Source organism: Lepisosteus oculatus, chromosome 8 (assembly GCF_040954835.1).
Source record: "Lepisosteus oculatus isolate fLepOcu1 chromosome 8, fLepOcu1.hap2, whole genome shotgun sequence".
In the NCBI taxonomy this organism is placed as follows: Eukaryota; Metazoa; Chordata; class Actinopteri; order Semionotiformes; family Lepisosteidae; genus Lepisosteus; species Lepisosteus oculatus.
The window spans coordinates 14,747,739-14,808,686 of record NC_090703.1 but is presented as its reverse complement, the minus strand read 5'-3'; the positions used below and the strand labels follow the sequence as shown (position 1 = coordinate 14,808,686).

Below are 60,948 nucleotides of genomic sequence, written 5' to 3'. Positions count from 1 at the left end.
TCCCAATAAATTAAGGTAGCACATATCTATTCCTAATTATTCCATATCCTATGACAAAGATTGTGCTACATTACTTCAATTAGTTTTTACTTACCAGCAATCATAATTAGGCTCTGGAAATACTTCTCAATTTAAAACATCTAGGGTTAGAATCAAAAGTTAACATAAATCTACTAAGATGTCTTTGTGCTACAACACTAACTTTTAAGAACTGCTAATAGGTATGCTTGTTACCAGACAGCATTTATAATAAAAAAAACCTTGATGAGCGTATCAAGAGTTCAAACATACATATACACATCTAAAAAAAGATATAATAGTAAAAAAAGAGTAACTCAGACACCAAAACCTATCTTTTATTCCTCCTTAAAATATAGCAAATATTCCTATGACCAAATGTAGCCAATTGCTTATAAAAAAATTTGGCACCACTAAAATCAGAAACCCTAATAATTCAGAGCTTTTTTGGTCAGACTGTGCTACTGTGTTAAGACAGCTGCTACTCTGCTGTATATGGAATTCAATAATACAATACAGTCACAAAGTAAAAGAGCAAGCATGAAGCATCCAATAAGTAAGTTTAAGTATAAGTGACTGTCCAGCAGATGTAGACAATGCCATATACTATATATTACTAAAGAATAAGGTTATCAAAGACGTGCAGACAGTTTCCAATAAATCTCAACGTCTATACTTCTAAAAAATGTCAACAGAACATCATTTACACACAATGCAGACCAGCCTTGAAGGGTCATGCAATATACTGGGTATTACATTCAAAAGTGAATGTAATAATGTCTTCATAGTTTCTTCCCTTCTACTTAAAGCAAATAGGGTGAAACATTTAAGGCTTCAGTGCATTATGCAAACATAAATAATAAATACCTGAAGTAATATTAATCTTTTGCTCTGATATTACCATAAACTATTAACATTACTTCACATTGCTTCTTAATTTTAGAAGTTTACCCAAATAAAACAAACCTTAAATACTGAGATTAGACGCAGCCGATTAAAACTCACTGTTTTATTATGATAATGTTATTTGATATGTCAAATTACAAGTGTATGATGTAACATAAAAACAGTTACAAACTTATATATATGCATATTTACATTATATACTTGTGAAAAGTAACAAGCTACATCTGTATATGTATAAAGAAAATAACTACGACATGAGTTATTGAACTAAAATTGTACATCATATACTTGGTATTTTTAAACCATAATAAAAATACCTAAAACATATATAAACAAATATAAACAGAACAAGAGCTGTTAAGATTTTAATGGAAACTATAATAGATGTGAGGCACTTTTTTGAGGTCGTTAGGGTGTGAAGCAAATGGCACTAAAGCAAACAAAATCAAACAAAACAAAAGAACAGGCAGTGTTTACAAAATAAACATTGGAGTACCATTTATACCGCAGTTTCAAACACAAATGTTTCCCACAATTTAATGCTTTAGAACTAATCACATAAAAGTTACATCATCAAAAGCTGTTAAGAATAAAAAGCTTAAATGTATCAGTGCACCAAAGCATTAGAGGATTAGAATAACCACTTGGCTGCTGGAGAAAGTAACACGTTTTACAATACATTGAAGGAAAACAAGTTAATACAGGCATTATGCTTTTTTTAAACCTAGACGAAGGTGAGAGTGTACACCTTTCTGCATTCCAAAACTATGCATTGATCTGTTTCATAAAAAAATACTAGCAGCAAAGTGGTTAGGAACTTAAATCATACATATGCAATTTAACAGACAGATAAAAAAATATTAGAGCAGACACACGTTGCATATAAAATACAGTACATAACCAGGTGTTGCACTGTGCTGGTTAATACAGAAGGAAACTTATTAGTTTGTCCCAAAAATATATACAAATCTTCCTAGATTTTGCTTTACAGCCAGCAAGTTTTATTAGGTTCATCAAACCTTGGTACAGCTCGCACTATGCAAAGCAATCAAATTCCTGACTCCAGAAGGAAACAAAAAAGCGTTTAAAAAAAAACATGAGAACCTACAACAAAACACAATTCTCTCAGTGTCTTGGTTTTCAACCAACTGAGTTAGGTTATGTATTAACAGTCTTTTGAAATTTAAAAAGGTGATTTTTTTACATAATGAAATTAGTGATTGTTTCTAGCAGCTTTAGATATCAAACTTTTAAAAATAAGTGGACTGCCACTAATGTACCGCGTTAACTTTCTCTGTCCTTATTTTTCAATACAAAACTAGAAAGAAACTCTTATTAAAACCTCTAAAGTCATTTCTCTGTTACATACCCCCTCTACTTTTCAATGTGAAATAATACTCAAAGGTGCCCTATATACATAATGCTGTCAGTTCAAGCTATTCACTCACAGCTGTGATAAATAAGATGCTTTATTTTTAAATTCAGGATGGGACATTATTATTTTTTAAATATAGTGTTATGTATTTACAATGGTTTGTACCTGGGCTAACATCTAAATTATTAAAGTGTCAGATCCATTGTTTAATGCAGACAGATATAAGCCTTAGGATTTCCACAAGGTACAAGTTGCATAGAAAGTAAAGAAATACTTAGTGTCAAAATGTTGTCACCACCAATGCAGAGTAAGATTCAGAAGTAGCATGCTTCTCAATGTCCATACCTCATACAGTATAGCCTTTAAATGCAGGTTTAACTATTTTTACAGACAGGATATGACTATTAACAGTCTGTGGGAAATGCATATTTCCTGTCATGAAGTCCTTAGTAGGAAAAATACACTCCTATCATGTACAATTTCTAAGCCACAATGAAAAGGGGGATGTTTTTCCATATTTATCTTCAACTAATCTCATGAAAGGTGTACACCTTAATCAAAACATCTGCTATTATTAAGAGAAGACAAGTTAATGTACATTATGAGTGACAAAATCAAGGCGAGTGAATAATGGCAGGAAAGGGTAAATACTAATGTAGTATGAATTTAGGATTTATCACATACCAAGCTTAAATTGAATTCTAACTGTGGTACGTAGTGTATAAATAAGTACTATTAAAAGTGACCAATATAAAAGGGAAATTTGAGATTTCATGGATTATTATTACAGATTGCCTATTGACATTGTACACATGAGTACATGTGGTTTTATATAGATAAATAATCACGCACACACACACACTTAGCTATATGTGAATGTATATATATTTATATATGTATACATATATACATACATACTTACACACGTGCTGTAGAACATTTCACACTAACAAGGAACGTACACAAAGTAGCTTGGGAATTTGGTCACTATGCTGTAACCAAAGCTTGGAAACCAGTGCTTAAAAAGATTTTAGTATCCTTATAATCTGGAATAATACCATTATATTTGAAGCAAAGCAATTCTATGCTGGGCGTGGTCAGTAAATGTACCTCTAATTCAAAAGCAATCATGTGCTGGACTTTTAAGAAGGGGATTACTCGAAACAACAAAAAAACTTGCTGGTTGAGCAAAATTTCAGCTTTTAACAAACTAAAATAAAATTATACTGCAGTTTCAGTAGAAATCGGACACAAAGGGGCAAAAACACTGGATCAGGTATCTGGATTTAAAGTGTAGATATTGGTCAAGAGGTTGCATAAACCAAAAAATAAAATAAAATGCAAGGACAAATGTGCATTATCACCAGAAAAGGGGAGGGTGCTGCAAATAGATTACATATTTATTCTACCTATGGAATTAATTTCTTTAAGGTGGAATGCAATACCATGGTCCAATAATCTTATTAGTATGGGCTCTCAATGTATGTTAAACAAAATATCTAATCGTACCTTTAATTGTATGGCGTTACTCATTTTTTTCACACAAAAAAGAAAAAAGAAAAATGTCCACCACAGAATAACATCTCAGCACTGCTAAGCAAGGATTAAGTTGCACTCACAACTGTTTAATTACCATTTGAATTAATGAAAGTTACCTTTCAGGAAATAAATTTTAAACCGACGTGTTATCTAGTGCATTTTAGTCTAAAAATTACACTGTCAGCAAATGCTTTAGTAATGAAAGGCCCCTGTCACCCAACTGCAAAATTCACAAAAAAGCAAGAACATATCCCTTTTAGCATACTCAAACAGTATATTCTCTGTACTTAGCTTAGAAGGCAATGTGCTGCCTTCCATACAAAAAACAAACTCCTTCACAAGTTACACTATGCGTATGAAAAAGATAGGCATGGTGGCCTTGTTTAGTAATCTCCATGTCTGTAGTCTCAACGTCCTTCGCTGAGTGAGCTTTGTAACATGGCTCCCTTACGCAGACGGTAATCCTGTTCTGCTGGCCAAAACAAATCTCCAAAGATCCAGGAAAGATGCCGCCTGGAGATAAAAAAAAGATGTTAAGCTTCCACTTCCTTCTGCGCCGGCGTTTCTCATCCCGCTGCTTTGTGCTTCCCTCCGCAGCACCTACACGCCTCGCCGCAGTGGTGACATGCCCTCAGGGGGAGGTAGCAGCACATACAGGGGGCGATGAAAGACAAGGCTATAAGTGCCAGCCATCTCAGGCAGAACTTGTCGTCACTAGTGTCGCATGAGCATGGATCTGAGAAATCGCCCTCTGAATCCGACATGCAGTGGTAGAGCATGCTCTCCGCACAAAGCATGCAGCTCACTTGGTAAATGCATCGCTTAATGGGATCTGGGGCATCTTGGCACTGTCCTCTCCAGTTGTCCTCATGGTTAAACATCTCTCTGCAGTATATGCACCGTGAACGTTCCCCATCCTCCTTCCTTCGTCGAGACTTTTTCGATTTGAGCACAGGAGAGGGCTGCATTTTGAATACCACCGAACCCTTGGAGTCTTTGATGGGGTTGGATTCAGGCCCATCACTGCAGGGGTACAGATACTCTGACTTTTTCGAATCTGGTTTGGAAAAAGGAGTAGTGGAATCAATGTCCTCTCTTTCCAAGTCGTTTTTCCACATGATGGGATGTCGGTAGTCCTCATACCCTCTGATTAGAACGTCTTTGCGGGGGTTTATTCGAACTATCTCATCTTCATCCTGAAAGCTCACATGGCGTGTTGACTTAAATGAGACCTACAGCGAAGAGAGACAGAAGAATGTTTAAAGTTTATATCAAACATTTCTTTCATCCTTAAAGCCGGATAAAATGAGCTTATGGAAAATGCAGGACCGCTTTTTAAAACTTTTTTTCAAAAACTTTGCAGGTTTAAAACTTGTATCTCTAGAAAAAATGAACTCCTGCATAGCTAAACAGAGGATGAAACGGGTGAATCCACAGAAATCAGTTTCCTGAAAACCTGAAAGAGCTCTGGCTAACTTATCCTACTTTACCACTGAAACATCTGTGCCAAATCTGCACTGTCACTTGGGAAATCCCTGTCACAGACATGATCCTGGCTCAGAATCTGCACTGCCTAGATCATACAGCTAAACCTGCTAGTCTGGACTAGCGCTTTTAGTAGTTGAGCTACTCGCAAGACCCAGAAGCACTTTAATTTTCAAATACCAATGTAGAACTGCCTGCTTGCTTTATCCTGACTTTTAATTAATCTAAAGTACATTCTTACTTAATCCTAAATACTACTTTATTAGCTACCTTATCTCCTGTATGAAGACTAAATGTTGCTCATTCTGCTTTAACATAAAAACATAAGAGAGGTAACAAGGGAGAGGAAGCCATTTGGCTCATCTGGACCGCTTGATAGTTAATTAGACCTCATCCAGCCACTTTCTTGAAAGAAACCAAGGTATCAGCTTCAACATGGCTGAGTAGCTTGTTCCTCACTCCCACACCTCTATGGCTAAGTGCCTCTTGTTCATAGCTTTCACCTTTATTGCACAAGAACCACTGCCAATTACCAGGTGAAGATTACTGAAGCCTGTCTGCATCCACCAGGACTCTCAGGTAAGCATCTCACAATGATCAGATGCCGCAAGAAGAAACAGCACATGCAGTAGTGAATTAAGGTGTCAATACAACATTCCCAATACAGAATATACCAATTCTGTCAAATAACTGAAATAAGAAGCATTCTAAATTTAAAGATTTTTAATTTTAATGAAAACCAAATGTTGCTTTTCGTGAATAAACTAAGCTGTGCATGAGTGCTATTTATGTGCATAGTTCAAGTCAGTGCGTCATATTCGCTAAGAGGGAAGCGTTCCTGCACACATTCTCTAAAGCTTATTTATGTATAGTTGTTTTAGTTGTACAGAACTGTTTAGATTCATCAGCACTTGGGATGGCCATGGAAGTTAGCCTGTCTTACAATTAACCCTATTCTTTCATTATTGTAAGCCCTGTCCTAAAGTAAGGCCAGCCCCAGCAGGAACGGGCGTGACTGACCTGGCTCTGCTGCGGAGGGTAGTACAGTCTCCGGGAAGAGGGGAACTCCTGGAAAGCCTGGGTCCGGACGTAGCAGCCGCGGCACGGCTCGCTGGTCACCACACTCTGCCTGGAGAAGGGCTCTTTTGTCGGTGTGCAAACAGAAGTATTTTCTTGATTTGCCTAAGACGAACAAAATCACAATATGAGGAAAAGGCACAGATCAGTTGTTTTTGGGTTTAAGGAGTCTGAGTCTACTATTGCATATGGAGGAATTCAGTACACTACACTAATTCCCAAAAATAAATTCCTGCAGTTGAAACTCATCTTGGCTAACTTTTAATAAGTGGACCTTTCTCTCATATATTTTGAATGTATGACACTGGTTATTAGCTGGGATTTTCCCTTATCAATTAATACAAAAAGAAGGGTTTCATTTATCAACACGTGCTTTAAACACTGAAAGAGAAATAGCAATGTGATCTGTGCTTCTGTCCACCAGGAGGCAGGCTGGAGTCTGCTTTGAACTTCTATTAGAACACACCTACTGTTCAGAACACAGGGTTCCTATCTATTCACATATTCCCAAAGGCATTTTTATTGTTATAGAAACTGGATCCACAGGCTTTACAAACACGCAAAAATGTCTTAGGATAAATACATTTCAAATAAAAAGAAAATTTTCGAGAGCTTCCTACATGAGAAAGAAAAGAACGATTTGATACAGAATCCTGCTTCCAGAAAAGGTAGCTTTTATTAAGCACAAGCACACAAGTAAAATAAAAGACCATTTTTTTCCGGCTAATTCACTGATGTTTTCAAAAAAAACATTTCCCCACAAGGGCTGTCTTTTTATGCGCTGCTTTTAGAATTCAGACTTTTTTTTTAACATATCACCACCCATTGATGATTACATTTTGTAAGACAGAATTCAAGATTTACAAGATTTAGATCTAAACAAATAAAGCACAGTGAATCACAACCATGCACGAGTCACGAACCATGTTGCTGTTAAGCTCAATATTCAGTGTGGGCTGGTATTCGACTGCTCATTACTGCACTCCACTGGGTAACTTGACTAACAGCGCGGGAAGCTGTATATACCTAGATAAGACGCAATGTTTTCTTATGATGACTGCACTACTCGCTGCATGTTGCTGGCCATCAGCTCTTAGGTTTTGATGTACGGACTGGTACATTCGGTCTTTCACGCAATGATTTCCGAACCCCCCTCCCCCGTTATGACCTTCACTCCCGTCGCTCCCAGCCCTTCTGGAAAGAGGGGGCAGGCTTGCGATTTGGCCTTCCTTGTGATAACGCGTTCCAACCGAAATTCCGACCTACAGCAGATTGTAGTTAAAAACCCCTGTTTTTCCCCAATGTGCACACAGCGTACGTTAACGGATCCAGCCTCCTCGGTGTTTATTCATCACACATGACAACAACAACAAAAAAAAAGACTCGACAACAGAATGCTGAGTTTCACACCATGGAAGCACAAAGGTAAAAAAAAAAATCCTTTAATGGGTTTTGAAATATACGTTTAACCAAATGGATAGCTCGCACACATGCAAGCACACTAACACACACACACGCATACCGCCCACGTTCAATCTCCTCTACCCACAGTGTGTGAAGTAGCCTGCTGGCACTGGTTAGTCTGCACCGTTTGTAAAGTAACCCACGCCAGCTTTTTAATGCACAACGGAAATCTGGTTTGCTCCCAGCTGCTGGTATAGTAATTACTGTCCTATGGTTGCTAAGAGATGCTTCCTTTGACTTTTTTTTTCTGACTACTAAAACAGTTCTGTATGCTTGGCCAATAAGGACTGATGGGTAAAGTAATAAAACAGCTCCAGCTGTAGAAATGCAGCAGAAACTTAAAAGCCAGATGACAGCTGCAGGGAAAATGGGAACCAGACTGAGCTCTCCTCTTCAAAGCCTCCTTCTCCCTCTCTCGCGCCGTGATGGCTGAGCCATGGCAATGCGTGCTAAGGTTAAAGATTCTGGATACCCTCGACAAACTCTGTAGGAAACAGTCAAAACTCATCTTTTTGTTTCTCTTGAAAAAATTGCCGGCCATTCCATGGCAACACATTAAAAATATTTCTAATATCAAGAAAAAGAGGCCCTTTTTTTACCAAAGCTCAAATCTTGTGGCACATACTGATCTTGGTTATCCAGGGCTCGCTGGCAGAGTAGGAGATCATGATTTTTTTTATCAGCTTCAGCCAAAAATTAGTGTAGGTTTTGGTGTGGAAAACAGAACACAAGAGAATGCAAGGTGAGCCAAAAAGCCAGCTCTTTTTTGTAATGTTTCAACTACATTTCATCAGATCAGGATCATTTTATGTATATAAAAAGACTGCAATCTATTTGTATTTTTCTAGAATTACAAACCGTATATGTACTGAACAGGTGAGAAACCACTAGGTTCATGACTATGTAGACATGAAAAGTTTATATTTAAGGTATGGCAAATGGCAAAGTAATATATGTATTTTTAATTGAAACAATAACCGTAAAATGTAGGCTATTTTCTGTTGTGTTTATATATTTGAACTTTCAGAAAGTGTAGACTATTGTATTTTCCACAAAACAACCACTGTTACTGATTGTGTTTAAAAAATCTGGGGGATGTTTATATTAAAAACACCCACTTGCTCTATTTAAAATGTACCTACAGTCACTGTTTATTCCGGGCTACTGCGTGTCATGTTATTAGCCTGGATGGAATAATACATGTGAAAACAAAAGCTCCACCCCTTCTTCTCTAATCCAGGAAGATCTAACAAGGCTAACGGTGCAGTGGCTATGGGCAGCCTCTCTCAGGAAGAAACAAAAAGAGTACCTACTAGATAGAGCTGCTTCATCTAAAAGCAGCTGTTCCCTGGCTCTCACATAATTGTACTGTAGCTCTCATCCATCTGTTTCTTGTTGCTAGGGAGTTTCCTCTAGTACTGTACGTATAAATAAAAAGAGCACTTTAAAAATCTTACTTCCCTGTATGAACAGAGATCTCATGGTGGTGCTAGATGGCTTAACAGGATCTTTTAGCTAGTCCCCCTGCTTCATATAAACCCCTGGGAAGAAGTTTTAAGCAAAGGCAGCCCTTTAGCTGTTAAAATGGCTGCACCCACAGCAGCAAAGATGAAAAACAGAACATTTCCCAGAAGCACTCACCCTCCTGGTAGCTCTATTCCCACAAGACATTAACCTGTTTTTTCAGCACCTCCAACAAGTAGAGATTTACCTATGGTTTAGGCGGTACACCCCAACTCGTATAAGCAAAAGAGCCTTTGCGTCTTCCTGTCATTTATTCATATGTAACATTTTTCTAAGCTGGAAAACACACCACCAAAATCACCTATCTATGGCAATGTAAATACCCTAAAATCCAGAAAGCACGGTACATGACCCTATTAAGACACAAACATCAGCTCTTTTCCAAATGTTTTACTTGCGGGTTCCATTACAGGGATTTACAGTTTCGTGCATAATTCTAAGTGACATCACATCATAAATACAACCAGCAGTGGACATTTACAGAACAACACCTGTCTGTAATTTTTCACATTATCTTTCTGAGCCTATATTATATAAATATAAATATTTTGCAAACAGGAGTGGAAGTAGAGTGAAGGGAGAAGTGGTGGCTTGCGATCTGAAAGAAGGGCACGATGCAAGAGGGGATTTGTGGTCTGGGTGTAGCCTGACGGAAGAGTGTGGTCAGGTATCACAGGGGAGGGAAGTGGGTGCAGGGCCCCGTCGGTCAGGAAGTGGCTGATGGAGTAGAACTTGGCTCAAGAATTCTTAAAGACATCAAATCTGCTGAATTAAAAAGGCAAAGATAAACTGAAGACAATATGTTTTCGGGATCCAGAAGAAAAACCATGTACACCACCAGAATAGGTATTCACTGAAAAACAAAGGTATTGTAGATTCTGTTCATTTTTGCAGTCCTGGAAGGACAGTTCCTCAAAACAAGAGAGATTAACACTATCCTGGTCTCTAGACACAAAGACATAACAGTCCCCACCACCCATGGCTTTTCCAGGCTTCTGTTTTTATAGGATAATTACTATAAAAACAATTTCCATTTCCATAGATATCAATGATTAAGGCATGGTTTATTCTGTATTAAACATTCCAGAAACTGGGAGAATCAAATAGTTGTATCAGGTTCTGGAATGGCTACCTTAACCCTTTGTCAACAGTTCTAAATAAAAGTTAAATACTTTAATAATACAAGTTTGCACAAAGAAGCTACCCTACAGCTTTGCAGCTCTTTCTATTTTGTGAAGGGGTGGCTAGCTCTGGACATTGACAGCGAAGGAGATGTTATAGTCTACACATCTTGAGACAGCACCACAAAAATCCTCAGGGTGGCAGGACACAAAGAATGATGAAGAATCAAAATTAATACTAACTGATGTTCATGCCATTTGAGATGAACCTCCACAACTTTCTACGTCAAACGACAAACTCAAGCCATGTGATACTAACAGCATGGCTGGCCAGTATTCAGACAAAATCTGACAAGAATGCTTGACAAAAGGTGGAAACATTTTGCGCTTCAAACCCAGAAAAGGGCAATGGATTACAAAAGTTTCTCATTATGGAAGTGAGAAGGCGAGGTGTTTTTTGGGGGAATTAATTTAAAAATGTATTAGGCTACTGTTTTAAAATGTACTAAAGCTATTTTTTTTGAAAATTTTAAATTTATTACTCAGTAGTCTACCACACTCTTGAGGAGGGAGCATTTTGAATGTAGGGTTAACATTTGATAAGTGCTATTTTCTTAAAGTTTACCAAACCTAACAGAAACAGTAAATTCTACAGTTAACAGATAACCCTGTCAAAGCATTTTACCTTTCAGCAATAAGGATTTGGAGAAAAAAATCCTTTTCTGACAACATGTTTTTTTAAATTCTCAACTTAGTATACAATCTGGTTAAGACAACTGTACCTCTAAACATCACAATTAAGCACCACAACACCTCTTGCCCCTTAATAACAATAACAAAAAACTTTTCTTTAGACTTCAAGGAAATGATTTTCAATCACAATCTTTCAGATTAAAATTCTCAAAATAAATATAGCAAAAAAAGTAACAAAACCCTTATCCACTGAAGCACAACAAATACATATGACACATTCATAATGGATCGCTAACAAAGCAAAGCTACCAGAACTATTTTCTTTCATAAAATACTGGCCATCCTTAAGAGTGATTAAATTTCTATTTGCAAAGGTAAGGAAGACATTCTCAACAGTGCAGAGGGGTTACTTTCAGAAAGGCATGTGCTGGGTGACACTGAATTGTGGCAATCTAAATAATACAGCACTACCTCATTGATCAAATAAGTTTCAGCCAAAGCCTGGCATGTCCCACTCCACTCCTGGATAAGAAGAGCCTCTACAGTTCCCAAAGATCAAAAGTTTTTCCAGGCAGATGTTACAGTCAGCGGCCAAGCACGTCACATGTGCAGTCTGAACTGTGCTGGTGGGCAAAGCTTGCCAGAAAAACACTGGGAAGTTCTGATGCTCCAGGCATTAAAAGCACATTCTAACCACATGCTTTGTGATTTTAGGAGTTCTGCAGGACCTTGTCCAGAACTTGTACCACAAATATACTTTATTAGCTTGTTAAACACAAAAGAAGCAAATATTTCAATCCTTCATCTCGAGACGACGGTATAGGTAACTTCCATTTTAACTTCAAGACGGTTAACCACAGCTAAATCAAGACGTACGGTAATATTAAAAGAACACCACTGAAATTAAAAAACATTATCTAGCACCCTTCTCAAAACCTAAAATTATACAGCAGCTGTACAGCAATTTTACAGCAAATGTACAGGCAACACGATTAACAAGATTTTTAACTACAAGAGTGGTTTATTTTCAAAATCCTTATTAAGACCTATTTGGAACTGCTATGACTGATTTCTTACTGATCACTACCCTCAGATATCACTGATGTTTGCTCAACCTTGTCTTCTAACACCTCTTGTGTTTTAAAAACATGTTAAATATACAAGACATTTAGTGATGCAGCTAACAGTTTGAGAAGTTCAAGGACAAATCCTTGATTAAAGGGAAAAGATTTGAAAAAAATGGTTTTCTGATATTCCTCAACCAAGAAATTCCAGTTAAGCGATGGATCCAAACTGACAACACACCAGTGTTTTTTTGACTGAAATCCTAAATACCGAAGACTCAGCAATCTTGAATTTCCACAAAACTGACAAATTTACATTGATAAATTTAACACTTATTTAACAAAGTATTTAAGCCTGTGACTCCACGTTTGGCCCACAGGTGTTCAGTAAATATTAATTTCTGGGTTGGAATTTTTTCCTCCCCAACTGGTTTCAAAAGCAGTTGATAAAATTGTAAACGTTTGTATAACGGACAACATTTTTACCAGAGTATTTTCATATTACAATTATTTAGAAACTGCCTGTTTGCTGCAAATCTTTTAGAGTCTCATGCATGGTCATACAGTATGTTACTTGTGCATAACATTTTGCATACCATACGTAGTGGGAGAGCGTTTTCAAAATGAGCTGGCTGAGAAAACTTAGTTGGGGTACAGATAAACCATTGCAAGTGACATTGATGCCTACATTTTACTCAAGTTAAAGAACAGTTTACCTGATAGGCCAAAAATAGTTGCTGTGATGAAGAAGTACAATACTAGAAGACATTACAAAAGAAAATGCCTCTTCACACTCCACATACACAGGACCTGTGCTAAAAGAGCAGTCCAGCAAATTGAAAAATAACTTTTCTGTACAGCGGAACATGTTTAGGAGAGGATCAAAAGGGCTGGAAATTGTCACCCAAGTCATTTATGGTATTTTAGGGTTTCTTGGGAAAAATGGCAAAATTTAAAGAAGTACAGATGCAGCCATTCAAAATGCGCGGTACAAACCCGTACCGCACGCAATTACCCACAGGTCACTGTGTTGTACCGCAGTATGTGATTGGCTGGCCAAAATTGGTTGTTAGTGAAAAGACTTAATCATTTAGTCTCTTTACTGTCCATGATTTAATCTGCTTAGTATTGAATATTTATAAGACATTTTACAACTAAAGGGAAATTTTAGTAGATGAGCATAAAAAAAAGAGGAGCATAACGCGTCTGATGGTCATAAACTATATAAATTTAGGAATATAAACGTATTTTGTAAACTGTATATGGCTGGTATTGGTAATTTATAAAGAAAAAATACACACTAGTATTCCACTTTCTTCCAAAACATTGTAAGCATCAAAGTTATAATAATAATAATAATAATAATTGTTTATACTTATATATCGCTTTTCTGGACACTCCACTCAAAGCGCTTTACAGGTAATGAGGACTCCCCTCCACCACCACCAATGTGCAGCATCTACCTGGATGATGCGACGGCAGCCATAATGCGCCAGAACGCTCACCACACATCAGCTATCAGTGGGGAGGAGAACAGAATCATGAAGCCAATTCATAGATGGGATTATTAGGAGGCCATGATTGGTAAGGGCCAATGGGAAAAGTTATCAACCTTTCAAGAAATAGTGATTCAACATATGTGAGACATCTTAGGACACTTCTAGAAACAACAAGTTTTTCACTGGACATTTTGATTTCTAAGGAGCCGTGTAAAAGAGAAAGAGGTTTTTGATCACCTTTGAAAAAAAGAGTATCTGATACAGCTCAGCCTTTTACTTTCTTAATGGCATTAATAACAAATTATAAGTGACAAGAACTGACTGGGATGTAGAACCTCAAGGGTCATACAACAGGATCAGAATTATTTGAATATGGCCCATCAGCGATAGCATATATGTTTCCCAAACGGTAGCGTGGGAAAAGATGCCTGACTGAGAGGATTGACTTAGTCAAAATGTATAGGGAAATAGTGGAATTGGCCTAAAAAATCGCTAACATCTTCATAATTTTTTTAAATGAATAATTAAAAACTATGTAAATTTTTCATCTGTAATTTACTTTATCGGTTTCAGAAAGTTTGAGACGGGTTTTCATATTTTAATAAAATAAGTTTCTTTGTCAAATGCACAACCTACCTGTACGTACTTAGCTACATCGATACAGTGTGCTTATACTTGAGTGGACACAAGGGCTACAATATATATACACCATTGCATAGGAATGCATGCTATGAACCTAAATGACCAATTATATTAAAATAAGTTATCTTTAGCAAATAGGGAGATAGGAGGATGTGCCTGATTTTGGACCACTGCTAATTTTGTAACCACAGGAAAGCACTGTTCTAGGTTAATTACTTTGAAAAAAATTCACCAAGCATCTCTGTGTGTTTCACAGAGAAAAATTTCTTCAACAGCGCCACATTCACCAACAGAACAATTGATCGAAAATGAATACCTCACAAAAATCAAGTATTATGTCATGGCTGAAAGGAATAGACGCCAAGAGTTCCGACGCCAGCTCCGATAGATCATGCACACATGGTGAGAACGAGGAGGATTATACATCTGCCTCCGACACTAGCTCTGCTGCTGAACCTGACACAGAGAGCACACTCCTAGTGTTAGCAACGTCGGAAAACGGGTACAAGGCGGTACGATCCAAATTATCCAAGGACTCAGTGCTATTTTTAGTTTTTATGCGTGTGAGTCTGTGCGCGCGCTCATGTTGGTCATTGAGATTTTCTGTCGTTCCTACGAGATGACTTGTAGGTGGTACTTGGGTGCTTTGGTTTGATCAGGGGTGGTACTTGGTCTAAAATGTTTGAGAACCACTGGTTTAGAGCAACAGTGGAGAAACTCAATGCAGAATATGCAAGGTTGCTTTACCACCAGGGTGTTCGGTGGTTAAATCAAATTATAATAAAACAGTTCATGAAAAAGAGAATTTAAAAGCTACTGTGAGACAAGGAATTACTTTGGGATATTCTTTTCCTGGACAACATTGACCAGTTTACCCAGTTGTCTGAATGTGCAATTACTGGGTAAAGAACATCTCGTTTATTAACTGCATGGCGGCATTAAGGCATTTGAACAAAGACTGTCGTTCTTTAAGCTGCTTCTAATCTTGTTCATCTGCAAAACCTTAAAAAGGTAAATTTAGGTAAAAACAGGGAAGCATGTGAAACATCTGCAATATATGCAGCATTCACTACAAAGCTGTTGCTAGAATTTCAGGTTTCTAAAACTTTAATTTTTTCACACCCATTTACTTGCAAAGACGATAATGTACCAGAACTGCAAATGCAGCCCAATGAATTTCAATACAGCACTGTTCCCCTCTGAGATTTCTACAAGTACACGAATGAAGAAAAATATACAGGGATAACAAAGCCTGACAAAGGATGCTCACACTTTTTGGAAAAGATAACATGTGTTAACAGCTTTATAAAACTGAACAAGTCTCAACTTGGAGGGAATCTAAGGTGACCCCACATACAGAATTTGTTGTGGTTTGTTGTAAGTCAGCCAAATCACTGCAGACATGGAGAAAATGAGATCAAATATCTCAATTTCATACATCTAACTGAAAGGTGTGTATCAATATTAGCTATATATAAGCATGCAGTAAACAAGAATTATACTACTAACAGAAATACTAATTTCGGAATGATTGAAAAGGAAAATCTATACTTTAAGCACTATCTAATACTTTTGAATGGCCTTGTCAGAGCCCCGACCTACATCTCATCGTAAAATCTTTGGAATGACTTGAAAGGGGCAGTCCATCAACGGTCACCACGCAGTTTGACTGAGCTTGAACAATTCTGTAAGGAAGAAAGGGCAAATATTCCTGCAAAGTTGGTAGAGATGTATCCAAACAGAATCAAGCCTGTAATTCAAGCAAAGGGTGTTTCCACCAAGTATTAACTCAGGGACTGTTCTCTTATCCAATCCAGGTATTCTACTTTTTTTTTCAGAAATTTTGCTTTTTTTCCACATGGATGCTACAATGTACAATTTCTAAATAAAACTAGAAAACATCTTATTTTATTAGTCTTCTTTTTGGGCTTTAGGGAAACAAAAGGTGAACATTTTAATAGGGGGTGGTGACTTTCTATACCCACTGAATGTGAACCATAGGGCTCATTCCACATACTGAATTGAAAAAATAGATGACACTGTAAAGGGGAACATTCAATTTTGCAACCATTTTATTCTTCACAACTGAGCCTGCAATTACATTATAAATATCATTATCAGTGAATATGGAAATAACATTGAGGTACGTACATTTAAAGCACGACAGCACAAGGCATCACCTTTTTTATAGTACAACTACATTGTCTGTAAGTAGCTACAAAATGTGCATTAGACTGATTTCTTATCCAGCTCTGTGATGACTTTAATCCAGGTAGATGCTGCACATTGGTGGTGGTGGAGGGGAGTCCCCATTACCTGTAAAGCGCTTTGAGTGGAGTGTCCAGAAAAGCGCTATATAAGTGTAAGCAATTATTATTATTATTACATACAAGGAATTATGCCTTTTTTGAAGAATGTGTAAATACCTACATAGACACTGAAATATTTGAATAAAATACAAATAACTGCACCAATGTGTTTAATTGAGGCCAAATGTTGAAATAAAGGCAACCTTTTTGATTATTATTACATATGTGCCCAAGCCCTATAAAACTTACATTTATGATAAGGTTCCTTCTATAACACTTCAAGCTATGTTATGAATAAAATATAATTTTATAAGTTATATAAAATATAAAATGGGTGCATGTGTATATGCATTCCTATATAAAATACACCATTCGGAACATCCTTCCTGCTGAAAGCAAACCCACTTCTGTCAATGCGTAAATCACAGGGCTGTTTTTTTAATCAGGCTAGCATAAACTGGGCTTCCTAAGCCTAACAAAGAACTAGTCAGTCAAGGACTAGCCTGAAGCCACAGAACAGAGATGGCTCTAAATACCTAAATGCATGACTCATCCTTCCTTTCCCTGGGGTTAGTAAGATGAGAGGTAGTTCTCAAACTGTCAAAGTGTATTTTGTGGCTTGATATTCATGCCAATACACCTGCCTGGAAACGACTCATTACCTGCCAAAGACATGTAAAGTATAGACACCGTGATCACCTTGCATACATTCCTTAAAAACCACAGGTAAGTCTGAGAGAGTGAACAGATCAGGTAGGGCTCAATTACAAGCTTCAGAGCACATAACCAGCTGATATTTAATGCAAACTGTAAAGAAATTAAATAGTATTTGTACTGCAGCTCATTTAAACTTTTAAAAATAAAGTCATAGTATTCCAAAAGAATGTTCATTCACACAAAAAAGCTTATGAAGCTTTAAAACTGCCTTTTAATTCAGCCTCCTTGGGGATTTTTTTTTAACATATCAACACAACAGGACCAAAAATCACAAATTAACAGTGCTGAGGTAATGAAAAACTAGTTTTAAAATAAAAGCTATCAAAAACATTGCATTCACTGAACTTGTTTCATAGGATATGAGTCTAGGAGTGAGACAATAACTAATATCCAGATTAATCATTGACCACACCCATCAGTGTTTTTTCCATCATATGAACCTTCAACAGACTCTACAGTTCTAGGTTGTTAGACATTTCTTCTTACCTTTCCACAACAGACAACAATTTTTAACTCCATCTCTTGAACTGTATGTGGTTCACTGGTTAGAAATATCTGACCATATAAAAATGTCAGTTGAGATGAATCTTTGACCATTTTGTTTAAAAAAAGGCTGTCATTACTAAACCATAATGTTTGGGGTCTTGTGAAATGTAGGTCTTTTACCAATCAAGCAAAAAAGATTAGTGTTTAGCTATATCCTATGGATTGGACTACTGCCTCATCAGACTACATAAATTCATCTGCTATTTGCTAAATTCATTTTTTTCTTTAAAAGCTTTAATTGACAGACTGGAAAAATTTAGTGGACCGTAATGTTGAGTCAGTAATATTGTCAGTCAATACCTACTAGTGTAGCACAGCTCTCTATCAAACACCAGTTAAAATAAGTTGAATATTAAACACATCTTCCTAAGCAGTAGTTCAATGTTTTTGAGTGTTGAAATAAAGCTGCAAATAGTGTCCAAATGCTCTGTTTCTTTTAAAGAAAAACCACAAACACCAACCAAATTGCTATTAAATATAAAAACAACATGATTTGACTTACTTGTACTCCATCTTCTGGGACTTCTGGTTCGCTGTAAGATGATGGGCAACCTAAAATAAAAATATAAAGGATTCAGAGACATTTTTTGCTCACCACACCCTTGTAAATATTCCTGACATTTCAGTAAACATTGCGAAGTAAACTAGTAACTTGTCCTATTAAACTTGAATAGTTCAGGTGGGTAGCTGCGTCAGCATGTGTAGGCTGCAAAGGAACAAGTAATAGGTGTATTCCATGCTGAAAAAAAGAAGAAAGAAAACAACTTTTCGGCGTCACTTCATATGGCAGAAACATACCTTTTAGGTATGTTTGGCTATGCTGTATCAGAGCTATAGTTTGCATAGTATATTTTCCACACTAGGATTCTGGTCTCAGAAAAAAGTTCCACTAAGTAGTTTAAGAAGTTTGAGATGGTGTGAAAAGCAGCTGCTCTTGTGTGGAAGTTCAGAAAAGAACATTCTACAATCTAACACCACAGGGACTCGAATTCACTTAGCTTTTTAATCTGTAAAAATACAGAGTTTAAAAAAAAGATTCAGTTTAATCCATGTTCAATAAGATTCAAATAAAAGGTGAAAAGCACTACCTTTTAAGTAATGCTAGGGCTCAACTATCTAGTATTAAAATAATTTTAAGATTTAAAATACTTAAAACTCCTATTTCTTTTGAGAATGTCAAACTTCTTTCTGTACATGAATCATACCAAGCGTTGAATATATTCTTAACAAATCAAAACTAATCACACCTACAACACTGCAAACTGTCCTTGAACATGTCTCCAATGTATTTGGTTTTTCTTTTTTTATTTTGACTCATTTCAGCCTTTTGTCCAGCTGCTTAATGCCTCAGTTAAACTGCAGGCAGCACATATAGCTGTGTCAGCTGAGACTGAATGACGTAAGGGTAGTGTACCTAGTAGCCATGGTAACAGGGAACTGCAAAGTTGATACTGCAGCCCACAAAGCAATGCACAGGAATACAAAGAATTTTGTACATCATTTGACATTACTGCACAATTCAGCCATGAAACCTAAGGTGGAGCATTTCAGCTACAGGTCTTTCATGTTTATTATTCCTTAGAAAAAAAAAAACTTTTACCTAATTTCTAGAGCATACAATATACAGAATAGATTGATCTGCATTTTAAATTTTCCAGGAACATAGCCAACTCTGAAATAATCATTACAAAGCATTGTGATTTACAGCAACCCAATTCCAACTTGACCATTAAAACAAAACTTTCCATACTATTGAATGTTCTAGTCCCTGGGGTTCAAAGTATGAAAAGATGCACGCGCATTACATAACACTGCAGGCAATGGTAATCTGCCAAACTGTCTCCCTGGTAATTACATGCATGTTACCTTTGGCATTTTACTAAAAAACCTTATCAGCACATCAGAAACCTGCTGTGTCAAACTCAATGCAGGGCTGTGAATGGCTTCTACAGGAAGTCAGTATCTTATACAGTATCTTATTCATGCTTAGAGTGATAAGATAAACAGAGGGGCTGGTACAGGTCAGTACAAAGAGAACCAGTTCATGGAATGCCAGAAGTAATAAAGATTATATCTAGAAAAGGTTCAAAAACATTTAGGCTATTTTACAAATTATACAAATGACAGGAACAGTAATCAATGCGTGTTTCCTTGAAAATTGGTCAAAGTACTAACCTAAAATAATTAAAAATGCTGAAAACAATGGTCAACCTTTGATTTCTGATGTCATGAGAAAACTCTAAACCTGGTAAGCAAACATTTACAATCAAATCTATGTATATATTCTGTAGTTTGCAGGAGGCAACTGAGGAACATATGTTATTTTGGTTCTTTTACATTATTGGAATGGATGAAATTCATTTCCCTCTTCTGGACACAATTCACAGGAAACTCAAAGCACAAAACAGCACATGCAATCAACATAAATAAAATGAAAGTACAGTAAAACATATTTAAAATCTTAAGTGAAGAGATAGGTCTCTTTTATTTATCAAGATTTTAGAATGTCAACAGTGGCTTTACAGATGCTTCGTCATCCATTGTGGACACCCTGGTGTTTGGTACCGGAAGAAGGCCTGTGTCAGCAGATATAAGGGTAAGAGCTCAATTCTGTGACTGCAATAAATTCCTAAAATAACCTGAAGTTGGACCATTCAGTCCAGCCTTATTTGTGCTCCAGGGAACCTTTAAAGTCCCCGATAAAGTTCAAAGAGATCTAGCACATGCAATTGACAGAGGACAAAAGTCATGCCAATGCACATTACTGTTATTTAGCAGAAGAGCAAGGTCAAAAAAAGGCTGTTTAGAGAATTAGAAAGAGCAGAAAAATTAAGGACTCAGAATAATCCTGATTAAATAAATTAATGTATCAATATTTAACCATCACCAAGGCAAAGTGAAGCACTTGACAGAGCATTGTGCCACAGTTGGAAAAGGATGTTCTTGTGATATTCCTAGCAATTCAAATGACAAGTAACACCCAATGTTTTAAATTTAATGAAGTGTTGATTTCAAAAACCACACTGAAGTCACCAGCTTTGCAAGGCTGATATGGGGAGATGATAAGCATACATTTTTTTTCCACAGTTATATCAAGTTCAGTTGCTTCTATGATATCAAACATACAGCTGGAAAAAAAAGTAGAAACTGCAGCAAATAATATCCAGTTTGGACTGCAAATAATTCTGTACATCTGCATAGTACTGAAACCGAAAAATCAATGCTGGTCAATAATCTAAGAGGAAACACATAAGTAATAAGTATTAAAGGTCCCAGAACAGAATCCTGTTGAGCATCATCAGATGTAAAACAGTCAATTAACTAATCAACTATATATTAACATATATAAAGAATATTATATAACAAGTATATTACATAGGCTCTGACTCTCTTGTGATTCTATATTGGAAAATGGATGGATGCATAATATATAAGTGAATATATAATATATTCACATTTGGTAACCAAACGGGAGCCAAACCAACACCAATAAGTGCCAGTTATCCCTAGAAAATGTTCCATGTAATCCTACAGGATGCTGTGATTGACCATATCAAATGTTGCACTTGTATCTAGAAGGATAACCTTAGTGACAAAGAATTAGAAACCATCAGTAAATATTTTCACAAGGGTTGTTCCAGTCCAGCCAGTTAGGGTTTGGATGGAGTACTGTCTACACCTAAAACCCTCACTGAACATTTTCAAAGGGTTCATTAGATAAGATGGTAATTGATACTGCACTGTCAACATGTTTTGCAAGAAAATCTTGAATTAGGACATTATATAAGCACTCAGGGGGTACAGACCGGTTATGATAGCACAAGTGTTTCATCATACAAGAACAAGACCAACTTTTCTGGGATTCATTAGAAAGACAAAAAGCATAGAAGCTAGCTTTGTGTAGAGGTCCAAGGACAGTACAAAATAATTACAAAAAAATACAAAATAACCATTCTGGTTTTAAATCATAAAAACGAAAATGTATTACTTGAAATAAAATGTGGGTTTTTGTCTGTGCAGTACCTTAGCACAATCATTTTTAAAAACAAAAATAGTAAAAAAAAATTACTAAAAAACTTTTTTTACAAGATACTGCAAAGATAGGTTTACCAGTTTTACTTGGTAAACATTAAAGCAATGAACGTATTTTGAGGCTGTCTACTGAATCTTCAATGATTAAGACAAATCACAATTTAATAAAAAATAAGTATGACATGATTTAAGTCTATAAATAAGCCCTAATTTAATTTACAGTTTGACAGTCAAGAATATAACAGACTCTATAAAATGAAAGAATTATAACAAACCCCACAATCCTATTTTTAAACTACTTTGGGAGGGTCTACTTTGCCACACCTTCTGCTATGACAAAGCTCTTTCACAGCAGAGTATTTTTCATCACTGTGGCAGAAAAAGTACACTGATAAAAGTCATAAGACACTTTTAAACGAGCTATGTATAACTGTACTTAATTTACAGTGGGAAACATACCTTTATATACAATTTATAAGTATATACTGCTCGAAATGCAAACAGCTTTATATCCGTCCCCACACTTTTTTCAGTGTCTGACAACTGCTTTAGTATTTGAATAGTTTATATAAAGTTTGTAACACATCCATTTTAAACCAAAAAAATACCTTGGTTGATGTCCTCGATGGCTCGACGAATACCTCTGTCAAAGGCTCTTGCATCAGCAGGACTCTGGAAAGTCAGCCCAAACTTCTTCTCATTGATTCTCCAGTGGTGAAATATTGGGTTAACCTTGTTGTACACCAGCTCCTTCTTCAAAACACACTCCAAGACAACCTGAAGGCCAAAAGTACTTAATTACTATTCAAATAAAATTCAGATGATCAATGACTTGTAAATGTTGGGTGAAATGTTCAAAGCAGTGCCCCGATAATCATTAAACATGAATAAAAAAGTGAAAACACAAAGATCAGGGACAGCCTTTTAGAAAAAGGCTACTTTTCCCAGCAGTAGCACTCAAGCACTCAAACTAGAAAAAACAGCTCCTGACAAACAAAAAAAAGTTTATCGAGTAAAAGAACAGTAACATACATCCATCTATGTAAGCTTGGAATAAGTTTGGTCGTCCTGGGAATCTTTCCTATTGGCAAAATCTGCATCCATGTAGTCTGTTCAGCAGTAAGTTTTATAAAACCCATTATTAAATCAGACCATCTGACTTAACTCCAGGACAGCTCCTTAACAGATTAAATGAAATAAGAGATGGGCATTATGGGCTTTGTGCTGTTTGCAAAGCAATTGAATGTATCCTGTGTGGTTATTTGTACTAGTGAAAATAAGACGTCTATATTGAATAACAATGCAAAAATGAGTCCTACAATGCAAAGGGGGCCTATTTAGGGAATTAAATATATAGAGTATTCTCGATCATTCTATTCATTCATCTGCACAATTCTGACACTGCCAGTTATATTTTAAAAACAAACAATTTTCCAAACTTTTCAAGTAATGTGCAATTCAGAAGCGCACTGTTGTTTTGAGATAAAATAACCTGTAAAATTGTGCCGGTGCATCTAACTTAAGCGTTAAATGTCAGCTCTCTGTGTATATACAGCATGTGCTTAAATCATACATCACTTCGCACTTATTATAAATTCTGTGTTTTTTAGTCAATAAGTTTCTCAAAGCTCCTTAAGATTAGTGTGGAATTATGACCGATTTTCCTTCCGACATCTTCCAGCCACTATAATGGGATGTCAGAGCAGAGTGCAGGACGGTAGAACGCCTTGTGTCTGTGCCAGAAGGGCACAGCCCTGTGTTTACACAATCCAGTGGCCAGGAGGAGGCTGGAGCAGAGGCCGACAGAGGAGACTAGACTGGCTGGAGCCAGCACTAGTAAGGTGAGCACAAATGAAGAGGAAGAGGAGGAAGTATTCTCATTACTGGTAATATACCACATTTCACAACAGTTCCAAATAAAAAAAAAAGATGAATGGAATTCTGTTTCAGTTTCAAGTTGCTGGGTTTCCTAGTCCTTGCAGTGCTTTTTGCTGCCTGGAGCCGAAAACGTATCTGTTATCTCGACCCGCAGAGGAAATGATTTTGCAGCTTTGAGGCTTGTTTCCTTAAAAACAGTCTTTGTGAATTAAAATGGGGGCAGATGGGAAAAATTGTATTTGTGCATTTGAAAGTCATCTGAGCTAACACTATTCTTAAAGAAGAGTGAAACACCAACATATTGTCCTAACGAAGAAAAAATGTCAAACATGCTAAATATTCATAGTGAAATATTCCATCCTATATAAAAGGAGGGGAAAATAGGATACAGGATGCCCTAGTGATTTCAGAACGTTCTGGTGCAAGTAGGAAATAGCACAAATGCAATTTTGCTTTTATTGACAATAGCTTTATTAAGGGCATTAAAAGCTGTTTCAAAGTAGGGGAAGTATTTTAGTGATACTGTAAATGGAAGAATTATTATGAATAAAAACTGATATTATATATACAGACATACCTGTATTACAAATGAAATGCAGTGAAAAGAAATGAGAGTGGTACACCAAACTATCACATATGAAACTTCTACCTTAAATGCTGCCCAAAGCCCAGTAAGAATATAAGAACTTTAAAAAGCCAAGAAGGTAGGCTAACACTTTGTTCAACGAAATTAACTTATAAACACTGTAGCCTTACTATGTGTATAAATAATACATAATGCACTATCTGGATTCATCATCAGGAAAGACCCCTATCCCCAGTAAAGGAAATGGCACCCCGGGGCCTATCCCAGAAGTATAGGCAGGACAATATCCTTGGATGGAACACAACTTAATTGCAGGTGTGGACACATTTTAGGGCAAATTTACTTAGCTGGCTTTGTAAGGTGAAAGAAAAACAAAGTACCGAAGCTATCGAAGCACAGGAGGAGAACTTCAGTCCCTTCCCACATAAGGTAGCCTGGTCTATAATAGAACCCAGGATGCGAGACCAAAACACTACCACCACTGTGGCATTTAATATTTGCTATATTTTCACCAAAATACACAAGTACAAAAACTGTAGCATTAGCATTAGTAAAACTGATGGAATATGGTTTATCACAAGTTTAAATTTTAAACATATTAAACATTTACAATATTTTATATCTTTTTATGTAATGCTACTGAGGGATGGGAACAAAACCAATATAGACAGCTCTCTATGCCTAAAAGGTTTAATATCATAAATGGCCACTCTGATGCTAATTAATATTCAAGCCTTCAAGATGAAAACACATCACATGGACATAACTGTATCCAAACACTACTGACTCATCGGCACATTCTGTACCATGTTAAACCCTAAAAACACGCCAATTGTAAGAGCCTAGACACACTTCAAAGCCCTTTCTGTATGCTTCTTCTATCACTTCATTATGTACTTAATGTTGAATTAAATTTACTGCACTTATATGGTAACATAAGCTCCTTCATATAAGTTCAAAATTATTCAACACCTTCTTATGGTTTCAAATAAAAGACCAGTTTTTGTGTGATCCTGATCTTTACAGCATCTTAAAACTTTCACTTCATGTGAAACTAAGGATGTTCGAGTGGGGAGCTACATCAATTCCACAGTGAAAAACAGAAAAAGGAAACTGTTTTGGCTGTTGAGCCTTCTAACATTTAAAACAATATTTTTTGAAAGGCAAATAAACTTAAATGTTAACAAGTACCTGACATCCCTTCATCTGCTATTATTAATGATGCTTTAAAGATGGAATCAGTTCGCAGGGTAATTCAAACAACATTGCAATTATGAAGAAAGTGTTGAATGTTAATTTTCAAAACAATGCTGAACATCCAAACCACATGCAGTGACTTAACTGCTGGGATGCAGACAGATTTAATTCATGATTTTCTGGCAAAAGCTAATGACTTTTCATGTCGTAAAAACAGTTCAACAATTCTCTAAATGATCTTGTGTTTCTGGCTAGAAAAATAAACAAAAGATGGCTATTGCAGAAAAATATGCAAATATTAAAAAGTGGCAGCAAATGTGCCATGACACTTCCATCTCAATATAGATCAGGAGCATGGTTATTTTTCCACATGTGAACAGCAAGACAAATATACCCACATCACTCACTGTATTGCTTTTAATAAATCAGACCCTGTGTGCAACAACTAGTTATTTTAGATTCCCGATGTCCGTCTTGCAGCTGTTCCTGTGGGAATACAGTGAATCTTCAAGATGTGCTTCCTGTCCTTGGGCTACAGCAGGAAGGAGGTGGTTTTAAGCCTCTTCCGAAATGACCCTAGTCTTTTGATGAAGATCACTTTGAAAATCTCCACAGAACAGAAGACTTCCTCTATATATCCTGCACATTTCCCCTTGAGCACGCCTGTGTCCTTCACAAATGTCAGCCCTTTGTAAAAGCTAATCCAAAATAGTCTTTGACGCTCTTGAACCTAGCGTGTTCTAATGCGTTTCTTCCCCAACTTTCCTAAATGCGTTGGTCCCTAGTTAGGCAAGTAGCTGAATATTCTGTATGTTGCAACTGCTGACAGAAGTCACAATACTGCTTTCTTTGTGGTGCCTCCATTTCTAAAGCATGGAATTAATTTTTGTTTATCAAAGAAAGAGGGTGCTGGAGCTTTTGAACAGTTGGCTTAAGCACTCCTACACTTACAAGACATTTGGTTCTAATGCAATACATTTTCATTGCGGTTTGCTGCATCACTCAGAGCTGCCTGACGTGGCCGCATTCTACCTGCAAAAACTGCCAGAGAAAGCCAAATAAAAAAAAGATAACTGTCAATTGTGTCTCATTCAATTCAGATTTATATCACGTGTGTGTCTATTTATGATAGGTGGCAATGGATCAACAGACAATCATATCCTATCTGAGGTTTGGAAATCACCTTGGAAAAATATAACCAAGGAAGTGTGGGTCTCAGTAATTCCATTTCTGAAATCCATGCAAATACTGACAGGTTTATCCGCTTTTCCCAGTGGGGGAACAGCTCTGCTTTCGCTGGCATCCAAACATTAAAATGTTGCTCTAAAGAGGAAAAACAAAAGCACCCCTGCCCCCGCCATCCTCTTCCTTTAGACTTTGTCTTATTTATGACACCATGATGCATTATGACATGCGATCCTATTTTCAGACACCTCATTATGGAGTAAAAAAAACAAGTGCTCTCCAAAACAATACTTCTAAAAAAAATGAGGAGCTCCATAACCGAAATCACAGCAGCTATAAGTGCAGCGGTTTTAAGATTTGGGCCTTGTTGTCTAACTTTGAATGAATCTTAGGTAACAATATAATAGAGAGGATGTGAACTACAATATGTAGTATGTACAAAGAAATAAAAAGAAAAAAAAAACAATCAATTGCTTCAGTACAATCACTCATGATTGTTACTGAAGGACAGAACTCCCTTCTCATTTGTAACCCATCTTGTTTATTTTTTAATATAGTTACGAGCACATAATTGACTTGAACCTCTCGCCTAGCCAATTCTTGAAACATCTCCTGGAACTTCCAAACACAGTCTGAATCCTTCACATGTGGCCACAAAGATCATTCTTCCGTCCCCTTCTAAATTTAAATCAAGATTGCGTTTATAAGCAGGCTTCTTCCGAACACGAAGCAGAGGGCACAAGAGGAAGTGCACTTCTTCACTCAAAGGATTGTGGGAGTGTGAAATAAGCTACCCAGCAATGCTGTTGATGCCAATACCATGATTTGTTTTAAGAAACAGCTGAATAATATCCTTGGCTCGATTGACTACTGAGCCCCCAAAGGGGACAGACTGGTCAAATGACCTCCACTCACTTGCAAACTTCCTTACAATCTTAATCACTTATACACTTGGCAATTTTAGCTTGAGTAGATATCACCCTTTTCCTTACTGCTTCAAGCTCTGTACGGCACAGAGGCTGTGTGCACACACCTATGAAGTTCCTACTATCAGAACTATTATCATGGGTTCCAAAGTGCAAGACAGGAGAAGAGCATTGACTGGAGGTGCAGCAACATCTCACCGATATCACTGGGCATCCCTGAAGTCCCTGCTGCACTGCAAGCCAAGGAAACCGTGGTCAGCTGAAGTCCACACAACCTTCTTAGTGCTCAACATATTGTGCACCACCACTCGGTGAATTTTAAAACTTGTTGGCTAAAGCCTTAAATAAGGCACAAATAAAATTATCTGGTCTATGGTAGCTCAAGCTGCACTTCACACAAGACCCACTCAGAACATTCCTTAAAAGTACAGCTTTACATTCACGAACAGTGCAGAAAATAGATGATCTCCACCTCTCAAACTCAAGGGAATCTGAAGGCCAACCACATTTGTTTTGCATGAACAGAACAAAGAAGAAGCGAGTGCCCGCCTTACTGTTTTGTCTTTAAGTCGTTCTCCTTGGATGAGAAAATCAGCGCAGCCATTCTCCTCCTGATGGTTGACTTTGTAGACCGTAACACAGCTGAGTCCTCCCCCTCCCAAAGGCAGCCATCCACCACTTGAGTCATCCCGGGTCATCACCACTGCTCGCACACGTGCATAACTGTCACTGGGACACAGGAGAAGAGAGCAGGTTAGCGGAAACAGAAAAGAGGAATGGATCTCTTGCTTTTGTACTCTACTGTGCTGCGTGAAGTATTGGTTAACCTCTTGTTCTTTTTGTTTTACAGATCACCTTCAGAATATCTACACCACACTTGCGGTGAACTATAAACAGACATGAAGTAGTCAGCACAGTGGCTCCAAAGCATGAGGTGTAAAAAAAAAAAAACATACAGCACGATACAAAGCGGACCTTAACAGAAGTACAGCAAGCTATAAACCTCAAGTAAGAAATGAGACATTAACAGGAAATAAATGAAAACTATTCTATGTGGGTGCATACCATATACATTCAGTGGCACCACAATCTTCACATTACACTTAGTGAATATAAATATGAGTTGCTCAGCCAAAGCCAGGCAGTCTGGCAGATTTGTTCCTGCAAATACCCTCATTTTAGAAGGCCTACTAGTTTAAGGCTCCTTAAAATCTCTCTTTAGGAGAGATTAATCTGGGAACTAGTGGGAGACACTTTTGGGACAGTGGAGGATATCTGCATCAGATTTTTAAATTTTTCCAGAAGGGAAAATTTTTTTTCCTGAAAAAAGAAACTACAAAGTTACATACAGTAAGTGTTTTTTATGTATTGCTCAAATTTCCTGCCAGTGATGTTAATATTGCCAAGTCCAAAAGGCTAGCACAGTCCTCTCTCATGTGGCAACCTACTGTAACTTCATCTTCTGAAATAAGTCTCCTTTTCTAGAAAATTGGAAAACAGGGGATCTTACTGAAGAACATTTGATGTATTTCTTGCTCTTTGAGTGATTTATTACTTTAGGAGGTTATGTTTTGCTGCTATGAGACTTATGTTTGTTATATGATGAGTTTGCGTGATTGCAAATTTCTTTTCCAAAATTCAGGAAAATCTTAAAGGGTCCTAGAGTTTTGTTGATGGAAAAAGCACAGCAACACCAAGCAAACTTAATTCAAACTGAACACAGATCAGGATAAAATAATATACATTTCTACGTTTCTCAACATTTTAAAAAGCTCAATCATTTAAGCTGTTAATAAATCAAAAACCACTTCCAGCAAATGGAGCACACTGACAGCCTAAGCTCTGTTCACCTGAAATTAGGCTACATGCTTGGTTAGACTATATATGTTAAACTATATAAGTTTTATTTGTAAAATAAAAAGATTACCAAGCTAAGATATTTTTATTCCTTTAACAATCATTACACAGTTAATAGCCCAATTAAGATCCTGTAAAACCTTTGAATGATTAACATTTCCTAAACTTTCACCTACAAAAGGATGGTAAACTTCTGTCCCTTCCCACTATTTAAGTGACTTTAATACCAGTTTGATAAGGAGTGTACATTCCAATCTACAACCGGAAATCACAAAGGTCAATGCTTGCCAAAGACTACTTCTTATCAACCCTGTCACTTCTGGTTATATATTAAACAATAAAAAAAACTTTGGAGGCATTTTACAATGGTACACTTCTCTTTGCCATGTTATAGACCTACATCCGAAACTTGAATGGATATAGAACAGATCTCTAATATTAATTCTCACTTGACACCTGAAGTTTCATATTCTATATTGCTGAACATCATTAACAGTCCAGATTAGTAAAACCTACCAAGTCAGTTTGGATCTGTTGAATCCCTTATCTGCAAATGGAAAAAGAATTGGACCAAATTCAATTTGAGCCTAACCTCTACGAGTCAAGCCAAACACAGCTTCTTAGAAAGACCTAGACCTTGAAGAGTGGTGGCAAATGTATCTTGCATAGTTTCATCACACAGACACAATAAAGCAAATCTGAGACAAGTGTGTAAAAATGTGTTCCATTTCTAGGGTTTAAGATTGTTACTTTTATTTTAAACAAATACTATAAACACCTTGGTGTAAAGACTCTGCACTTAAAAAAATCCTGCTTACCCAGCCCTTTCAAGAAACCACTGATACTTGTGTATGATACATGCTCTCTCACACAAGCCTTCTGATATAGTCTGCATTTCTACAAACAGCATTTTCATTAAAAGAACAATCTTAAGTTCAATAACGAAAGCGATTTACTGGAATCACAGTACCTAAAATAGGTATTTATTCTTATATTATTTTAGGACAAAAAAATCTCAATACTGAAGCCAACCATATGACAAAAGGGCATTTATGCTAAGCAGGCATTCTGACTTATCTTGTTAAGCTTGGGTTGGTTATCTGTTCAGATCAAAAGAAAATCCTTTGGTTCATTATCTCTGGCACTGCTTTCTTTCTCAGTTACAAAGACTAGATATTTCATTCAAAAAGGTAAGCTGGATATTTTCATTGCAAATAAAATATGAATACTTATAACAGTAAAAAGGCTTACACCTGAAGAATCTAATACTCATATAGGACAGCAGATTAAGTGAATATTTCCTTGTTTTTGTCAAGCTAAAAAAAATCAATTTCTGAACTCAACTAAATATTTATCAGGGTCCCACTTCAGTGTGAATTGGTTGAATTTAAGGTAATCACACCAGCCCACTAAAACTGGGCATTTCCTGAAACATTTTGCTCCTTTTAACATGAATATTTGCTGTAAAATACCAATAGTGACGAAGTCTACTCATATCTTTTATTCACATTATCCTTCACAGGAAAACTTTCAGATTAGAAATGAAATATTCCACCAATCAGTGCTTACAATTCTGTCTGCTTTACACAAAACCAGCCATAAAAACTATGACTGTAACCATGTTAACCATGCACACCTTTTCCAAATGAATATTTTAAGGTAATAACATAAATGGGCAATTCATTGAACTGCTAAAATACTAGAGCATTAACTAAAACTAAGATAAAAGGCCTATCAATGTCAAACCATTGTAACCATGTAATTCCATTGCAAGTCCATCACGCACCACCATCTCTTCAATTTCAAATAAACCTCAAAAAAATGCTTTGAAAAGATTGGCTCCCAAAAGACAAAAAATAGGTAACACTATAAATCTAATTCCAGTGACACTGTATTAAATACAGTTGATATATAATCACATTCAAAAGCTCAGTGGTATGATAAGTCAGTAAGAGTAATGAGAATAATAGTAATGAAAACAATATTTTTATAAATGTGAATATTCAGAGGAGACAGTTTAAAATTATTTTAGACTTAATTTATCAAAACTCAACGGGAAAAGAACAGATTTTTATTTTGTATGCATCTTTTCCAACTTCTCAACCTACAAAGGCATTATATTACATGAACTGCAAGATCTTGAAGTCCAGTTTTCTGAGCGCAGATGAAGCACTTTCTCCCTCCTGCCACCCCTTAAAGAAGCTGCACTCTCACACCTCAAGATCTCGGCACAACAGGGCTTGTCAGGAGATGGCCCAGGGTCTTCAGGTCTTTACACATCCCAACCCTAACAAATCGGTGCACTTTAGTGAAAAGAGGGCTCCTATTATTGCCCCCTTTCTTTGTCTGCCCTAACGAAAGTAAACATTTGCTGTTCCTTACAAGGACAGCCTGAGGAGAGACAATCCACATCAGTTCCACAAGTAACACCCCTCCTCCAACCCCGCCACCCACCCTAACAACACCCAATCTAACCCTTATTGACAGGAAGGAAATGCCAAGAAAGCAGGAGCCATGTCACTCACACCACAAGGCCAGAAGGCAAGCAGCTGTCCCCCAGAGCAGTGACCAGAGCCTGACCTCCACATGCCAGTGGGCGGCCCACAGTCAACCTGAGGACAGAGGGGGTGAACTGCTAAATCACTGAACTTTTGGCATGAACAATAAATCACCCCAAATGGGAGTAAAATAATTTAGCCTCGCAATTTGAGCACCAATGCTTTATTGACCAGGGCACCACATTAAAAGACCTACTTGCTTTGTTTTGACTACACTTAAAACACTTTCAGCCATTAACAAGAAAATGTGTTTGGAGGTCTAAACAGTTCCCCTACAATGGCTGTTTAATCTTACCTTTGGATCAACCCATGATGTAGGACATCAAGAAGGCTTTAGCAACTACGGATCAACATAACTGTCCCCGTATTGATACAAAAAAATAATATATTAAATTACACATCTGGAGTATAAAGATGTTCAAGTAGACATTTTTAACATTCAAATAATGGCATTCTTTGGAAGTAAATAATTTTTAATTGTCCTAGGTCTGATTTTAATTCAATCCAGATCTACATGAATCAGCAGGCTGTAAAATGATAGCATTATCACCTCAAAAGGATGTGGCATGTATGTCTCGTTTAACTGCTTCAACTTAAGCTGACAAAGCAGTGCTTGATGGCATGAGATTTTATGGTGCCGTTAGCTTTATTATGCCACTATGGTATAGGAACTGCAGTCTTACGGCTGTACCCCCTGCCTGAAGTTCTGCTACTCAATTCACCCTATAAAATATAGCTGGACAAAAACACGCCTCCTGCTTGCAAACATTCATCACAAAGGGCCTGGGAGAGAGGTGTTGCACAGAAACCACAGCATACTTTAAGCAATAAGTGCATTAACAATTAAAATTTCTATTCACTCTAGAGGACAATCACTGCATCCTCCTCAAAGAAAATGTAAGGCTCCAGAAGCCACGGACAGAAACAGAAAAAAATCACTGACCTAATGTGTTGGGATTTAATTCTTTTTTTTTATTCATATTTCTCCCCCTATGCCCCCCAACCCTCAACTGGAAGCTGGGTAGTGAGCAGGCACAATGGGACAAACCCGGGCTCCTCGCTGTGAGGGCACAGTCCAGTGAGCGCACAGTGAAGGCCAGAAGCCGATCTGCTGGCAGCGAAATGGGAATGCGATTCAAAATTATTCCAAGTTATTCTGCTGGATGACTGACTTCATTTCCGAAAAGTAAGGTCAAGGCACCCAGAGATCGAACGCTCAAGTTCGTCAGTAAACTGTAGATTAAAGACTTTCCTTCCGTAGGTCAATTCACACAGCTACTTTCTTTCATTAAACGGAATAGTTCACTAAATTCGTGTGCTACTTTATTTTTTCTTTGGATGGAGACCATATCTGAAAAGCCATTCAATGTCCCTAGTTTTTTCAAACATAATTCACATAAAACCGACTGCAGTTCTCCCCTGTAGATTCCTGGATTATCAGACGAGTCCGTTTTGAAATGTTAAAATGTTTGGCCCTGCTCTGTATTAAAGATCAGTAAATGCCTGCATCATTCTCTTTAACTTCTCTAATATTTTTAGATTTACCTTAACCAAGCTTTCAGTCTAACCCCTGAACATGTACGACTGAAAAGTAAGGTGAAAAAGCACTTTAAAAATGAATCTTACAGTAAATCCCTGTTTTAATCCAACAACAAATTCTGATGCATCTTTTTTTCTTTGACAATTCCAAATGAAGGTTATCAGAAAAAAAAAATAGCCATGTGTTGATACAGGCAGTGGTAGACCCTTCATTCCTAAGCATACAATTTTAGAAGAAATTGAGGCACAGGAGACACTGGAGGTAGCACTAGCATTCAGCATAATTTTTACCTGCACATAACCAAACAACAGATCTCTTAAGAGTACAAATTTGTATTGGAAATTTGAACACTGAGGTTACTTTAATTTACAGCTTTAACAATTTCATGGCAATGTTTAATCTGCTACCGGGGGAAAAAATAAAGGCAGTATAAGAAATTCCTTGGAAACCCCCCCCCCCCCATAACTTCAGTGTCTCTTAAACAAGTTTGAACGCTTTTTTAAAAAAGCATATGCATTCAGTTTCCAAGCTCTCAAATCTACCGCAAGGTAAGGTGGAAAACCAACACGCTGTGTGATCATGCTGACTGCCATGCGTCACAGAGCATGGGGACAATTCGTTGCCGAGCTTATAAGCGACTGTTTGTCTGGCCGGCAGCTAGAGCTGAAAATGCCGTCACACTGGATCAGCCCCTGGGCTTCCCATCGCTGAGGGCTGTGGCTGGGGCCCTGGCTGCATGCCAGCCCTCCTCTGCCTCACTATGTTCCACACAATGGCTGCTTCTCTGCTGAAATTTCACGTTATTAGATCCTAGGCTGGGGGTTTTGTGCTCACACAATATACAGTCACTGGAGCATGCTGCAGGAGAGACATGCTTTGCAAGTTAAGACTGGAAATTTCCTCATTTCATTAGCATTAGAAAGAAAAAAATGTCACTCCTTCACAGCACCAACAGGAGACTGCTGCTCAGGTTTCCTCTACGAGCTAGCAAAACAGAACAAAAAAAAAAATCTGGGAAAAAAAGTTCTTCATCTTTACATAATTCTATATACGTTTTTTTCAAAAGGGAGTGGGGACAATCTTAAAAATCAGATTGTACATAGCAAATGTTTTTTTTTTCCTACAGTAAGTCTTCAATAGTATTATGCTTTAAAATATTCTTTTTGCAATCTAACTGTATTCACTGACCCTATTTGGAATATATTCCACAGCAAACTTCGGACATTTACTACTTCTAAACCATAATTAACGTTAAATAATGGTTATTTAAAAACATTTTCAAAGTTCCTAAACTTTTTCCTTTAAATGCTAAACACCATTTATTGAAAATACTGCACAGAGGAATCAACCACTAATATTTACCCCCAGAACAGTGAACCATTAATTTGCAAGGTAAGGTGTGCATTTAAAAAACAAATCAATCACGTATACCAAGCACCTCGTGAGAACGCCTCTTTTGTCCGTAAAAGGCTCCACATGTAAGGAGAAAGGCGGGCAGTGTGAACGTGCACACTGGTGAGCATGAATGGCCTCTGCAACACTGCGCTAGCACCAAAGGCCACACTGCACCAGTTATTTTATAGCTGTGCAACCAGTTAGCCTCCACACAGCAAGACATTACTCAGAGTATCCAGAAGAATGGGATTCTGACTCACAATGCGCTGCGTACTATACACCTCCATTCCACCCTTTCTGCAGAAAGTAAATGCCAAGTCCTGGTACAGATTCACTGTGAATCCCAACATCTAGAGGTTTAAAAGAATGTTCCTATTAGCCAAAATAATCCAGTTTAAAGGCTTATATATTAGGAATTAATACAAATCGTACCATGCAACAAAGCTAGCAGAAGAACCAGAATTAGCAAACAATGAACAGCTTCTCATTATATTTCAATTTGAAACACATCCTCACCCTGGGCTACACAGGACTGGATATACATTTAGCGTTACACAAGTCCTCCCATACATCCTCTAATATAATTTTTAAGTTACAGAAGGTTTACGTTGGATCCAGTACGTGCTTGGAGATCTTTTCGGTCACCATCAGAGGTACATTTTACACTCAGCTAGGCTTTGTTCTCACTCATGTGTTCCATTATCTCGTGCTTTTTCCCTGAAAATTGTGAATAACCCATACCGCAGTCAGTTTCATTTGCATTTAATTACTGAACAGGACACTGTGGGGTAATGAAACATGCAGTACAGAACTAATTCATTATCAGGTAATTCTCGTTTAGCCAGAATTCCATTCATTTTCTGTTCTTTAAGTGTAAGTCATATTTTGTTTTTATTTTATAGGGTTTTATTTTTTTTCTTTTACTAATTATTCTACTTTGAAATTCCACGAATAAGATAACAATAACCAAAAGGGGGGACATTTATCTTTGCCTTCACCATACAAAACACTCAACATAAAATAAATACATATGTACACATCTCTCTGCTCAGGTTATTCTTTTATTTATTTTATTCTTATGCGTTATAATACTCTGCAAGTGTTTATCCAACAGCTAAAAGACAGTCACTTCAAACAGATAAAATTCATAGTGAGACTTTCGGAATGGAACCCTTACACGTAAGTTGTGTTATAGATGCACATGATTAAATTGCCTACAGAAATCATTCAAGAAATGCTCGAATTACTGTTCTCTTGCAAACTTTGAAGTTACGTCTTAGCTCTATACTGAAGCATATAGTCCTATATAGTTCTCATATAATTAGTGAATGCCATTTAAAAACATAGCTGAATAGTCATCATATATACAGTCGAGAACCTCAGAGAACTGATGACTGTCAATATACCACTAAATCAATAATATTAAAACAATGGAATTGTAATACTCAAAATAAAAACACAAACTAACCACTTTGTCCCAAATAATTAGAAACTGATCAGTTAACCTAGAGCAAGTCAACTGGATAGAATACATTCTGAAACCTGCTAAATAATGCAAATCTCATAAGCAGATAAGCAGAAAAAAAACAATCCACAGCTAATTAAAATAATGTATATTCAAGTCACAGGGACTGAAAACAATGGTGGAAGTTAAAGATGTAGGCACACTACACACATAAAAGTAAAGTACTCTAAAACTTGTGCACTTAAATTGGCACCCAATGCATAACTTATACATCTGTGACAGAGACAAAATGACAAAATGAAGCCTGTGTGCTTCAGTGCTTTTCAGCTTCACCCTTTTTTGCATGCGATTGTGGCTGACCCATGTGGAACACTGACTGGGGTTTTAATTGCAGTGAATGTGCAGTAATTACTCTGCTGCCAGTGTGTGACTGAGTGCCTGTCTCTCTGCGACGCAGCCTGCATGCAGTTCCACCTCTCTGTGGTGCAAACATGGATGGAGTAGGTGGAGAACTGTGGCTGCTGCAGAGAAGCACTTCAGCTTAGGCCTGAAGGGTGGGGGGTATTTTAAAACATTGCATCATAAAATCTTCAGGCTGTATTTATAAATCCTACTTGTTAACAGGAAGTCGAATGCCTGAGCTCGGTATTTTCATACAAAAGTCAGTTTTCCCCCACATTCAGGTCTAGGTGGACATGTTACCTGTTGTAACATGGTGCCAATTAATCCATTCCATTTCAATCTTTTGCATCTCTTCCACTCAGAGGTTAACTGATCACGTCTAAACGATCTAAGTGATTAACCTGTATTTTTACCCACAAAATGCATTTGTATAAAATCAAAACCAGAAACCAAAAGGTAAAAAAATCAAAATTCTGTCTTTAATATTAGCACATTTCTTTAAAGTAGATTAAAGGGCCATATTAATGTTCCCAAATGCATTGCTATTATTAATACTTACAAAGTACATGTAATCAGGCTCCACAAGCTCCTAAAGTTCACCTGCAAATATTCCTCATCTGATAGCTAACCCTTACAGCAGATGAATGCACAGTACAGGAATGGATCTGTAGGTAAGCAACACACTGTGTGCCATTATTCAATTTTGAATAATTAAATCCATGTCCCAGTATCTAATGTGTAATTCCTTTTACAACAAGCACGAACTATTATGATTTAGACATTTAAAAAAGGAGGAAGAAGGTAGCTGCTAAACAGATATTTACCACGTGTCTTTACTCATTTTGTGTACTAGGATAATTAAAAACAGCATTCTGACTCAAAGCATTCTTTATGCTATCTTAAGAAACAGGTCTAAAGTTCACATGTAGGACTGGTTAACCGAGTTGCTGGGTTTAGGAAACTAGCAAGATAAGGGCAATTTCACAAACACTGGCCTACAGTAAACAGAACTCTAAAACCTTTACTGTATTTCTACAGCAATACGAAGAACTGAATGATCGTACAAAATTTCAGCGTACAGAAAAAAACATTTGCAGTGAAGCTACAAACATGATGAGAACGGTTATGAAACAACAGCCTTGCAAATGGATGTTAAAAATCAACTACTGGAATTTACAAAATTAAAAAAATATACCTTCTATAACTTGCATGCATGAAGTCATTGCTTCAGGACTTTAGAAAACAGTTTAAAACACTGACATTTTAAAAGTACAATGCATTTAAGAATAAAGAAAAAATACTTTCAGAATTATGTACATGGAAAAATATATACTGAAACAAATAAATGCGAAATATGTAGAAAGATGAATGATTTAGCTTTAGCAACATTTGATTTGGGCTCTACTTTTTAAGTGCTTATGCTAAAGAAATCTACACACTTCAGAATTACCTTCATTTGACAACTTTATTTATAAAATTAACATTCCCTAAAAAACACGCCCATGTTAATATCCTAGGATGTGCATAACCTTATTTTGATCATTTTGCTTTTCCAGCCAGATGAGGAGGAATGCAATCAACTCCTCTAACTCATCATTGGGAAATTTTAAGCTGAACAAGATTCGAGTCGCTTATTTTCAGATCCGCACAATCGTTTCACAATTCTTTTTTTAGTTCACAATAAAACAAAGTCACCAAAACCATTTTTTAACTGTATATATTCTGTTATTAAGCAAGCAGAGGACGGTTTATTGGCCAAATAAAAGCAAAAATCAGTTAGGATATAAAAAACTAAAGTATCTTAATTACATAGCCAGACATGACCTTTAAAAGCCTGGGATTGTTTTATTAGGGTAAGATCGGTCTCTTTAGTTGGCTGCCTGCACCATACTATTACCATCAGTTCTAAACCTTTGAAGATTTTTAAAGATCGTTTGGTTTCTTTCTAGGCTGGTTTACTTCTAAAAATTCTAATTTTCCTTTATCTGATGCAGCAAAGAAAAGGCAGATTTCTGTTGTTCACTGCTGGTGCGCTAATTTAGGTTGGGATTGCCTTTGTCAGTTCTAGTAGTCTATAATCTTTAGAAGAATGAGGTTTTACCAAGTCCATTAATCCTGAAATATATCATATTAAATGATCCAACCAAACATTCAAGGTGGAGAAAGTTTAAAATGAATATCAATATGACCAAATGTTATATACTGTGGTATACAGCAGTTATGCAAAATGCATGTATGGCATGTATATGTTATGAGTTATTACATTTCGTGATTTTCTTAAGGTTTCCTTAGACAAACGTTTTTCTTAAAATGTTTCTCTGAATAATAGAAAATAATTTTTAATAGTACTGTAACGCTGACTCATTGGAAATTAATTTTAAGAATGTTAGTGATTTTGGTACAGATTAAAAATAACTGATGACTATTTGGGGAAAAAAGCTATATGCTTATAGGCAAAATATAAGTACATATTTTACAAAAGATCACAGTTATCCACTAATTCTATAACACAAAAATAAATTGGGAGAACAGTGCAAAATCTGGGAAAATCTGCCTGCAGAGAAAGTGATTTTCTTCTAATCTATGCCTTCTTATATAACCTTTGAACATCTCTCCAGATAACCAGTAATACAAATGTAATGAAAAGACCAAATGAAAGCACTGTTTTAATGTCCATCAACAATAGTGTTAGGTCAGATCTAGCCTGATGCACAATTTCTAATTTGACTGAACATCACAGTTTGTAGGGTCAAAGATTAGATTAGTGCCACACCCATTTCAGACCGAGATTCCAGTGAAAAGCCACACCCAGCTGAAGCAAAAAATAAAAAGTCGCAAACAGGTACAAGAGCAGAATATCGTCTTAAATAGGAAAATGCACTTTGACTTGGTTCTTTTGATCCTGGCTTGGCCTCCTCCTTTTCAAAGCCTTAAATACAATGTAAAGTTCAATATCTGACTATGAATGCATCTTGAATTTTCATGCTTCTGTAGAAAAGCATATTCAAGTAGTAAAGCTTTAAACCAAGGATTTTCTTTAAAAACACCAAGTGGTTTAAGTTTAAGCAGACATCTAAATCATTCAACCCTAATTTTTTGTCTTTGTAATAAGCCAGCACTTAATTGTACTGGGAGAAAATATTACTTACTACAAAACCCAGTGAAATATTCATTATGAGAGAATAGCAATTAACACCCTCCCTGAAACCAAATAAAAATTTCCTGTTTGAAAGCTGCACTTCAGCACCTTGCTGTCAAAGTGCAAGACACGAGTGTGCCTGTTATAACGTATTTAAGGGATCATACAGATTCTAAACAAGCTTTCATTACTAGATTTAGGAAAATGCACGCACCACAACGTTCCCTTTCCCTGCACTGCTGCAGAATTATAAATTAAAGCATCCCATATGTGAATCAAAAGCAAACTATTCTGAAACATCAATCACACCACATATTAAGATGATCTTAATTTGAACCACAAGCATTTGGCAAATTAAAAACTTGAGCAGCGATTACAGAAAAAGGGGACCACAAATTTGGATTGCAGTGGAGTCTCAGCATGCTTTGATGTATATGTAGAGTCCATGGAGACTTTATTTAAATTTCCAAAGTTGATGAATTTCCTCAGAAAAAAAGGAGGGGAAAATTCTGATAAAGGGGGCTAAAAATGTCACAGTCAAGCATGTAGCCATGCACTAATTCCTTTACCAAATTCACTGACCGAGACTACATTTATCACAGGAATAATTTCTGATGTCTGATGAATGTGACCGCTGGACCTACTTTGCTGCAACAGAAAAAAAAAGATTTTTTTTTACTTCTAAATTTAAAAAAAATCATCCTGGCAATTTTGACTTTCGAAGAAAGGAACAGAAAAACAGAGATGACATAAAAACCTTCCATGGGTTCCAAGCTAATTACGCACATCTTGCATTACCAAGTCTTGCTTTCCACATACGCATGTGTGAAATGACGTGCGTGTGAGTGTGTATATTAGGGATGTCATGGCATGCTAGTCTCATGGTTTACTGTGAGATATTATTTTACAGTTACACAACTGTATTGACAGTTTACAGCAGTAAGAATTAGTAAATGTTTTTCCAGTTCCACTCAATCTGGCCCTCTCTAAACCTGGAATCGCTGAGGTTGTTGAACATACACCATATACATCGGCTTTTTTGGTGTTTTGAAATGACATATCATTTGTTCATCTACACGGAGAAACAGTAATGTAGCCTCAATGTAGACCTTCAGCATGTGACAGAACCCACCTGTTTCAATTTTTGTTATCAAAACAGACATCCTTCTGTTGTCCAGTGTTCTTTTTCACTGAAAAAGCCCAATCTCCGACCTATGCCTTTAGTTGCTCAAATAGAGCACAGCAATGCTGTGCTGAAGTGATGCCACAACTGCCATCTCACTACAGTTAAGTAGAAATCAACATTCACAATGCTGCTGTAAGGACTGTAAATACAGCAGCAAAACGCAAATCTGAAGATCAATTGCAACACTTGCAAACAATTAAAAAATGAGTATGTATACAAACTCCTAAAGTCTGATATTGGACCATAAGCGCACTCATAACAAAACAGTGGTTAAATTAAAATACAGTTTTTACACACGTGGTTTATTGTGGTTATTGCATATGTAACAGACAGTACCCATTCTCCACACCCTGAAATCAATAACATTCGTTGAACCAATACTTAACGAGCAGAAAATGAATACTCATATGTGGAAGGTCTTGTCACAGACAAGTCAATATTTTGCAGCATCCAGGCCAAATAGCAAGACATCCTGATTGAAACAGAGCAGCAATTAGTGAAAAGTAATGAAACATAATGTGTGGCTTTGTTTGGGTGTAGTAAAATGGCTGCAGGCAGTCTCCCAGAGACTTCAACTTCTGCCATGGCCTGTTAGTGGAGTGTGTTTGCAAGTCACTGCAGATCAGTTATGTTTGACTAACACTATTCCTAACACGGCCATCTCAAAGAGCAGCCATGCAGGTGATGCACAGTTTAAATTAGTTCTGCATACAGACTTGACTTTGAGAACATCAGACACTATAACATACCAAAGATGGGACATGAAAAGAATTTAAATACCGTTTAAAAACTACACTGAATATGTATTATCGTTTATATGGATTACATTTAAAATACAGCCTTCAGCGGATTTAGCAGCAGGCTATGTGCTTGAAAAAGTCATTCATGCTGGACCTATTAAATACAAATGGCAAATTATAAATACTGATTTGTATTTTAATCGTATAAACTTGATTTATACTGATATATTATATTTTAGTTTTTGTAAAAAAATTGTATGTTAAGAAATTACAATAAACCACAGGATGTTGATAAGTGCTATATACAGTGTCCTCTACATAAATTCGCAACCCCCATGAAACTGGATATAGAAATTTAGATGTAAGACCAGACAGTAAAGTTTTAAGAGCTAAGTTTCAACTTGAAGGGGCCCTCAGTCAATATAGGCTTGAGCTGTGCGTGTATCCAGCTAATTAGAACATACGCTAGTTGACGTCATGTTCACCACCCTGACATTAAGGTTCAGCTCCTCACCAAACCAAAGGTGAAAGATGAGTCCTTGAGTCTTGTTTTCCAGCAAGCACACCATTTCACCATCATTACTCCAAATATTTGTAAATTACCTGTACATTAAACCACAGTGTAGACAGGATGAGATGGGGTCTGAACTTGAAGAAAGCTCAGGGATATCGGCTTGGCTTTGTATCACTCTAAGCCGTCCTGAAGAAGTAATGTGATCGTACGGAGCATCAATCCACAGTTGGTATCATCGTGCTTCTGGACACAGCATTGGCAAATCCTTGTAAAATTCTGCCTCAGTGCTCTTCGGTTTAAAACTGTAACCACCATACTAGGAGTCATTTCAGCTCATCCAAAAATGCCATCCAAATAATTATTTCACACACCACTAGTGACTCACCAACAAACCACTTATTTGTGACCATGTTTGAACATGAACAATTTAAGCTTAAACGAAACTAAAAGCTAAAATGCACCTTGTGGAGTCTGTGCTTATGTAACGGGTTTTGGAATACTGGCATTGAAAATGAACGCCGTAACAGTAACCAGTGGTTTTCTTTCACCACATATCAGTCATCTGCTGCTGTGGTTCACCATGAATGACCTCATCCTCGATGTCTATAACCATCTCCAGTCTCTTGGTAACCCTCCCAATGTCTCTGTCATGCCTTGGTACACATCAAGTACACCTGCCAGATCTTCTGAAATGGCAGCTCTCCATCCAATCACTGTCCATTTCACAGTAGTGGAAAAACATTTCTCACACCATATCAATTTATCGCGAGGTACTGTACCGAGGTCACCTGATGTTAGAACTGAATTCCCTCTGTATTCCCTTGAAGTTAAAATTTTGTAAATACAAGAGGATTACAGCAGTGTGCTTGTATGAAAACGGAGTACATCAGGCACTAATGAAAACCTTGAACTTCACCATGGTGTGCACCCGGTTATTATATCATACAGCCCGTTTCACCACAGGACGTAGAGGGAATTCTAAAACATATGCTGACCCTTTAACTGCTGTGCTGTATAGAAATAAAACTTCAGCAAATGCTAGTGTATCTTAGATTTTATCCCCAGTTCAAGACACAACCTCCTAATATTTTATATTACATGGCTGAATTGCTCGTTTGAAAAGCATCCTGTCTGGTTCAAAGGCAGACATAAGTCCTAAAACCCTTTTTCTGTTCAAAGAGTGAAAAAACTTAGGGCACAAGGTTTCAGTCTTTCCATCTGCACCCTTTTAAGGCCCAGAGCTTCAAAGGGGGAAAAACAGCCTTAACCCAGCTGCAGCTACAAACAAGGCCAACCTTCATTCCTAGCTCACACAATTGTAAACAATATTTAAGTTGTGGAGGTTTGTATTAAAAGTGATTGTTTGCCAGAAAAAACCTGCTAACTATGCAAAATGCCATTAAAAATTATATAACGTATCAACCATACAGTTATGGAATAGCTACACAAAGCACAGTGAAACAATACAACCTGCTAGTTTTTTTGGCAAAGAACAAATGGCTTCAAATGTGATGTTTGCCAGAGTAGTATTCCTGGATATTTTGTAAAAACAACCTTTCTTCTGGATCAGCGTCATTGCCTCCCACCAACAAGAACAATTTCTTGAGCTGCAATAGCAGACAACATCACACTATAAAACCATCACAGGTAAACCCCCCCAAAAAGACACAGAACATATAAATATCAATGAGCTTATCTGAAAACAAGAGCTAGAATAGTTCACATTCTGAGAGTGGAATACAAATGCCGGATTTTATATGTCGGCTAAAAACTACTTTCAAGAGCACTTGTTCACAAAGTGCAATGTCAAAATATAATATATAGCTTAAAAATCTCAGTGTGAAATTGCCTTTTTTTAAACATGACTATTCTCTATGACATTTAAACTGGTTTCACGGACTGCTCCTGAAATACTCAGAGGAAGTGAAAAGGGCCGAAAGGGGGAAGTGGCTTAAGTTTAAATTTAAACAACTTTACTCCAACCCTGGGAAGAAAATGAACAATGCTTCTTTAGTAGTTGTTTAATTATAGAAATGCCCCCCTCCCCCATACAAGAGAACAAAATACCAGAAAAAAAATTAAATCCTTCATTATACCTAAAAAAAAGGGATACAATACGGATGTCTCCAAAAATAAATGCACTGAGTAATAGGCAGAATTATGCAATTTAATTTATCATCATCCCTGAAAGATTATTCATAACTTTTTAATTCCCTTCTAAAAATAAGAAAGGAACAAAACTCCAGGTATGACCCTCCCCCGTAGCTTTTAAAAAAGGACAAGCAATTTGTAAAACAATCTTCTGAAATGGTTAGCATAAAATACAGAAGCAAAACCTGTCACATCACACCCAAAACAGAGTCAAGCAAGCAAGTTCCTCAGCCCTCTGCAGAGCTGCTCTCCACAGGGAGGAATGGTGCAGGAAAAGAATAAAAAATGGATGGTAGATAACGAGAAAATTGAAAAGCAAAAACCAAGTTTTGCCAGATTCGGATGGAATTATCCTAAAAGGTTTACATTGATCATCATATAATGTCCTATCCTAATGTGATCATTTGACTGCCAAATTACACATTTAAGACTAATATTATTTTCAGATTCTTATATTGTCATTGATTCTATTTTAAATGGTGGCAAACTTACAGACTTGACGTTTCAAAGACTAGCGTTTTCTGTTCCAAATGCACATTTTGCCCCTTTCATTAAAACGTTTTTCATTTGAGCTCACTCCCTCATCATTTCCCCAGAACACAGTTTAAATTTAAATGATCATATCATAATATTCACAGAGGGAAAAAAAGAGAACATTGGCATATTCCATATATAATCCCTAATGTTGGTAGTAAATGCAGGTCCAAAAAATTGTGTCCATTAGTATATTTAATTTTAGAAGTACTGTCATATGCAAATTTATTTTCAAACAATTTGCATGATTCATATTTCAAGAATAATTTCTAAAATGTGTGACATAAAAGACCTTAGAAAGATTAACAGTCCCTATCAACGGAAAGAGTAGAAATACTAAGCCTGTCACAGAGTTCTGTATATTTTAATAGAAACATCTCGGATCACCAGGCATTTTTCTTAATGAAAATTATTAACACTTAGCTTTCACAATATGCTAGATTAGGTTAACAGAGGTAGAACAGAAACATCTGCTCCAATCCTGTTGTACTGTACATAACGTTCTCGTGATGTCTGAAGTGTTCTCCCCACACAATCCTCTCTCCCCAGTTTTGCACCCCTTGCTACATAAGATGAATGACAGTGACCAAGACTGCACTGTTAAGTGTTGTTAAGGATTAATTGATACGAGATATGCAGCCTATATTTACACTGCAATGTTTCTGTTAGCAGAACACATTTACATTAAATACATTTAAAAAATATGTGGTAGGACAATCAGTTCTGAAATAAAACTAGTCACACCATCTCAAAACGGGGCGGAAATGTAAAGAGATATCATTAGAATAAATGGCTTTTCAGAAAAAAATCCCAATTTGGATCTACAGACATTTTGGATTAGAAGATTATTTCTCTACTTGTTAAAACTGTGGGGCTGGCAAAGAGTTTACCAAGATGACCGCATTACAGGTCCACCACCTTATACCTTCACCTCAGGTTAGCTGCAGGTTTCACAACACAACACAACAGTGAACAAAACGGCAACTGTACTGTCTGACTTTAATTAGTTGTGAATAAAAATTGGCCCAAATTGCATGAAGGACCTTTTCACTACAGACAGTAATGACCAAATCAAACCTGATTTCTGTCTGAATAGTGGTGGCATAGATTTCAATATATTGCTACTATATTTTGATCAAAATGAAAAAAAAAAAGTTAAAAAATACAGCATATTACTCTCTATATTCCATGGTTCCCACTACAAAGGAAATAATGCTCAAAACAAAAATGAACAGTATATGAAATACTGAATTGCTGTTTTCATTACATATAATATACTCTGATTCATTTCAACCCGAAAGAGGATCTTTGTCATTTGTTGAACACAGGAAGAATTGAATGGTTGGAAAAAAAAAAGAACATTGCAATACAGCCCGTTCATATGAAATTCGCTCACGACAAACAGACCCCCTCAGGAACAGCCGAGAAAAAGGAAACTGTAGTTGTGTTGTCACCACATTTATACACTGCAACAGAGATCTTCCACCCTAACCTCAGCCATTCTTGTGCACAGGCTTACATTAAGACTAATAAAGATGTACAGAGAAAAGGATGTAAATTTCATCCTGAAGCCTGACAGTCTATAGTCACTGATCCTCAACACGTAACATGACAGACATTTGTTGTTCCCATTAACATAAAAAGGGAGCCCAGATTTTAACAACTTCCAAAGATAAAGAAAAAAGGATTATAAAAAAGCTTCAGCAAAATGCTTCCATTCAGTTTAAAACAATCTGATTTGGTCGCACGGTACAAAAACCTACAGATTTTGGGGACAGTGTTGAGAGCACGCATGAAGAACAATCCATGTTCATATAGGCAAGACCGCAGATGCTGATACACATCGATGTGCCATAAATTCTAAGACAAAATCTCCCAAAACCATTTCAATATTGTACACATAGCAATGGTCTACATATTTCATTCATTCTCACAAACATCAGCTATTTTTTCCCACACGAATCATTCAACATAGGTTTATCTTACAATTAAACGAATCAAAATGGCATCCCCACAGATCTCGGAAATATTCAGCTTCTTTGTGCCTCCATCTGTGTTCAGAAATATGTACGTGTGTTCTTGTGCACTTCAGAAAATCATAATTGTTTTTTGATCAAAAGCATATGTAATCCCAGAACGCCTTATTTAAAACCAACATTTCCCATGGAATAAATATTTGGCCTTTAACACTGGCTTCAATGGTAAATTCAATATCACATGTTTTAATACCATGGATTATTGTTAATACCGAGTCTGCAGACATGCTGATGTGGAACAAATTTCACCTCAAATGCTTAAATCCAAAATGATGCAGGAAACGAATAAGATGGAATAGAACTCGGCTAAAAACCCACTGTGAACACATTTTAAGGCACCTCCTTTTGGGCTGAGCAATGGTATTTAATTCAGTTGAGCCCCATCTTCCATGAGTCTATGAATGTGAATGCCCTTTGACTAAGATCACTTTCTTACGTGCACCAAACGAAGGTGCGGTACAGTATCGACACCAGCATTGTACGGTAGGGGAACATAGCTGTCTTTTCAAGGAGTGGCAGCTGACTACGGTTTTCCCATCTCCTTGACAAGACCTGGCCGCTATTCGATTGCGGATAGAATCTTTGTGTGATCGCCCGTGCAGTGCTGAGACACTCTGTATGTACAGTGTACAATGAATGGGCAGCCAGGTACTTTATGAATGGAAATGATCATGTGATCGCAGCACCTCCCTGAGCTGATATTTCTCACTGACTGTCAACAAGCACACGCAGCGATGAGCCCATTTATACACCCTGGATTTCCAAGGCGAAATAAAGCCCCAGTGTAAAAACGAAACTTCGGGACGTTAACAAGCAGGGTCCCCTTACATTTGCGCCACAAATTCGGTCGATTTTCGGTGCCGCTTCCTTCTTTTAACATTTTTTATGAATGAAGATTGTGGTATGCAAATGAGTGTGATTGAGAAAAAAATATGGCGTCTTCAGCTTTTTTGAGTCACTGACATTGCAGCAAGCAGAGACATTCTTATTGATAAAAAAAATCGACAATGAAAATAAATGCTCTAATATTATTATCCTTCTCATAAAAAGACTAACATCCCAAAATACATATTAGAAATCCCCGGAATCCAAAACGCCTATTAAATGCGAAATCTTTGGTAGGTGATTTTTCGAAACGTAAAATAGTGAAAGATTATATTTTAGACAGATTTAAAGGACAGGAACAAACGGAAGTTTCTGTTGTCGCAGTTAAATTTAGTTAAATTTTACCGCTCAGAAACGTTTTTTTTTTGCGGTCTTAATCAAGTCTCTATAAAACAAAATCAGCAAATAAGTATTAAATTATATTAGTACTCCCCGAAGCAAATCCAGCAAATCGCTCCGAAGCCTATATTAATACTGTAAAAGGAGTATTTAGCGAACCTGACGAGCTCTACAGATATTAATTGTAAATAAGACGATTAAAAACACCATAAATACCTACCATCTTATGTAAAATAGACATTCGATTTAACTATGTAATATCATCCATTTTCCAAGCGACACCGACAAATTGCATTGATAAGTGTATCATTTAGGGTGCTGTTTATGGTGTTGCATTTTTCTCTCTAGTATCCATGTGTTTTTTTTAAATTAAGTTAGCCACCTAGGTAGTCATCTTAAGCTATAGCCCAGCTATACTCCGGTACTAATGCTGTAGTATGAAGTCCTAAGCTACCCACTGAAACCAGCAATACAAAACCAAGAAATCGAAGAACATTTAACAATAACGCAAAAATAAAAACGCAAACTTACTCGTTGTTTGGATTTGCCGACTCCTCGCTCATTTTTTCTCACCGGGATCCGAATCCTAGCAGTAGCACCGACGACGTAGCCACGGTGAGAAAATTAGCCGCAAATATCACCATTTTCTTTCACACAAAAACGCCAGTTTATTTGGATAACAAAAAGAGGGTTCACAACATAAATTGCATCACAGCGCTGTGCAAGAAACCAAAAGCAACTAAATCGAGCAAGGGAAAAGCAATCGGGTGCTCTTCATATCTCTTCCTGCAGCAAAATCCGACCACCACAACATCAACATCTTCACCATCACCCTCAGCAACGATCAACTAACTCCAGCGCTTTAATAAAACCACAAAACGACAATTTTGGCACGTTATTGGTAGCAAATCCCTCGGCAACTCTGGACACCAGCACAGAGCAGGGCTGTAGGGTTGCTTCGTCGGTGTATAATTCCAACCTTCAGAACTGAAAAAAGTTAAGTTTCTTTTTCTCTTTTCTACAAAAACGAGGCGAAAGAAGCGCTAAAATTCAATGAGAAGTTACAACACATCTGCCTTCCTCGAACTCCATTTTCAACTCGACCGTGCACATAGGAAAACTGGGCGGAAGCGTTGACCTCAGCTCTTGGCTGGATCCTTCCGCGGTAATTTGACAAAATACAACAAAATGGATGTTTTCTGAGCACATTCAAGCCCGCGTGGGTTTTAATTCACACACAACTGAATTTTAAAAAAATAAATATTCGTCCCGTGAGGGTTTGTGGTCAGGCTGCGTTGTTTTCCCAAAGTTGCCACAAAATAGTCCGCGCACTTCCCAAAAGAAGTTGCCTCTCAGTCACATAGGAGTGCAGTGATACGTACAAAAGGGACGAGTCTGTGTGATAGCACGCATAGCAGAGCTGGATCTGCAAGGTTGAGTGTGTCAGGATAGCAATGCAATGCATTACAATTAACATCGCATAGCAGCATGGTATTAAAGCGCATTAAGCCAGATTTTGGTTAATATGTGATGCTTCGAGTTTGTACAACAAGATGGAGCTGCTTTGCTGAATTATATGTTACATTTGAAAGGATCGCAGAGAGACGTGTTGAGGAGAAGCATTTAGGAAACTGATTTAACACGTGGGATTACATCATATAACCATATGCAAGTGAAGAAGATTAATGAAATTCTGTCAAGGGGTCAGAGGTTCCAGTTTGACCGAAACCCGTGTAAAATAAATCGTCAAATCATGTGCTTCTCCAAAATGGCACATTTCGTATTAAGTGGTAAAGATAATGTTAGGATGCTGAATGACGGCCGCGAACTAGAGCATAATGAAATGCAGTTTGGGCTTCTGTTTTTTTAGAAAAGATTCACGTTTTTTCTTCGCAGAAGGGGTATTTAGACATTTTATCCTACCTCTATTGTTGATGTTTTTGGTAATGTTCAGGGGACAATGGTAAATATAAAAAAATAAGAGTTAAAAAGTCACTTATTTTACACATGACTCGTCAAAGACCTGTAATACACAATCTGCGAGAGGATACCTAAAGAAGGGATAAGGCAGGAGTTTGACAATTGGAAAGTCCTTAAACAGCCTAAACACAGAAACTAGTTTGAAAATACTTTAAGCATGGTATTCAACCCTGCGGAGCATAATTGTACTCTACCTTTCACTCTAACGATACATAATGTATTTTAAAGTTATGGGTGTAACAGCAAACAATGATAATTTCAATTTAGTTTGAATATTTTTGTTATAAGCACTGCTTTAGCATCTGGAATGACAATGAAATTACAGAAGAAACGGAGCTGTAGGTATGTGCAAACACGACATTGAGGTTTGTGAATTAATAATAGTTTTAATTACAGCTACATCATACTAACCTCTCCATAAACTGAACACTTTAAATGAGTTTCTAAACTGACAGTGGAATTAGCTTTCCAATCCCTTTTTAAGATGCAACCCAGTATTTGGACATGTGTGAAACCTGCATGATACATTAACTTTGATAAATGGCAACTAATTTCCAGTGCCACTTATATATTTATATATACTGTATATTTAACTTATATGAATATATTTTTCTGCTAGTAAAAAAAAAACTGAAACCTTAAAAATAGTCCCAAAAGGCACTTAATGGACTTTTGATTTTCATACAGGGTACAGGTTTTTGATTGAACAAAAATGCTGAGAATTGAATATAAAGGTCTTTCAGATTGCTTTCCCAATTCTACACCAAGAAATTTATTCCGAAAGGTCAAATACCATTTGGAATGCTACTTAATTATTGAAGAATGACATTGTAACTCATTTTCATTTAAAATAAAAATGATAATAAAACTGAAATTGCAGATTAGAATTTTATTCCTGCATAAAAATGTATATATTATAATGGTAGGTAGGTCCCTTTTCAGGCCATCAAGGCCTATGGGGGAATAGAGGTTGAGGGCCACCATTTTTCTTGACCATTTGACACTGGAAGTGGAGGTGATGTGGTCCACATCACACTCCAGGTGGCCTATTACCCCCAGAAGGATTGACCCCCCAGTACTGACTTGGAAAGCAGGTTGAGTAGACCTGGGAGCTGTCTGGAAGGAATCAGAGCAAGATACTGTATATCACTTGCCTCTACCTGGGATTGAACCCAGGACCTTCTAGTCAGAAGCTAGACACCCTTGCCATCTGAGCTACCACAACCCCTGTTAGAATGGTATTTACTATAAAATAACAGCATAACATAGATTCTAAAATGGGTTCTGTACTGAGAATTGCGCAAATTGTTTAACCGTCAGTGATATGCTCTCCAAATACAGATAAAAGTTATATAGACAGAGCTTTGAGTCTTTTGGAGTTACGCTGTAGTTTGAAAACAACTCAAGACGAATTCAGCTAGATTAGAATAAAAACGAGCTCAAATCTGATGCCTCTGCATTTGTTGCCATGGAAACTACTGTAAGCCTAATGGCTACGGTATTGGTAAAAAAAGTAATAAGCCTTAAAAAATAAACATATCCTCTGTGATACAAAGAATTAGAAGAATAAGTACCTTATTTTTTCAACTAAATATAAAAAAGAAAAAAAAACTGCCTTTTGTCCAAGATCTCACCCAGAACTTGTGTAAAATGTGTTCCGAGCAATCCAATGCAGACCGTGCCCACCTGATTCTCACTTGAAAATGACCCTCAGTATTTGCTTCACAAGGGTGAATATCTGCAGTGCTTTTACAGGAAGCATATGCACCAGGCCCTAAGGTAACTATGTGGGTATTCTGCTGTTTCTCATACTGCGCATTATACACTTTGTTTAAGAAGCAAAGGTGGGTGGTGCACACCCACTAATGCCCTATGAAATCATGCTCGGGTCAAGCTATCAGAGATGTAACGTGCCAGTAATGACATTTTGATGCTTTTAGCAAATGTTGTCAATTTCCCTGCCCTATGCAGCGTGGGGATGATGAAGATGATAAATAATAATAAAAATAATGAGCCCTATAGGCTGCAGTCAAAACACTTTGGAAGTGATGAAGATTTTATCTTTTAAGTGAGATCAATATGTGGACCAATGTTTAAGTTCTGTGTTTTGCAATGTACATTTAAAAACATTTTGAAAGTTGTTCTTTACCAATTCCAGAACAGCTTAGCCTTTTGATATCATGTCAATAAAATCAAGATCACTTCAAAGAATAAGTGGACTTTCAACTAACACAAATAATAATTCAGTATCGTATTGTTATGTGTATTCTTAACCATAAAGTACAACACAAATACAGTAGCTTCATACATTTTAGAGGTGCAATGGCTAAGGATGTATCTTTGTAATGTGTAACTTTACATTGTCTACAGTATATGTACAAAAATAGTGTACTTAATTTGTTGTCCCATATGGGAAATTTGGTTTGCAGTCAGGTAAAAGACATAGCACAATACAGGATACATTTAACACAAAATGAACCCATTAACAAATAAAAGACATACACGTATGATAAGAAACAAAAAATTTCAGTATATACAAAAAAATAAAATGTACAGTCAAGTGTTGCAAAAGATTTAGATATTAATGGATTTCTTTACTGTGCTAGATACCGAGATCTAACTGAATGATTCTCCCTGGTTGTCATAGTGACTGTAGCGTGTTATGTGTGAAGTTTCTTAGTCTTGATACATTCTTCGCCACAGCCTTATACAGTGACAACAGTAAAATATTCTCTTTATTCATACATTATTATGTATGAATGTTAGGTTCTTTGGTGGTGTGTGATTAAACCGCAGGTGTTCGTTTTTAAATGCATTTCAGTAACCATTCTTACTTTAACTTAAACAGAGGTAAAGATTCATAACATTGGAAATCTCAGTCCCAGTCCAGTTTACATGTGATGATGGTGGTTAACTTTAAGATCCTTGGAATGATGCTTGTATTGAAAAGAGACTTTTTAGGGGTGCCTAAAATCCCTTAGAGTACCACACAGTTATGTCTGCTGTAGCTACAGTACCATCTGTCACTGATACTGAACTGGACAAACGAGCTGTGTTCAGGCAGATTACATGCATTCTTTTACTGTATCACTGCCTTGTCCAGAGTGCGGACAGAGCAATGTCCTTTATACCTGATACAGAGTTTATGTTCAAAACACATACACTTATTCTGATGTTCACAGAAGTTAGAAGTGTACATGTCAAAGCATTTTAGCTTCTCTATTGAAAATAGACTTGTGAGGGAGAGAGGTAGGATTATGTAACCCCTATGCAGCTAGTAACTGTACTCACTACAAATTTATCCTTATTCATATTTTGGTCTTTCTCTAGTATTTTTTAAAATGGTAATCACCATATGTTCTTTTTATCTTGAGGCACTTTTTAACAATTTTAATCCTTTCCAGGAGGCAATAGTTAACTGGTACAGTATCTTATATGATGACATTAGAGTGAATACTGGATTTACTTTTTGAACTGATTTCTTTTACAGGGTTAGCTGTTGTAATGTAAACTTTTTGTTGTACTTTAAAATTCAATTTTAAATTTAAAATCCTAGACTTTCTAGAATTAGTTCCTTCAACATATTCCAAACACAACACCAAAATTAGTCTTTATCTGAATGTTTCCTAAACAGCTAATACTACCTGAACCATACATAATTATGGTGGTGTTCTCTTTGAAAGCATTGTGAAATCTTTTGTTCTTTTTATAGACGTGAATGTTCAGTTTCCACAATTAAGTGCCTTAAGATGGGAGACAAAAACCTTGCAATTACAAACACAAACCTACCTTATACTCAAAATACAAAAAAAATTCAGATTTTCTCCAGCTGACAAATATGCTAAGAGCAATAAATTTAAACTTTATTAGACTTAGTAATGTTTCAATTGCAAGGGTCTTATCTTAACCCACAAAGACAAACTCGCCTGTGTTTGGAAAAGCAAGTGTTAGCTTTAAGAGGGGAGAAATGCAAATGGCTGCACCTTGGACAAATTAATGACTCAGTTATGCAGTTTGGATTTTACATATCCTAAAGGACAAACTAGATAAATCAAAATAAAATTGAACCTCTTGTGTGTGTTCTTAATGTAAAGAAAGAATGCTAAGAAAAAATCAGAAGGATGCAACTGTAAGCCTGTTTTCTCAGAAACCAAAATGACAAAATAGAAATTAATTGAAAAAAAATACACATATGTATGAAGGATGTCACATTTAGACATTTATAGTGGGTCCTTCCCTCATAGAGACTGAATCACTGACTCTGAGTCTACACTAGATAGTACATAACTATTGTAGAGATTACTTTATCTTTGCAACAGATTTGATAGTGACTTAGACACATATTAGTCACTGGGCTTTGATGTGGTAAATCCTGTTCCTGGTGCATGAATTATACTACACCCACCTTCTAGATATCTTTTTTATTATACAATGAAATAAAAAACAGACATACAGCCTAGTCCACAAAGCACAGGCAATGCTTCTAAAAAAGGTGGCTACTTCTTTACGGTTTTGTCAGTGTTCATATAACATCTTTAAGTCATTTGTGTGAGTGTGTCAAAAAATGAGGTATTTTTAATTACATAGGATGATCAGTTCCACTTACTGATATGGTGAAGGCTGTTTTTTAAGTTTTAATATTGGAACCTTCTTCTGAAGTGCTACCTATATTTTTGTCATTTCATTTGCCAAACTGCTTTATACAATACAGTGTCGCGGGAAGCCAGAGCCTACCCAGCAAGCAATGAGCGCAAGGCAGGGTACACCCTGGACAGGGCGCCAGTCCATCGCAGGGCAAGAGCAAGCCAATCATACATGGGGACAATTTAGAAGCCACGGTAAAGGCCAAGGGGGGAAATTTGGCCTGGACATGGGGATAACTCCCTACTCTTATCAAGAAATGCCCAGGGATCTTTAATGACCACTGCGAGTCAGGACCTTGGTTTCACGTCTCATCCGAAAGACGGCGAAATAGTGTCCCTGACATTAAAACGGGGCATTAGGACCCACACAGATCACAGGGTGGGTGCCCCCCACTGGTCCCACTAACACCAGTTCCAGCAGCAACCACAGCTTCACAAGAGGTCTCCCATACAGGTACTGACCAGGGTCAACCTGCTTAGCTTCAGTGGGTAGCTAGTTGAGAGCTGCAGGGTGACATAGTTGCTGGCTTTCTATATACAGTATTTGTATTTTATATATATTTTTAGGTTTTTATAAAGCCATCAAGATGACTGCTTCTTGCATGGGGGCCTTTGGTTACTCCAGCAAGGGTTCCACTGATCCATCCATTTTCTAACTGCTTTACCCAGTATAGGGTTGCAGGATAGGTCAGGGGAGTCAGCACCTATGTGCAATGGGCACAAGGTAGAATATACACTGGACAGGATACCAGTCCATCAGAGGGCACACATAGACACAAACATGAACATACTCACAACAGGGCCAATTTTCTCCAGATGGCAACCTTTCTTCCTTAACCTTAACCTTTCTTCTTCAAATATTGATTCTAATGTTATTTCTCAGTTGTAATTGAAATAACCCCAAAGTTGTCTTTTTTTCCCCCTGGTGATCAGATGTAACATTATGCACATCCGTGCACAGTGAAATTATTGTTTAGTGAGGCTCATTTTTGGAAACATTAGAGAACATTCATAAAAAGCACAGCAAAAATAAAGCCATGGAAATTTTCTAAGCTTCTTGGACTTCTTTTGTGACAAGAGTCAATCATATCTTTAATTTCACAAAGCAGACCTGTCATTCTAATCTCTAATTTATTTCAGTGAGTATGTATACTGAGTATGAAAATATACATAAAATGAAACACAAAGTTATTATCAGGAAATTGGCAAAGTCAGATGCACTGTAATTTTATTTAAAAAAATACATGACATATGTAAATATATTGTCATGATTATCCTTTGTAGGTGAGTGAAAGGGAGCCTCATGTGATACAAGTTGAAAAAGGATGTGTGTCTAGATGCTCCCATCCAGAACATCTTACTTGGACCTACCTGTGGACAGTTCTGTACATGCCACCACACGTTCCGACGACCATGTGAATAAGTCCCTGATAAGTCCCTGATAAAGTGGACCTGGCTTAACAGCCGGTAAGTCTACTTTTAACGACTTAGTCCACCTCCAACATACTGATGACACGAAGGTGATGTTCTTTTGATGAACTCAGATTATTGGTTCCTTTCTGTTTTTATAATTCTGGATTTTCCAAAGGATAAATATCTTTATCGATTGTGCCCAATCAGCTCTTACTAATGAATTTCCAGAATCCGTATACTTCATGTTTCTAAAAATGCATGCATAAGAAGAGAGATAACTTACTATTCAAGCACACTGTATGAATGCAAGTCCAAACATCTGTGAGCTGGGGCAATTCTTTACCAAATGAGCTTACCGTGTGCACAATTATAAATATAAAGGACTACAAAAGTCTTAAGCCTTTTTATCTAGATTTGTTGGTGAACTGCCTTTATTAATTTTGGGTTTTTTCTTTTTGTTATTGAACTGGACTAACTGTACCGTCTCATGACAAACACCTGCATGCGGGGTCTTCGCCTTTTCTAATCAGCCTAGGCTTTAGGCATCAGGTTGTTTTTTTTAGCTGTGACTTTAATTATTTTCATACTCTTAGTCATATGTGACGCACTAGACTAAGACCTATTAGAATATTAGAATAAAATGTTATAAAATAGTCAACAAATGCGACTCATCCTTAAATGACACAGACATAAAAATGTTTGCTCTGCTTTACAAAACTTTTTTTATAAGAAATCATTTTGAAAAAAAAACACTTAAACTTAGAGAATGCATACCCAGTGCTTTCAGGCATAATACGAGTTTCATTTGAATCATTATTGATTCTCCAGCTCAAAAGAAAACAAGTGGCACAATGAAGCACTTTAAAGTTCCCTATTTTCTATGATTTTATTGAGATGTTCTTTATTTATGCATTGTTTACTTGCTGTATACTGTACTGTATGTTACAACTGCAAGATCTTCCAGGAAGCCTAGATACCCTATATTGAGAGGCACACTAATCTTATCTTCACTTCCTGGTGGACATGATGGGCCTGCTCTAATGTCAAATAATGTTTAATGTCTAGGGAGTCCATCTCCAATAGGAGTCAATTTCCAAAACAATGTTAAAAAATCATGACAACTGTTAATCCCTACTACTGCTACTTGTCAGCTGAACAGTGAGTAAACACTATAGATATTGGTGTATGAAAACTGTCCTTCCATAGGAAGGAGGTCAGTCTCACACCTGGTAGTGCTGGAAATAACACAAATGCTAAGATAACAAACCTGGTGACAATTCCTTCCATTTGAATTTTTTAGATTTATTTAAAATATTTTTTAAATTTTAATTTGTTAAAATTTTAATATTTAACACAAATTCATGCTCTATTCCTTGTTTCAATGATAAGCAGAAGTTCGTTTAAAAATCAGAGATATCAGAGATATAAATAGTATTTATTCAATCACCATGTAAATGTATATTTCGATAGCTACCACATTTATCTTCATTAGTGAAGCAGTTATTAACAAATTAAATCAAGTGTTTTTTTAAGAATGCTGAAGTATTTCTGTCACTGGGCCACACAGTTTTTATGACATTTTTTCAGAGCATGGAGGACCTTAAGTCACTTTATTATGTAACCGGTGTGTGAGTACAGCAGTTAATTTGAAATTGTATTTCTTAGGTAAAACCTGTATTTTTTTTTTATACAGACTTAGTTTTAAACACAATTGATTTAATCTGTTTGCAAGACACTGCCTGTACTTTGTGAAGCTATCAAATACATTTATATTTAAAAAATGGAGGGGTATGGAAATAGGTTGCTCTGACCCAGGAAAGATAAAAATGATCTGAATCTCATTTAAGGAAGTATGAACAGAAATGCAAAGCCTGTGAAAAAGGAAGACACAGTGAATAACGGACCTTGTTTATAAGTATAACCTTCTTAGCCATTGACTAAGCAACACTATTAGGGTGCTTTTCTTTACAATAATATCTTCACCAGATGTATGAATCATGTATTTCCTGCATGTCTGGGAGTTGCTGTCTGTAAACCGTCCTTCCTGTACCATATTTCTTTTGGTATCTTTGGGGAATTTGTAGCCAGAGAAATTAAAAACCTCCCTGCAAACAATCCTGTATTTAACACATCTGAAAACTCCTGAAAAACATCTTACTGAAGGGTAGTTTAAGTTTAGGAGGACTGATAGAAACAAATGTGGTTCTGTAACATAAAATCACCGTTTTTGAATTTTAAAGCAAAAAATGTGTTGCTAATAGTTTTACAAAAAATATTTATGTAAATATTCAAACGCTGGGCAATGTCAAAATCTTGATTATTGTGATTGAATTTTTTTTATTCTAAGCACTTTAACAATTTAGTATAACATTCCATGTTCGTTGCAGACCCTTATTTAAACAAGGTTAAATTAAGAATTTTGGTTGCCTAAAACCAAATTATATTTGTTAAATCGAGGTGTGACAAAATGAACTCTATAATTTTCCAAACAAACTGCTACTATCCTTGTAAGTATGGCAATGTTCAGGAAGTCAGCACAATTTCTCATCTCATAAATATGACTCCTTTCATTGCATTTCCGCTCAGGATCAGGATAGAGCTTATTGAGCATGCAGTCAACAGGATGTTTAAATAACAGTGCTCAGACTGCCCTCTTAAACATTTAATAACACAGGAGACGGACAGTTGTCCAAGCACTGTAATAAGCTGGAGACAGCTCTTAATACAAAATGTAGGTTACTATACCATCAGCAACTGTCCAGGATTGGGAGAATCACTATTTACAGTATACATTCATTTTATCAAACAAAGTAAAGTTTTAGATCATTGCTAGTTGCACCTAGTTCCACAATTCTGTGTTGTATAACCACAAACTGTTAAACAGTCCTAGTGAAGAAATGGTGTTGATACCTATAAAAAGACAGTTGCCCATTCAGTGGAAAAAATAGTCAGTAGAAAGAGTTAATGAAAAATTAGGCCGGAGAACTCAGCAATGAATCTATTTTAGGCAACAGCAGGAATTTATTACATAACAAAAAAAGTGAAAAGATGTATTTATAATTATATAATAGATATATTTTTTTAAATACATATTCTTAGAATTTTGAATAGCATAACAAACATAAAAAAACAGCTTTCATTAGATCTTATTGAAAATTTCCTGAGTATTCACAGTGATTTCATAGATAAAAGGTGACCGCTATAAACATCACTAATAATTGCTCATTTAGTTTTATCATTTTTAATATGTTTAAGTTGTTTCTCCCTTGAGCATTGTCCCTGATTTTGGGGAAAAAAATGGTTTTCACATCATTTCTACCATCCACTAGTAAGATAAGGTGACTCAGTATCCTTTACAATCACATACATGAAAATACCCCTTTCATATCAAACATAACTATTCCATTTATATTCCAAGTATAATGTTCTGAGCTCAGTTGAGGAAGGACTTGCCGCATATGAGCTATTTTCAGACGTTTAGATGCTCCCGTGCTGTGGTACAATATTCCTTCATGAAAGTCTGCAATGAAATGCAATCAAAAAGCAATACAAACATTAGGGCTGTCTGGTATCAATTGCCAATAATATAATTTCTTTTGGCTAGTCATCAATGGTAGAAAAAACTATGTAGAATGCAATTGACTACATAATAATGGGTTTTGCATGAATTATTTTGTTGATATTTTTCTGTTGTTACAAAAACATGCTGCTTTTCAATCTCGTGATTATTGAGGATTATGAAATGAATATTTCTGGGTATTTCAACATATTCTTTGTTTGTGCCTTAGACACAGTACTTCCCCCACAGAATGCTGAGGTTTTCAGAATTCTTCTGTATTAGACAGCATTTTTTGGCATTAAGTTCTATTTAAACCAAAGTGAACCTTAGAGCTTTTTAAACTATAGGAACCAATCTGGATTGCTATTTTATTAAGACAGCAAATATTGACTAATATAATAATGAAAAACACATGTATAAAAATTTGTTGAGTCCCAGGTCTCTAGATATACAGTACATACCTTGTTTATTATAGTACAAATACATACTTATCTAACTATACTCATACATATATATAGAGAGAGGGTAAAGATGTGGCCCTTTGTTCCCTTCCCAATGAGGTATGCATTTAATATTTGTTGTTAAAGTCTCTAACAAAGGTAATCTAAATAATTTTAAAGACAACAGTGTCAGACAACGTATTAATTTGTGGGTACTTTAAATCAAGCGTTTTGACCTTTATTCTTAATTCAGCAGCAGACACATGACAAAAATCAGGCCGAGTCCTGAAATTTGGATGACTAATCGGATGAATAGAACCAGATTTGTTTCGATCTTCCCTAACAGATGTAAAGTGCCCGGCAGACAAAATGCTTCAAGGAACAAGCTA

General features: G+C 36.6%; 1 protein-coding gene across 1 annotated transcript; it reads right to left on the bottom strand.

Moving 5' to 3' along the window:
* Positions 1-1,014: 1,014 nt before the first annotated feature.
* spred1 (sprouty related EVH1 domain containing 1) lies at positions 1,015-49,659 on the bottom strand. The gene is made up of 6 exons (XM_006632428.3): positions 49,056-49,659; positions 28,338-28,512; positions 22,620-22,788; positions 18,482-18,531; positions 6,344-6,505; positions 1,015-5,070 (listed from the first exon to the last, which is right to left on the bottom strand). Exons 1-6 carry the CDS (start codon positions 49,085-49,087, stop codon positions 4,405-4,407), a joined length of 1,254 nt encoding a protein of 417 aa, XP_006632491.2. The 5' UTR covers positions 49,088-49,659; the 3' UTR covers positions 1,015-4,404.
* Between the last annotated feature and the right edge of the window lie 11,289 nt (positions 49,660-60,948).

Bases quoted from the DNA above. Each gene is read 5' to 3' on its own strand.
- spred1 (XM_006632428.3), bottom strand. From the start codon at position 49,087: ATGAGCGAGGAGTCGGCAAATCCAAACAACGA. The intron at 6,506-18,481 runs GTAAGTCAAATC...TGTTCGTCTTAG, and splicing joins TCCCAGAAGATGGAGTACAA to GCAAATCAAGAAAATACTTC. The intron at 5,071-6,343 runs GTCAGTCACGCC...TCTTCGCTGTAG, and splicing joins ACCCTCCGCAGCAGAGCCAG to GTCTCATTTAAGTCAACACG.